The sequence below is a fragment of the Lycium barbarum genome, chromosome 4, assembly GCF_019175385.1.
Source record: "Lycium barbarum isolate Lr01 chromosome 4, ASM1917538v2, whole genome shotgun sequence".
Classification (NCBI taxonomy): Eukaryota; Viridiplantae; Streptophyta; class Magnoliopsida; order Solanales; family Solanaceae; genus Lycium; species Lycium barbarum.
The window spans coordinates 56,281,471-56,353,559 of NC_083340.1; the positions used below are offsets into that span (position 1 = coordinate 56,281,471).

The 72,089-nt window shown below is 39.2% G+C and overlaps 2 protein-coding genes across 2 annotated transcripts; both read left to right on the forward strand.

The window, feature by feature from the left end:
• The first annotated feature begins 33,766 nt into the window (after nucleotides 1-33,766).
• Nucleotides 33,767-39,012, forward strand: LOC132636036 (pentatricopeptide repeat-containing protein At1g80270, mitochondrial-like). Its single transcript, XM_060352691.1, has 3 exons — nucleotides 33,767-33,923; nucleotides 36,052-36,613; nucleotides 37,611-39,012. Exons 1-3 carry the CDS (start codon nucleotides 33,889-33,891, stop codon nucleotides 38,856-38,858), a joined length of 1,845 nt encoding a protein of 614 aa, XP_060208674.1. The 5' UTR covers nucleotides 33,767-33,888; the 3' UTR covers nucleotides 38,859-39,012.
• An 8,736-nt stretch (nucleotides 39,013-47,748) lies between these two features.
• Nucleotides 47,749-48,201, forward strand: LOC132637507 (secreted RxLR effector protein 78-like). The gene has a single exon (XM_060354586.1). It carries the CDS (start codon nucleotides 47,749-47,751, stop codon nucleotides 48,199-48,201), a length of 453 nt encoding a protein of 150 aa, XP_060210569.1.
• Nucleotides 48,202-72,089: the final 23,888 nt, after the last annotated feature.

Below are 72,089 nucleotides of genomic sequence, written 5' to 3' on the forward strand. Positions count from 1 at the left end.
GGTCCGTATAACATTGTACGGTCCATATAACTGTCTGTGCTTCATTGCCATGGAAAACATTCTTTGTGTTGGGTTATACGGACCCTTATATGATCCGTATAAAATTCCACGGTCCGTGTAAGTGGTCGTGTAACTCATAGTTTTTCCGAAGTTGTCCTCGTCGTTTCGTTTGATCTCCAATCCTTATACAACCTTCTTAACACTTGTTTAATACTTCATTAACAATCCAAGGAACATTATAACTCTTCTCCAACACATCATTGAGCCATCATTAATTCGATACTCGTAAATCTTTCCAAAACACAACATATGCTTTGCCTTCTTTAACAACTTCCATCTCCTACCTCACATGTCTTTGAAATCTCATTTAGAATCATCAAATGTTATTCCTTACTCATCAAAACATCGTATGCATCGTGCCCTTCGTCAGTCTATTCACTGTGCATGAACGGAAAATTTTCTGAGGTGTAACATAAATTCAAAATTCCGGCAAAATTTTCCCTTAAAATGGGGGGTTTGGTTTCAAAAATTCATATAAGTGTTCAACTCACTTCATTTCTGGACCAAGACACACTCGGGATTTCTCCCGAGTAGAATCGCTACTATTTTTGTCCTAATGAGATGAGTTTAGTTCTTATAGGTTTTATTACTTAGATAGGAAAATAAGTGGAGTATATCACCTTTTTATAGTATAAGAAAATTTACTAAGTCCATTTTATTCCATTGAAGCTCAATTGGGTCAAACCATATCCATACCAAAGCCATCTTATCTCAAAATAGTTCCAAGTGTAATTCCTCTTGTTTTTGGTCTTTTAATGTTAGGGCTTTTGGCCAAAAAAGCCTTTGTTTTCAAAAATCTTTTGAGTCCAAAATGAGTCATGAAAGGAAGTCATTTTTACTTATGAAAACCTGAAAATTTTCAAATTTCAATTTGTCGCAACATTGATCCGAGTCTAAAGACATTCGGTCCAATTTGTTTCAGAAGCCTATAATAGTCTTAAGTCCAGTTTATCTCAGTCCAATTGATTCCAAGGGCCAAAAGGCAAAACAGTTACAACATTTGCATTTTTAAGGTGGTTTTGAAGAGGGCTTAAGGCCCAAAGACTATCTTTATCACTTCCGGATTTCTCAAAGGGGCGGAAGGCCCAAAATTATAACTTAGTTCCATTTTTAAGAATTATTTAGACTTAACCGTGTTATTAAACCAGCTTCATACTTTAGGAGAAACCCAATTAAATACCGATTTCATGCAAGTGTTAGATTAGGCGAGTTTAAAAAGCATTTGAGCGACTTTCCAATAATACTAAGCGTTTTTCCTAACTTCTAACATTCACAAGGGTTTCAATATTTATACAAGTCTTTAAAAATACATAAAAATGAAAATAGAGAAGAGTTATGCTGGTGGGCCTACCTAAGCCCTGTAATTGCCTATTTTCACCCATAGGTGGGCCTTCAACGCAAATATTAGCTTCCCTTACTTATGTCTCGGACTCGATCAAAGAAAGGATTGGGCCTCAGGCCCAACAAGTTTTACGCAATAGAAGTCGGCCCAAATGATATTATCACACTCAGCACAAAGGGAAACAAAGAATGGGATGGTTAGAGAGTATCTAGAACCAAGTAACTGGCAGAATATAAGCAAACATATACTTATACGAAACTGTGTACATACGCACATATTAATAGACTCAACAGTAGAGCATATAAAAGAAGAGACAGAACCCGAATTATAAATGCCAAAGAGAAATAAGAAGGCTCAATTCAACTATCAAATTAACCAGACAAGAAGAACATGCAAACCCGTCATGCATACATGCAATATAAAAGAGAAAGAGGCCCCGTAAGAAAGTGGGCAAGACAAGCCCAAATTGTCATATAAAAGCCTAAATGAAAACTTCTAAGTCAAAGATGGATGATATACCAAATATACACTTGATATATAGATTCCCATATACACCAGAGGCAACATACAGAACTGCATACCTCTGTACTTGATATACACCCATGTATACAACAGTTTGATCATGCTCAAACTCAGAACTATACAGGTAGTTTAAGCATATCAACACACTCAGCAAAATATAAGCAATGCATACATCAAATCATGCTTAAGTATACGATTGAACTTGTGATCAAAACACACAAGTACTCATGATAATGTTGCAACCTAAAATAACACCTAGGTTTCATACTTGTTTAGTTCACATGTGGATTACATCAGGGTTAAAGCATGCCAAGTGACAGCCTCTTATAACTCAAATATGCATCATACAGATTCTTAACTTAGCTCACATAAAGTATAAATGCTCAGATAGACAACAAACAAGGTCATAGAGAAACACAAATGCAAGATTGAGTTTAGTTATGATAATGAACTTCAGACAAAGCTAAATCAAATATGAACAGGACAGAGATACAAATCAAGACAAATAGGCACACCAAGTGGTTCATTTTCAGTGACAGTCTTATATAAAGAGTAGAGTGAACATATTGCATGTAAAAGATCAATAAACCCACAATCATACTAGATGCATATTATATTTTTGAGAAGACAGCAACTTCGCAAATTCATGTGGTGCTTCAAAGATAACAAATGTGCAGAAATAGGGAAACAGGTTCAGATATAGCAGAGAGTGAGCATTTTGATATGCAGCTAACATTTTAACCTCAATCAGTTAATAATGAACCTTAAGACAGATATAAGACTCATTCAGATTGCTATGTGTATGACACACTCAATTCTAGTAAACAATACTATCAGTTAAGCAGATGATACCTGATTTAACCAAATAGAGAGTGCACAGTATAGTTAAGCAAGTTGTAGACCCTAAATATGCATGACTAAATCATTTTAAGCATACAAATCACATTCAAACAACCATAGGCATGTGTTTCATCAATACAGAACCTTCATAGGCTAGTTTAGGCTCAACTAACCATACAAGAAACTAAAGTTTATGAGCATATTTACCTAAACATACGACTAATCAAATACAAAGTAAAATAGAGGAAACCTAAAACAAACAGGCCTAGTCTAAGCTAAGGATGATTAAGATTAAGCATGTATACGACTAGGCAACCACCAATTAACTGAACTTAATAAGCAGACTATAAATTCACGCCAAACACACATGATTAACTGAGGCTGAACATAACTAACCAGCTACTGAATCTAGACTAATCACGTATCTGAACTAAACATGACGAACAGACCATGAATTCTAGACTAATCACATAGTCAATTGAAGCAAAACTAACCATTATACATTAATCAAATGATTAACTAAGGCAAGATAACTAATCATCTAATTGACTAAAGCAAGACCATACTTAACTAAGACAGGATAATTAACTAACAAATAACACTAATCAACTAACAATAAGATATAAAACTAACAGTATACCCTAATCGCATAATTAACTAAAGACAAACTAACCACATAACTAACAGATCCAAACAAATGCTAAAACAATGCTAAAATGAGAAAGGTGAAAAAAGGTTACCTCTTCTTGGTATAGCCTCGATCGAGAATGGACTTGGAATCTTGACTCTTCCACTCCAACACTCAGCCACACACTTAGAAAACAAAACAAACTTAAAAAAAAAAAAAAAACATAAACTAACTCAAAAAATTTAAAGGTCTCGAGCTAAATTTGCTAAGATAGGTATTTTCAAGTTTTGTGATGCAAGTGATATTCAGTGTATGCAAACTATGAATTGGGGGTTCTATTTATAGAACCCCAAAAATTCCCAAACCCTAGATAGAAATCGATGTGGGACAAGTGCTAATTTCTGAGAATTGGTTCCTTACATAGTATTCAAGGGCTGAGATTCAACTATGAAACTTGTAAATGGTCCGATTTGACCCAAAATCGAGTTAATCCCTTCGGTTCTTCATGAACCAATGGGAGACGAGTATTCAGATCACAATACAACAAAAATAATAAAGGATTTTCAGTCTAAGACCGTTGTAATGCAGAAAAAGTAGAAGAGAAAGGGTGGTTTTACTGTGTTTGGCTCGGCCCTTGGTGGAAATGGTTGAGAAATGGTAGAGCAATGCTCTTGCCATTCTCGACCATACAAAAAGCTAGAAAAATAGTGCGGGCCCTCAAACTTTCCATTTCTGGCATATGTGATGTAGGAGATGGGGGGGGGGGGGGGGGGGGGGAAGGTGGCGGCTAAGGTTTAGCTCTAGAAACCCTTGAGAGAAAGAGAGAAAGTGTGTTTGGTTTGAAGAAATGAAAAAATAAAAGGGGGTCTTACCCCTTTAATGTTTGTCTGGGCCAGGTCAGGTCCTTATTGGACCGAGCCCGGCTGAATTAAAAGAAAAAAGAGTAGCCTTATACTTGCATATACCTGATATACATGTATACGTATGTATATCCAGGTATATGTGTGTATATATAGAAGGACTTAAACACTCAACTTATCAAATGGCCATAACTAAGACAATTAGTGATTTTAACCCTTTAATTAATGACCAAATCAACTAATTAACCAAACTAATGAACATGCAAAAGGATTTAAATTGTAAATATGGCCTCAATTGGCTTTAAATAATGAGATAGGTTGTTTCAATTATGGCTATGTCTAGCTAAATCAATCAATTAAAAACTAAATTTGCAATAATGTCCTCAATTGACTTAAGCCATGAATTTGGCTATTTCAATTAAGGCCAGAATTAAACCTAATCAAACAATTAAAGGCTAACTTTGCAATAATGGCATCAATTAACTTAAACCATGGGAATTGGCTATTTCAATTAAGGCCAGAGTTAACCAACAATTGATTACTTCAATTATAGCCCCAATTAACCATATAGCGAACAATTTATGAAATTAAACATAATTAAACACTTGATTAATTATGATTAACCCTAAAAAAATTGCACAAATGCAAATTGGATATGCAAGATTAAGATTTGAGGGGTAAAATGACTAACTTATTTAATTAATCATATTTCTTGGATTAAACGAAGTAAAATTCTTGTTTATTGATTTTCTGATAATTTTAACATTAAATAAATAATTGTTTTGAATTACCTTCTTGATTAAATTTGGCAAATGCTCCATGTCAATTATATAAAAAATGTTTAAATTTATTTCTAGATGATTTATAATATTATTGAAGTTAGTTTTCCAGATGAAATGGCAAAATGTTATTAAAACAATTTTATAAAATCATTTTGGTTTACACATTTCACTCTGTTTGATATCCAAGGACTCTGGGTAATTAAAATAAATTATGGGAGGTCAAAAATTAGGTGTCAACTGGTGCCCGATGTCAGCGGAGCGCAGTCAATTCACTATGGAGTAGGTAGCCCGGCTTATTGACAGTGGAAAGGTCAAGGAGGTGAAGTACTTGAATTGGATAGCTAATGTCATGGTACTGCCTAAGAAGCCTGATAGCTCTCGAGTGTATTTAGATTTGAAAGATTTAAATAAAGCATGCTTGAGGAGCTCGTACCCTATGCCCCGCCTAGATCAGGTGGTCGATTCGATGCCCGGGCACGAGCTGCTCAGCTTCCTAGACGTGGTCTCAGGGTTCGACCAAATTCGGTTGGACCCAGCGGACCAGGAAAAGACTTCATCTATCACAGAGCACGGGATCTACTGCTATAACGTCATGCCTTTTGGCTTGAAAAATGCAGGGGTCACCTTTCATCAGTTGACCCATCAGATGTTTCAGGATCAGATCAGTGGGAGTATTGAAATTTATTTGGATGACATAATTGTTAAATCCCTGAGAACAGAGGATCACATAAGACATTTGCAGAAAGCATTCGATATTCTTCGTTCCCAAACCTTGAAGCTGAAACCTAGAAAAATGCATCTTCAGAGTGGGCTCCAGCAAATTCGTAGGGTACATCGTGTCTAATAAGGGGTATCGAGGTTAACCCGTATCACATTCGGGCCATCGAACAAATACCAGACAAACTTGATAATTCCAGAAAGGTGCAGCAACTAATTGGGAGAGTGGCTTCACTAGGAAGATTCATATCACTGTCATCTGAGCGCAGCCAAATGTTCTTCAGCGTGCTTAAAACGAAAAAGAATTTCGAATGGACCTCGGAATGTCAACAAGCTTTGAGAGATTTGAAAAATACTTATTAAATTTGCCCCTGCTAGCGAAACCGGCTGAAGAAGAACCCCTGCTAATCTGTAAGTGTTGTGCTCCTTCACGAGGAAAAAGGTACGCAATCCCATGTTTACTATATCAGCAATTCCTTATCCAAGGCCGAGCTACGTTACCCGCGCCTCAAAAAGATAGCTCTGGCTTTAGTGGTCGTGGCTCGAAACCTAAAGCCATACTTCCAATATCACCCGATCTATGTGGTAACTACTTTCCCTTTAAGGAACATTCTGCACAAAACCCGAGCATTCTGGCAGGTTAGCAAGTTGGTCGATTCAAGTGTGCACGTATGATATCACTTATCGACCCCCGACTGCTATCAAATCACAAGCCTTAGTGGACTTTGTCGCTGACTACAGTCTAGGCATGATGCCCTCTGCCCAAAAGGAAGCAATTCGGGAATCCGAAGCCGCTTCTGGGGAATGGGTCGTACATACGACTAGGGTTGTGAACACAAAAGGGACGGGGCTGGGAATTGTCTTAACTTCTCTGTCAGGGGCCACAATCACGTAATATATTAAGTGTTTACTTTGAACTAACAATGAGGTCGAGTATGAGGCATTGATTGCATAGCTGGAACTGGCTCGAGGCCTAGGAGCTGACAAGGTGGAATTAACAAGTGATTCTCAGCTAAATAAACCAAATCCTCAGCAAATATGAAGCCAAGAACGAATGAATGCAAGTGTATTTAAGCAAAATCGTGACGTTGTTGTCTCACTTCCGACAGTGGAAAGCTACCCAAATCCCTCGACGCAGGGGGCAGTGGGAGACGTCAGTTCTTGCTGGTAATGATGGATTATTTCTCTAAATGGGTAGAGGCGAAGGCATATAAAGAGTTTCGAGAAAAAGAAGTGATAGCTTTCATTTGGGACCATATCATATGCAGGTGCGGGGTGCCAAGAGAGATCACATGTGATAATGGTCCTTCTTTCGTGGGGGAAAACATCTCCAAGTTCCTAGAGGGTTTGAAGATCAAGCGTATAGCTTCCTCCCCATACCATCCGTGCGCGAATCGTTAGGCATAATCCACCAACAAGATTTCGGTCCAGAACATCAAGAAGAAACCAAAAGACGCCAAAGGGATATGGCCAGAGGAATTTCCTGGAGTGTTATGGCCATACAGGACCACGACTAAAACCAACACTGGGGAAACTCCATTCTCCCTGGTGTATGGGGCAGAAGCCCTGATACTCATAGAAATTGAAGAGCCCAGTGCCAGGTACACCCACACTATAGAGGATTCCAACAAGGAAGTAATGGCAATTAATCTGGGCCTGTTAGTAAAGCACAGGGAAATGGCGCTCATAAGAATGATGACACAAAATCAAAGGGTTGAGAGATATTTCAACAAAAAGATGAATTTGAGGCACTTGAAGGTTTGGGATTACATCCTATGGAAGGTCACGCTCGTAACCCAAGATGTCAATGCAGGCAAACTATTGCCTAACTGTGAAGGCTCGTACAAAATAGTAGGAATCTCGGCAAGGTATCCTATTGGATTAAGGACAAGCACGAAAAGGAATTGAAAAATAGCTGGAACGTCAGCTACCTCAAGAGATTTTATCTCTAGAGAGAGTTTCAGGTATGTTTTTTGAATATTTATTTTGGGTTAACTTGCTCATTCTCCTTGACAGGGATTGCCCCTAGGAGGAAATGTTACGATCAAACCCTGGATGCACGTTGCACTCTTTTCCTCAACCGAGGTTTTGTCCCAAATGGTTTTAACCTGCAAGATTTTTAACAAGGCAACTTCTCAGAAGCGCATCGCATTTAGCCGATGGTGGGATCCTTGGAAAGTCGGCCAAATATGAGAAACTTAAAACTCGGGTCCACCCCGCCTTCTTTCTTTATGTATATCTTGTGGAAAATCAGTAAAAGCCCTAAAAAGGCTCATGTATTGATATAGATGGCCAGCTCCTCCCAGGTTCGGGAATGGAATAGAATCCCCACTTATTTCTAAGTTATTGTCATAAAAAACAATATAAAATAAAGAACGTTCAGGGCAAAACCGAACGCGAAAGCCTCATAGCCCCCACAAAACCGCTTATAACACATGACATGACAACAGAGCCTCCGAGCGTGTAGGTTCTATGAATCTTTGTGCCATTAAATAGGGTCGAGATGTCCTCCCCATCAGCACCTAAAATTGAGGGCCCTCCTTCATTGCGAATTGGATGATTAGATCCCTAATATCATGGAAGCGCTTTTAGAAATAACATTCTTGGATTGGGTTAGGAATGATGACCTCAAACACAAAATTCAAAAACAACACAAGCGTAAACCGGTCACCATATCTTAAATTAAACAACAAATGTTCGAATATTAGCATAGTTTTGGTAGACGGGCATAGTGGTCACGCCCTAATGGTTGAGTCAACAGGTTATTATTTATCACAATTGTTGCAAAAACTAAGCGCATGTCAAAGCGTAGAAAAAAGAACTCAAGGTTGAAAGCAAACTAATATTATCATTGAATAAGGAGCAAAGAAAGCACGAAGGCTGGTACAAAAAATGCTTAAAGGCATATGCGCCCAGGAGATCCTAATAAATAGGGTACGAAGGCTCAAAACCAAAGTCGAAAGGGCACACAGGCCCTGAAATATCCATAAAACACAAACAGCGCGCAGGCCAGAACAAAAACAAAAGTATTCATAAGGGGCATGCGGGCCCGCAACAACATTCGTAAAAGCTAAGCTAGTTATCTTCCTAAGGCATGCCAAAGAAGGCCTCCAAACTAATAACCAAAGGCTCAAGTCTTATAAAGCTAAGTTGCGGGGGGAGCATCTTTATCACCCGAGGAGCCAGCAGAGGCATCGGAGGAAGGGGGCGTTTCGTCACGAATTGACATCTCCTTGGCCCTAATGGATGCAGAACCTCATACTCGGTGTGAAGGACGGCATAGTCCCGAAGTAAGGTGGCTCTCCGTCGTTCGGCCTCTCGACGAAGCATCAGGTGCTGGTTTCGGGCTCTGAGTCGAGCGCGAGAATTTTTAAGGACCCATATCCACCTCTGAGCGGTATCACGCTCAGTCTCCCCCCGTTCTAACATATCCACAAAAACTGATGAGCCATAGTCATGGTACGAATGGTGTACTCCGGAGCTGCCAGAGCTTGCTTGGCCTCTTCCACTAAAGCTTCAAGGTGGTCCTCAGGGCTTGAAGACCCCTATTCTCTGTCCGGAACTAGGAAATATCATCCCATAGATGCTGGTTCTCCTTCGTCATCTTCTCCATATCACGAGAGGAATAAGGTGGCATGCTCTTGCAAAGATCGAGTACAGAAGAAGCGGCAGCTTGACCCTAAAAAAAGACAAACGGACAAACTTAATATGTGCGTTCATTCTAAGACTAATTGATAAGGAGCAAGCGATTTGAATTACCTGAAGGAAAATACCCACAAGATGGGTCAGCGAAGCCTCCAAACTGGGGCACGAACTAGTAGCAGGAGGAGGTGGAACAGAAGGGCCAATGCCCGCATTTTCAAAGGAAGGAGCACTGCCACCGACACTTCTGGCTTGGCCTTCATTGACTCTCGGCCCCACAATGGCCTTGGTAGAAGGGACCCTCGCCCCCTCGGCCTTGGCGGCCCTGTCATCATCTTCCCCCGCATGGATCGTCCTTTGCATTTCCTTCCGCATGTATTCTCTAAGTCGGCGACGCGTTCTTACCTGTGGACCAATTACCCTAGAGGAAGACACCCTAGCATCATTTAGAAGCGCACGCTTCCTTCTACATCTTGCCTCAGTGGCTGCCTCGGTAATACGTGCTCGAGCCTCTTCCTGGAAAGACGCCTTCTAGGCAGAAGTCCCCCGATTGAGAAGAACTCAAAATAAAACCCCCAAGAGTCAAGAAGCAAGGGAATGAAGGTAAGGGAGAGCCACTAACCATGGTTTTTTCCCTTCCATTTGTCGGCGGATATACCTCTCCAAGTCGGTTCGGCATCTCCTGAGGCACGGAGCATACCCATTACCCTATTAAAAATATCAGGCAAGGGTTCAGGTTCGATCGGGGCCGCTAGAATAATGTAGAGGATTGAGTTAGAAGGGGCAGATAAGTAAAGATAAGGAGAAAATTCAAGAAGAAAAGGAAGTGGATACTCACGAGCGTTGCTCCACTGCTCCAAAAGAGGGCAGCGAGTGGGGTCGTGGAGATGGCCAATACGGAACATCACGAATTGATCACACCATCCTCAGTCGTGATCGACAGTCACAACCCAGCAAGTGGGCCATGACGGGTACCCGGAGCTGACTACCGAGCACCACTAATTATGCTAATCATCGTACCCAACCTAAACATACACAATCTCCAAGGCAACACATGTAGATACCTAAGCCCTCACGGCTGCAAAAATGATATACAAAAACATACATTGATGTATCCATGAGACAACTACTACCCACGCATACGTATCTACGAGCCTCTACTAGAGTACTGAGACATAAGGACGGGACAGGACCCCGTAGTGCCTGAATATATACACAAAAGAATATATATCAAAAACTACCCCTCCGGAGTAGGGAAGTGCTCCTGTGCAAGCTGATCTGGCTCCTATTGATCTGGACCGTCCCCCTGTCTACCTGTGGGCATGAACACAGCGTCCAAAAAAGAAAAAAGACATCAGTACGAACAATCTACTGAGCATGTAAGGCATACATGATAACATAATAAGGAAATGTAGAAAGCATAAGAGGAAAAAGATAACTGTAACTGCTTGCCTCTTGAGGCAAAATCATGCACGCTTACTCTTTACCTTTATAACATATCACACATACATACACGAGCTGTCTGAATCAATAACATCATTAGCCCGCGTCCGGGGTAATCATGTCACGCCGCCCACTAGTGGTGTCATGTCCGGCCACATAGGCACGGTGTTATCATAAGCTGCCCGCCGTAGCGGTGTCATGTCCGGCCATCTAGGTACGGTGTAATCATAAGCCGCCCGCCTTAGCGGTGTCATGTCCAGCCATCTAGGCACGGTGTAATCTCATCATTATACACTTATCATAAGACATGCATAAGAACTCAAGTAAAAGCTACAACTTTATTGGGGTGACGTAAGGTCGAGAACCCCCGATTCCATTATGGAGTAGTCATGATCATCATACCTCACCTTGAAGGAACTAGCATTATAAGGTGAGCCTAACAATAATGAATAACATCAAGGAATCATATAAGGATCATTAGCTTCATAAGACTATCATATCATAATCTTTGGAGTCTCTAGACTTAGATTCACCATCATCATTCCCATATTCATAACACATCTCTCATTTTTATCTCATGAGAAGCTCTTGATAATCATAGACTTATAGTTTACGGAATATAAGAGAGTTATGGAAAGATAAAGGAAGTCATATTATACGGATCACGCCTTAGAAAAAGAAAGGACTAGCCTTACATACCTTTTCGTCTCTTTAACTCTATTGACTAAATGGTTTCTTTCGAAGCTGGCGATTCTACAGTCAAGAGAATTCGTACTAAGATTAGAAAATCGATAATATACTTAAGCTTAAGCTAAAGCTAATGGAAATTGGGCAGCATCTCCTTTGTTTCTACAACGTTCTCCATCTAATACAACAGCTCCCATAACATCAGTAACAACATCCATAATATCATAATCAATAAGTTTTGTTAAGCTATTATTAAATTCTAACAATTTCCCTTCAAAAGTATCCATAACCACAATTACAACACAAGGCCATATTCATTCACATATGATGGTTCTTCAATATTCTTAATAACATTTTCCACAAGATTGTATTCACAACATGTCAAAAACTATGATTCATATCAAGTTATCATTCAAGAATACCATTATTTCCATACTTGTACTCCATTTTCTACCTTCCTCCATAATCCAAGTCTTTCAACCATTCAATACCCTTAATAACATGGAATGGACATAAAACTCACCTTTTATTATGTAGGAATGGGCTTTGGATGGAAATACTTCACTTGGAGAAAACCTTAACTTCAACTCCAACGAGATTCTTGCCTTCGTGTAACCCTAGTGAGCACCCATACCCTTGATTCCACCAATTTTTGGTGTTTGATCCTTGATTTACCTTGGGTTTATGGTAATGAAGTATGTGGAATATTCTAGAGCTCTTGAGAGAGGTGAAGAAGTTGGAAAAATGAGAAATTAGAAGTGGGAACTTATATTTATACTTGGAGAAAAAGCTATCCCGATTATGTTACACGGACAGTTATACGGTCCGTATAAGTGACCGTATTTCACCATCAGGGATTTTCACTTTCTATAAGGTTATACGGACCTTTATACGGACCGTATAAGTGGTCGTATAACTCCATTTTTCTGAAGTTAATCTCGTCGTTTCGTTTGATCCCCAATCCTTATGGAATCTTCTTAACACTTGTTTAACACTTCAGGAACAAGCTAAGGAGCATTATAACTCTTCCTCAAAACATTATTAAATCAACCTTGGCTCGATACTTTGCAACAACCCTTCCAAAACATGACTTATACTTTGTCTTCCTCAACGAACTCTCTTCTCTCGCCTCAAATGTCTTTAGAATCTTAATTTGGATGCTTAAGTACCTCTTTCTTACTTGTAGGGACATCTTATACACCTCACTCCACGTTAGTCTATCTACCACATGACGACATGAAATTTTTCCAAGGTATAACACTCTTCCCCCCCCCCCCCCCCTTTAAAAACATTCGTCCTCGAATGTTAAGTTTTCGGGAATTCTACAAAAATTTCGCCCGAGTTTCCCCTGTAATATTGTGCTGCCATCCTGTCCCAATAACGTAAAATAACATCGCCTCACAGGGCTACAACACAATAGCAAGAAAATATGGCCACACACGACTAAAATCATTAAAATAAAGCGTCACATACCTTATGACAACGGCGTCTCATCTTGAATCTCTTCCGAGGGTGGAAAAAATTGTGAGTACTTGGACTTCATGTTTTCTTCCGCTTCCCAAGTCATTTCCTCTCGATTATTGTTTCGCCACAAGACCTTAACTGAGGCAACCTCTTTATTTCTAAGTTTCCGTACTTGCCTATCTAGTAAGGCAATGGGTACCTCTTCATAAGCCAACCTTTTCGTAACTTGAACATCATCTACAGGCACGATTCTAGTAGGATCTCCGATACACTTACGGAGCATTGATACATAGAAAACTGGGTGGACTGATTTAATTTCTGGAGGTAAGTCCAATTCATAAGCTACTTGTCCTATCTTGCGGATTACCTTATAAGGTCCAATATACCGGGGACTTAATTTCCCCTTTTTACCAAATCTCATCACGCCCTTCATCGGTTATACCTTCAGAAATACCCAATCATTAACTTGAAATTCTAAGTCTCACCGATGGTTGTCCGCATAAGATTTCTAGCGACTTTGGGCTGTCAACAATCGATCTCGAGTGACCTTGACCTTTTCCACCGCTTGTTGAATCAACTCCAAACCTATTAGTTGTACCTCTCCTACTTCAAACCACCCAATTGGCGATCTACACTTCCTTCCATGTAGAGCTTCATATGGGGCCATCTGAATGCTATAATGATAATTGTTGTTATAGGCAAATTCAATAAGTGGAAAATGTTTATCCCAACTTCCTCTGAAGTCTAATATACATGACCGCAACATGTCTTCCAAGGTCTGAATGGTGCGTTCATCATGTCCATCCGTCTGAGGGTGAAATGTCATGCTAAGCCTTACTTGAGTACCCAAACCTTCTTGGAAAGACTTCCAGAATTTAGCTGTAAATTGTGCCCCTCTATCTGTGATAATAGATACTGGGACACTATGAAGTCGCACTATCTCCTTAGGATACAACCTTGCATAATCTTCTGTTAAATATGTGGTTCTGACTGGAAGAAAATGAGCTGATTTCGTGAGTCTGTCAACAATCACCCATATGGAGTCATATTTTCGCTGAGAACGAGGCAAGCCTACAATGAAATCCATGATAATTACTTCCCATTTCCAAGTTGGAATTTCCATCGCTTGCAATAATCCTCCTGGCTTTTGATGTTCAATTTTCACTTGTTGGCAATTTGGACATTGACCTACAAATTCTGCTATGTCTTTCTTCATTCCATCCCATCAATACATTAACTTGACATCCTGATACATTTTGGTCGCCCCTAGGTGGATGGAATACCGAAAGTAATGAGCTTCTTCCAGAATACGATGATGTATTCCTGCAACATATGGAACACATAGCCTGTCTCGGTACCTAAGAACTCCATCTGCAAAAACTTCAAATGGCGACTTCTCTTTCTCCGAAAATGTATCCGTACAGTGACTTAGCCGGGGATCTTCATATTGGCACTCTCGTACCTCCATATCTAAGGATAAAACAGCTGGGTTGTGAATACTAACTCCTGCGTTGGCTGAATCAATTAGACGAACTCCAAGGCTAGCTAGCTGGTGAAGCTCACAGATTAATTCTTTCTTCTCCGGAGGGACCTCACATAGACTACCCATTGATTTGCGGCTAAGTGCATCAGCTACTACATTCGCCTTCCCAAGATGATATAAAATACTCACATCATAATCTTTTAATAATTCTAACCACCGCCTCTGTCGTATATTTAACTCCTTCTGCTTGAAAATATATTGGAGACTCTTGTGATCTGTATAAATATCAACATGTACACCATACAAGTAATGTCTCCACATTTTTAGCGTATGAATAGCTGCAGTCAATTCAAGATCATGGGTCGGGTAATTCTTCTCATGTTTCCGTAACTACCTTGAAGTATAGGCAATAACTCTACCATGCTGCATCAATACACAGCCTAACCCAACACTGGAGGTGTCACAATAAACAACATAGCCTTCTGACCCTTCCGAAAGTGTCAGGACTGGGCCGAAGTTAATCTATCTTTCAATTCCTGGAAGTTGTGCTCACAAGCATCGGTCCATTGAAATTTTATTGATTTCTGAGTTAGCTTCGTCAATGGTGCGGAAATAGAAGAGAATCCTTCCACAAATCTTCTATAATAACCTGCTAATCCTAGAAAGCTTCGAACCTCTATAGGCGTTGTAGGCCTTGGCCAAGTCTTCACAGCCTCAATCTTTTAAGTATCAACTCGAATGCCATCAGCTGAAATGATATGACCCAGAAAGTTACCGAATTCAGCCAAAATTCGCATTTTGAAAATTTAGCATATAATTCACGAGCTCGAAGAATTCTGATGACAGTACGCAGATGATCTCCATCTTCTGCTTCATTCGAGAATATACTAGAATGTCATCAATGAACACTATCACAAATAGCTCTAAGAAAGGCCTGAACACATTATTCATCAAATTCATAAATACTGTCGGGGCATTAGTTAGCCCAAACGACATCACCCGAAATTCATAATGGCCATATCTAGTTCTGAAAGTCGTCTTCAGAATATCTTCTTCTCTAACTCTCACTTGTTGATACCCCGATCTTAGATCAATCTTGGAAAACCATTTAGCACCTTGTAATTGGTCAAAAAATCATCGATTCTCGGGAGAGGATATTTATTCTTGATTGTCACCTTGTTCAGCTGTCTATAATCAATGCACATTCGTAGGGAGCCATTTTTCTTTCTTACAAACAAGACAGGTGCTCCCCATGGTGATGAACTGGGCCTGATAAATCCCTTCTCAAGCAAATCCTTCAGTTTTGCCTTTAGCTCTTTCAATTCTACAGGAGCCATTCTGTAAGGAGGAATAGATATAGGTTCGGTGTCCGATAGCACATCAATGGTAAAATCAATTTCTCATTCCGGTGCCGGGCCTGGAAGTTCATCTGGAAATACATTCGGGAACTCATTTAATACCGGAACAGATTGGAGGGTCGGAACCAGGATCAAATGTAAATATGGCCTTTGGCGATTATCTTCCTTGCTTTGAGATAGGAAATAAACCTACCTCTTGGAGATGCTGTGTTACCCTTCCATTCAAGCACTGGTTCTCCTAGAAATTGGAACTGAACTATCTTCGTTCTACAATCCATATTAGCATAACAAGAGGCCAACCAGTCCATACCCATAATCACATCAAAATCCAACATTTCTAGTTCAATCAAATCAATTGTAGTCTGGCGATCACATACCACAACCACTCAATTTTTGTATACTTGTCTAGCTATTACTGGATCACCAACCGGAGTAGATACCTCGAAAGGTTTAATAGGCTCGGGTTTCACCCCAATACAACCAGAAATATAAGGAGTGATATAAGATAACATAGAACCCGGATAAATCAATGCATAAACATCATGAGAGAATATGGATAGTATACCTGTAACCACATCTGAAGAGGACTCAAGATCTTGTTGTCCGGCTAAACCATAAATATGGGGTTGGGTGCCACCTGAACTGGGTGCTCCCCCTCTGCCCCTACCGCTTCCTGCTGGAGTCTAGAGAGTCTGCCCTACGGGGCGCACAAATGAAGAAGAACCGGCTACTGATCCTGTGGGCTGGACCTCACCTCTACCGTGCCTCGAGGGACAATCACACATCACTTGCCCAGTCTGTCCAAAAACATAACAAACATCTAAACCTTGGCGACACGGGCCCGAATGTAACTTTCTGCACTGACTGCATCGTGGAACCGGTGGTCTCCTCTGGCTAGGATCACCTCCAAACTGGGAACCTGAGACCCTCGAGCCCTGACCCGGACCAGAATAAATAGGGCGATCAAATCTTCTGCCTGCGAATCGAGGAGGCGCACTAGTTGCCGACTGGCCTGAATACCCAAAGTATGACTACCTCGATCCCCCTCTATTCTTGCTACTAGCACTAACGGATCTAGCCTTCTTACTGTGCCTTCTATCAATATCACGCTCACCTCGGCGCGGTGCGGCTGTTGTTGCTCTTCTAGGTTCTGGGCGTGGGCTTGGATACGGGAAATGTCCATCCCCTCCTATAGTGAAGTCGTCAAACAATCCTTGAACAAATGTGGCCCTAAGCCACTCACAAATCTATGTACTCTATCTCCCATGCCAGCCACTATAGTTGGAGTATATCTAGCCAATGAATTAAAGTGAAGGCTATACTCCTGGGCACTCATATCCCCTTGCTTGAGATTCAAGAATTTATCAGCCCTGGCCCGACGGACCTCGGGTGGCAAATAATGACAAATAAAAGCTTTCACGAACTCTTGCCAAACAGGGGGAGATGCATCCTCTCCTCTTGAATAAATCCAATTATTGTACCAAAGGACTGCTATATCCCGGAGTCTATAAGATGCCAACTCCACAGATTCAGTATCGGAGGCATGGATGATTCTCAACGTCCTCAATATTTCATCTATAAAACCTTGCGGGTCTTCATCCGGCTTCGATCCGAAAAATTCTGGGGGATTTAAACTCATGAAATCACGGGCCCTTGCACTAGTGGCTCTATCACCGGGACCCATACCTTGCCGTTGGGCCTGAGCGGCAACCAACTGATTCAATAACTAAATAGCCTCGGTCATCTCCTGAAGCACCCGATGGAGGAACTGGAGGCATAGGAGCTGGATTAGAGACACCTCCTTGTTCTTCTAGAATAGGCGAAGTGTGGGAGGTATGGGATGGAGCCTCAATATGGGATTCACCTTATTCTATATTCATTGGTGGCTCCCTTTCCATTGGCCGTGCTATAGTAGCCTTGCCCTTCTGGGCGGCTGTGGCTTTCCTCTTTACCGGCATCACTGAAATCAGAATGCACAATTAGGGAGAAGGAAATTTTTATAACATAGCTCTATGGCACGATCTAATAAGAAGAATAACGGTTATTTTTCCTAAATGCCCCGCAGCCTCTTGTTTATAAGTGTGGCGCGCTTCACACCCATAAACGAGACTCTGCTGGATATGGCTTGTAGACACACCCTAGGACGAAAATGCTCTGATACCACTTTTTGTCACGACCCAGCCAGTGGGCCATGATGGGTACCCGGAGCTGACTACCGAGCACCACTCATTATGCTAATCATCATATCCAACCTAAACATACACAATCTCCAAGGCAATACACATATAGATACCTAAGCCCTCACGGCAGCAAAAATGATATACAAAAATATATACTGATGTATCCATGAGACAACTACTACCTACGCATACGTATCTACGAGCCTCTACTAGAGAACTGAGACATAAGGATGGGACAGGATCCCGTAGTGCCCGAATATATACACAAAATAATATATATCAAAAACTGCACCTCCGGAGTAGGGAAGTGCTCCTGTGCAAGCTGATCGGGCTCCTATAGATCTGGACCGTCCCCCTGTCTACATGTGGACATGAACACAGCGTCCAAAAAGAAAAGGATGTCAATACGAACAATGTACTGAGCATATAAGGCATATATGATAACATAATAAGAAAATGTAGAAAGCATAAGAGGAAAAAGATAACTATAACTGCTTGCCTCTTGAGGTAGAATCATGCATGCTTACTTTTTACCTTTATAACATATCACACATACATACATGAGCTGTATGAATCAATAACATCATTAGCCCACGTCCCGGGTAATCATGTCATGCCGCCGACTAGTGGTGTCATGTCCGGCCATATAGGCACGGTGTTATCATAAGCCGCCCGCCTTAGCAGTGTCATGTCCGGCCATCTAGGCACGGTGTAATCATAAGTCGCCCGCCTTAGCGGTGTCATGTCCGGCCATCTAGGCACGGTGTAATCTCATCATTATACACTTATCATAAGACATGCATAAGAAATCAAGTAAAAGCTACAACTTTATCTGTTACACCTCGGAAAATTTTCCGTTGGTACGCAAGAGAATAAACTAGTGATGAATATGAGTACATGATGTCCATGAGCAAGAAACGACGTTGATGACCTTAAGCGTGATTTCGAAAGTATCCGATGTGAGACGAGAAAGTTGGCTAAGTTAAGATGAGATACAACGTGAGCAATGCATGTGCATGGACGAGGGTGATTAAAATTAGAAGTCGAAGAAATATGGGAAGTTGCAGAATTGCAACTGCCCAGTGGTCGTATATTGCAAAATACGGACCATAAAGTGCAATACGGTCCGTAAACTGGCAGTCGTAAACTGCCATGCAAAATCTTCAGCTTTCTGCCCAGTGGTCGTAAAGTGCAAATATGGACCGTAAACTGGTATACGGTCCGTAAACTGCCAGGTCGTAAACTGGCATGCCAAACTTCAACTTTCTGCCAGCCGAGGAAATGGTTAAATACGACCAAGTGGACGGACCGTAAAGTGATTTACGGCCCGTAAACCAAGGTCGTAAACCACCATGAAGGCAGCCCAGCTTCTGGTTCAGGAATTGGATAATTACGCCCATGGAGGACGAGCCGTATAGTGGAATACGGACCGTAAACCTCCATGGACGACCACTGTTCACCCAGCACAGATTTTTCAATTCATTAAATGTGAGGATCAAGACTTGTCTTATTTCATTTCCACATTACACCACTTCTCTGTAAAACTTCTCTCTACATTTATTATATGAGTTTTCAAGGATTATAAGCCATCAATAACATTAAGACAAGTGAATCAAGGATAAGGGAATCATCAAGGATCATCCAAGTCAAGAAATCCAAATGGAGAAAAACTAGGGTTTTGCTCAAAGAGGAGTATTATCAACCAAAGCTTGTTCCTACAACATCTAAGGTAAGATTCATGATTTTTACAAGATGTTTAAGGTATTGGAGAATTAAAATACATGGATTGTATAAAATGTGGTCAACTAGGTCATGAATGATGAATAGTGACATTTTGAGAAATAGTTTGAATTGAGTTATGAATGTTGTTGTGTTGTGATATGAATGTGTTATAAATGGTATTAAGATCATGAACTAAACACTTTAGACGAATGGACGAAGTTGGGTGTTATGACCATGAATGTGGGTGAATTAGAGGCAAATTGAGGAATCTAAATAATGTGGATAATGTGAATGACTAATGGCCATTGTTATGATATTAATGAAGGTATAAACGCTAGCATTGGAAGGAACGTGCAAGTGTAGAATAGTTCGACGGAAAGGTATGTAAGGCTAACCCTTCTTTCATAAGGCATGGTTCTTGGCCAAGTTTCTAATTCCTCTATACGAGTATGTTGTCTTCACATGGTTGACATTCCGAGCTCATAAGCTCACGACCCTTGATATGTACTATGATTATACTATGTTCCTCGTATGACGAGTCAGTCTAAAATGTAGATGTAACGATAATGATGAGGATAGAAATGATGATGAGAGCAAAATGAGATTAGAGATGCTTACGAGCTATGACATATGTATATGTATGCCTATGAAGGGCTATGATAAGACCCCGAGCTTATGATGCCGGGTAAGACTATATGTATATGACTATGTATAGAGTATGTATATGATTACGAAATGCGCGCACACCTCTACAGATGGTACTGATAACCCTGATGCCTTGGTAGGGCCAGGTATGCATGATCTTGAGCCTTGGTTGGCCAAGTATATATATAAAACACCGATCCTATAAGGTCGGGTATGCTATGTAAATGCTATGTATATGAAATGACTAGGTATATAATATGAATATGAATGTGATAAAACTATGTATAAGAATACGAATAAGGACATGTATACGAATATGAGCACAAGTATGGTACGAGTACTATTATGGAATACGGATGACGACGTAGGTGTGCTAATACGTATGAAAAATGGAAAGTCCTACGAAAGGAAAGTATGTACTATGATGATGATATTATTGTCTCCTTTCCTATGCTATTTCATACGTTGTTCATTATGCTTATATATCGATGTTGATCATGCTTTACATACTCAGTACATTCTTCGTACTGACGTCCTTTTGTTTGTGGATGCTGCGTCATGCCCGCAGGTGCACAGGGAGACAGGCTTGATCCATAGCTGCTTATTCAGAGATTGCATAGCAGAGCTCCATTTCTTTCGGAGCCGTAGCTTTTGGGTACTCATTCTTTTGTGTATATAATTAGGGGCATAGCGGGGTCCTGTCCCGCTCATACGATATGTCATACTCTTAGAGGCTCGTAGTCATGTGTATGTGGGTAGAGATGTTCGGCCATGTTGGCCCATGTTTTGTATATCTTTTGTTGGCCTCGTCGGCCTTGTACTTATGATGTGGCATAGATGCCTATGATATGTTAAATGATGATGGTCGTCTAATGGGATCAATATGATTAACGATAAGAGAAGCACGAATTGACTTATGGTTCACCTAGATGTTATGTTATGTACGATAAGGGGGTGCCCGGGTGGGGTAGCACCGAGTGCTCGTCGCGGCCCCCTAGCTGGGTCGTGACAAAAGTAGTATCTGAGCAGTTCAGTCCTAGGATGTGTCTACGAGTCGTGTCTAGTAGAGTCTTGGTTATGGGTGTGTTGCGCGCCACACTTATAAACAAGAAGCTGCGGACATTTTAGGAATATATGACCTTCTTTCTTCATAAGAATCGTGCGATAGAGCTATGATGTAAGAAATTCTTGTTCCTAAATCGTGTGTTGTGTATTTCAGAGATGCCTAAAAAGAAAAAGGCTACAGCAGCCCAAAAGGGCAAGACGGTGGCAGAAAAACGGGCTGAAAGAGCACCGCCACCGGTAGTAGAGGAAGATGAGTCCCAGAGTGCGGCTCAATCTCAGTCCTCCCAGACAGTGCCTATTACCGAGGAGCACGTGGGAGCCTCAGCCCCAGCTCCAGCCCTTCCACCGAATGCTTCGGGCCAAGATGTGAGAGAGGCCATAAATTTGTTGACTCAGTTGGTCCCGGCCCAGACTCAGAGGCCAAGCGCAGGGCAAGGTGACAGGGTTGTTAGTGCAAGGGCCCGTGACTTCATTGCTTTGAAACCCCCGGAATTCTTTGGGTCGAAACCGGAGGAGGATCCCCAGGACTTTATTGATGGTATGCTACGGACGCTCCGGTTGATACATGCTTCAGACACTGAGTCGGTAGAGCTAGCGTCCTATAGATTTAGAGATATCTCGATCCAGTGGTATACAGTATGGATGGCTCGCTGGGAGCCAATGCACCTCCGCCGGTATGGCAAGAGTTTGTCGATGCTTTTCTCCGTCACTACATGCCTCCAGAAGTTCGACGAGCTAGGGCCGATAAATTCTTGAATTTGAGGCAGGGTAACATGAGTGCTACAGAGTATATTCTCCGCTTTAACTCCTTGGCCAGGTATGCTTCGGCCATGGTAGCAGATGTGGGCGACCGGGTACACCGATTTGTAAAGGGCCTAGGGCCCCATCTGATGGACAAATTCTTGACTGCGTCCCTTCAGGACGGTATGGATATTGCACGCATTCAGGCACATGCTCAAAATTTAGAGGAAATCCTACAGCATCGGAGAAGTGAACGTGGACAGGATAGGGGACATAGCAAGAGGGCCAGATCTTCGGGCCCAATAAGTGAGTCCAGAGGCGGACACAGGCAACAGTTCCCTAGACCTTCGGGCTATTCTATGACCAATGCACCTCCACGGTTTTCAGGCCAGAGCCTTGATAGATCTACTCATTCCGGGCCGAGTCAGAGTTATTCAGGGTCCCAGTTTAGAGGTGATTCAGGCCAGTCAAGGCCACCTAAACCACGATGTTCCCAGTGTGGGAAGTCGCATTGGGGTCAATGTCGATTGGGTTCAGATGTTTGCTATTCATGTGGTCGACCGGGCCATATTATGTGTGATTGCCCCTCAGTGCATGGTAGAGGTAGGACCCAGCCATCAGGGTCGATAGCCGGATCTTCGGCATCTGTACGCCCTACGGGGCCAGGTTCACATGCGCCAGTCGGCCATGGTAGAGGTAGGGGCAGAGCTCCCAGTACTAGCGGTTCTCAGCACCTTATTTATGCTTTGGCTGGACGCCAAGATCTTGAGTCTTCTCCTGACGTGGTCACAGGTATATTATCGGTATTCTCTCATGATGTATATGCTTTGATTGATCCGGGCTCCACATTATCATATGTTACTTCATATATTGCGGGTTGATTTATAATTGAGTCGGAGTCTATCAAGCCTTTTGAGGTGTCTACACCCATGGGTGAATCGGTAATAGCTAGCCGAGTATATAGGAATTGTGTGATTGTGATTTGTGATCGTCATACCATGATTGATTTGCATGAGCTAGAGATGGTAGATTTTGATATCATTATGGGCATGGATTGGTTGGCTTCTTGTTATGCCAACGTTGATTGTAGAATGAAAATGGTTCGTTTCCAATTTCCGGGAGAACCAGTCTTAGAATGGACAGGAAATTCAGCATCACCAAAAGGTAGGTTTATTTCCTATCTAAAGGCAAGAAAGATGATCACGAAAGGGTGTATTTATCACCTAGTGCGAGTTCAAGATGTAGAAGCTGAGTCGCCGACTCTTCAGTCAGTTCCAGTAGTGAACGAATTTCCGGATGTGTTCCCGGAAGAGCTTCCAGGCCTTCCTCCCGAGCGAGAGATCGATTTTGCGATTGATGTGTTGCCAGACACTAATCCCATATCTATTCCTCCCTATAGGATGGCACCCGCAGAGTTGAAAGAGGTGAAGGAGCAATTGAAAGACTTTCTTGAAAAAGGCTTCATTAGGCCTAGTTCATCCCCGTGGGGAGCACCCGTATTGTTCGTCCGGAAGAAGGATGGCTCCTTGAGAATGTGCATTGATTATCGGCAATTGAATAAAGTGACGATTAAGAACAAGTATCCCCTCCCGAGGATTGATGATTTATTTGATCAATTGCAATGTGCCAAATGGTTTTCAAAGATTGATTTGAGGTCCGGGTATCACCAAGTAAGAGTTAGGGAGAAAGACATCCCTAAGACAGCTTTCAGAACAAGATACGGTCATTTTGAGTTCCGAGTGATGTCGTTTGGGTTAACTAATGCACCGGCAGTGTTTCTAGACTTAATGAACAATGTATTCAGGCCTTTTCTGGATCTATTCGTGATTGTATTCATCGATGATATCCTAGTATATTCTAGATCCGAGGCAGAACATGCGGATCACTTGCGTATTGTCCTTGGAGTTCTTCGAACTCGAGAGTTATTCGCGAAGTTTTCCAAATGCGAGTTTTGGTTGAACTCAGTGGCATTTCTGGGCCACATTGTTGCAGCTGACGGTATTCGAGTGGATAGCCAAAAGATTGAGGCAGTGAAGACTTGGCCAAGGCCCACGACCCCTACGGAGGTTCGTAGCTTTTTGGGCTTAGCAGGTTATTACAGAAGATTTGTTGAGGGTTTCTCTTCTATTTCTGCACCGCTTACAAAGTTGACTCAGAAGTCAGCTAAGTTTCAATGGACGGATGCTTGCCAGCGTAGTTTCCAAGAGTTGAAAGACCGATTGACTTCAGCCCCAGTCTTGACACTTCCAGAGGGATTGGAAGGATATGTTATTTATTGTGATGCTTCAGGCGTCGGGCTAGGCTGTGTATTGATGCAAAATGGTAAGGTGATTGCGTATGCTTCTAGACAATTACGGAAACATGAGCAAAATTATCCTACCCATGACTTAGAATTGGCCGTGGTGGTCCATGCTTTAAAGATATGGAGACATTACTTATATGGTGTCCACGTGGATATTTATACCGATCATAAGAGTCTCCAGTACATCTTCAAGCAGAAAGAGTTGAATTTGCGGCAACGACGATGGCTAGAGTTGCTAAAAGACTATGATGTTGAAATCCTGTACCACCCCGGAAAGGCAAATGTTGTGGTTGATGCTCTTAGCCATAGGTCGATGGGAATTCTAAGTGATGTACGACCAGAAAAGAAAGAGATGGCCCGTGAGCTTCAACAGTTAGCAAGCCTAGGAGTCCGAGTAGTGGACTCAGGTAGCAGCGGAGCTACTATTCAGAATTCAGCAGTTTCATCGCTAGTAGCGGAAGTAAAAGAGCGACAATATGAGGATTCCATGCTAATGCAGTACAGAGATACACTCCCTCAGAAGGAGAAGTCATCATTTGATATTTCGGAAGATGGAGTTCTCCGATGTCGAGGCAGGTTATGTGTTCTCGATGTGGTAGGTCTACGTCACCAAATATTGAGGGAAGCTCATTGTTCCCGTTACTCCGTTCACCCCGGAGTGACGAAAATGTATCATGATCTTAAGTCTATATATTGGTGGAATGGGATGAAGAAAGACATAGCGGAATTCGTAGCTCAGTGTCCTAATTGCCAACAAGTGAAGATCGAGCACCAAAATCCGGGTGGCTTATTGCAAGCTATAGAAATCCCAACTTGGAAGTGGGAAGTGATTAATATGGATTTCATTACAGGGTTGCCCCGTTCTCGACGTAAATATGATTCCATATGGGTGATTGTGGATAGGCTCACAAAGTCAGCACATTTCTTACCGGTCAGAACGACCTATATGGCAGAAGATTAAGCCAAGCTTTATCTTAAAGAGATAGTGAGACTCCATGGCGTTCCGGTATCTATTATCTCCGATAGAGGGACTCAGTTCACAGCTAAGTTTTGGGAGTCTTTCCAAGAGGGTTTAGGGACCCAAGTGCGCCTTAGCACGGCATTTCACCCCCAGACCGATGGGCAAGCTGAACGTACTATTCAGACTCTTGAAGATATGTTACGGGCATGTATGATAGATTTTGGAGGAAATTGGGATGACCATTTTCCACTCATTGACTTTGCTTACAATAACAGTTATCATTCTAGCATTCAAATGGCACCGTATGAAGCTCTATATGGGCGAAAGTGTAGATCCCCAATTGGGTGGTTTGAAACCGGAGAAACTAAGTTGATAGGGCCAGACTTGGTCCAGCAAGCAATAGAGAAAGTTAAGTTCATACAAGATCGGTTGTTAGCGGCTCAAAGTCGCCAGAAGTCCTATGCGGATAATCGTCGAAGGGACTTAGAGTTCCAAGTTAAGGATTGGGTATTCTTGAAAGTGTCGCCAATGAAAGGCGTTATGAGATTTGGCAAAAAGGGGAAGCTCAGCCCCCGGTATATTGGACCATACGAAATTGTACGCAAGATAGGCAAAGTGGCCTATGAGCTATATCTACCTCCAGATTTGGAGTCAGTCCATCCAGTATTCCATGTCTCGATGCTTCGGAAGTGTGTTGGAGATCCTACAAGGATCGTCCCAATGAATGATATTCAAGTGACAGAAAAGTTAACTTATGATGAAATACCCATTGCCATATTAGATAGGCAAGTACGGAGGCTTAGAAACAAAGAAGTGGCCTCAATTAAAGTTTTGTGGAGAAATAACAATCGAGAGGAAATGACATGGGAAGCAGAAGAGAATATGCGATCCAAATACCCACATTTATTTCAGCCCTTGGAAGAAGTCCAAGATGAGACGCCAAAATCATAAGGTATGCATGTTTTCCCTTTTATACATTCAGGTCGTGTGTGGCCAAATTTCTAGTGCTATTGTATTATTGCCCTGAGAGGCATTGTTATTGTGGGTTGTTGTGACAGGGTGGTAGTGCCACATTACAGAGGAAACTCTGGCGAAATTTTTATAGAATTTCCCAAGCCTTTAACATTCGAGGACGAATGTTCCTAAGGGGGGTAGAATGTTACACCTCGGAAAATTTTCCGTTGGTACGCAAGAGAATAAACTAGTGATGAATATGAGTACATGATGTCCATGAGCAAGAAACGACGTTGATGACCTTAAGCGAGATTTCGAAAGTATCCGATGTGAGACGAGGAAGTTGGCTAAGTTAAGATGAGATACAAGGTGAGCAATGCATGTGCATGGACAGGGGTGATAAAAATGAGAAGTCGAAGAAATATGGGAAGTTGCAGAATTGCAACTGCCCAGTGGTCGTATATTGCAAAATACGGACCGTAAAGTGCAATACGGTCCCGTAAACTGGCAGTCGTAAACTGCTATGCAAAAGCTTCAGCTTTCTGCTCAGTGGTCGTAAAGTGCAAATACGGACCGTAAACTGGTATACGGTCCGTAAACTGCCAGGTCGTAAACTGGCATGCCAAACATCAACTTTCTGCCAGCCGAGGAAATGGTTAAATACGACCAGGTGGACGGACCGTAAAGTGATTTACGGCCCGTAAACCATGGTCGTAATCCACCATGAAGGCAGCCCAGCTTCTGGTTCTAGAATTGGTTAATTACGCCCATGGAGGACGAGCCGTATAGTGGAATACGGACCGTAAACCTCCATGGACGACCACTGTTCACCCAGCACAGATTTTTCAATTCATTAAATGTGAGGATCAAGACTTGTCTTATTTCATTTTCACATTACACCACTTCTCTCTAAAACTTCTCTCTACATTTATTATATGAGTTTTCAAGGATTATAAGTCATCAATAACATTAAGACAAGTGAATCAAAGATAAGGGAATCATCAAGGATCATCCAAGTCAAGAAATCCAAATGGAGAAAAACTAGGGTTTTGCTCAAAGAGGAGTATTATCAACCAAAGCTTGTTCCTACAACTTCTAAGGTAAGATTCATGATTTTTACAAGATGTTTAAGGTATTGGAGAATTAAAATACATGGATTGTATAAAATGTGGTCAACTAGGTCATGAATGATGAATAGTGACATTTTGAGAAATAGTTTGAATTGAGTTATAAATGTTGTTGTGTTGTGATATGAATGTGTTATAAATGGTATTAAGATCATGAACTAAACACTTTAGACGAATGGACGAAGTTGGGTGTTATGACCATGAATGTGGGTGAATTAGAGGCAAATTGAGGAATCTAAATAATGTGGATAATGTGAATGACTAATGGCCATTGTTATGATATTAATGAAGGTATAAATGCTAGCATTGGAAGGGAACGTGCAAGTGTAGAATAGTTCGACGGAAAGGTATGTAAGGCTAACCCTTCTTTCATAAGGCATGGTTCTTGGCCAAGTTTTTAATTCCTCTATACGAGTATGTTGTCTTCACATGGTTGACATTCCGAGCTCATAAGCTCACGACCCTTGATATGTACTATGATTATACTATGTTCCTCGTATGACGAGTAAGTCTATAATGTAGATGTAACGATAATGATGAGGATAGAAATGATGATGAGAGCAAAATGAGATTAGAGATACTTACGAGCTATGACATATGTATATGTATGCCTATGAAGGGCTATGATAAGACCCCGAGCTTATGATGCCGGGTAAGACTATATGTATATGACTATGTATAGAGTATGTATACGATTACGAAATGCGTGCACACCTCTGCAGATGGTACGGATAACCCTGATGCCTTGGTAGGGCCAGGTATGCATGATCTTGAGCCTTGGTTGGCCAAGTATATATATAAAACACCGATCCTATAAGGTCGGGTATGCTATGTAAATGCTATGTATATGAAATGACTAGGTATATAATATGAATATGAATGTGATAACACAATGTATAAGAATACGAATAAGGACATGTATATGAATATGAGCACAAGTATGGTACGAGTACTATTATGGAATACGGATGACGACGTAGGTGTGCTAATACGTATGAAAAAATGGAAAGTCCTACGAAAGGCAGGTAAGTACTATGACGATGATATTATTGTCTCCCCTCCTATGCTATTTCATACGTTGTTCATTATGCTTATATATCGATGTTGATCATGCTTTACATACTCAGTACATTCTTCGTACTGACGTCCTTTTGTTTGTGGACGCTGCGTCATGCCCGCAGGTGCACAGGGAGACACGCTTGATCCATAGCTGCTTATTCAGAGATTGCATAGCAGAGCTCCATTTCTTTCGGAGCCGTAGCTTTTGGGTACTCATTCTTTTGTGTATATAATTATGGGCATAGCGGGGTCCTGTCCCGCTCATACAATATGTCATACTCTTAGAGGCTCGTAGTCATGTGTAAGTGGGTAGAGATGTTCGTCTATGTCGGCCCATGTTTTGTATATCTTTTGTTGGCCTCGTCGGCCTTGTACTTATGATGTGGCATAGATGCCTATGATATGTTAAATGATGATGGTCGTCTAATGGGATCAATATGATTAACGATAAGAGAAGCACGAATTGACTTATGGTTCACCTAGATGTTATGTTATGTACGATAAGGGGGTGTTAGGGTGGGGTAGCACCGGGTGCTCGTCGCGGCCCCCTAGCCGGGTCGTGACATTATCGGGGTGACGTAAGGTCGAGAACCCCCGATTCCATTATGGAGTAGTCATGATCATCATGCCTCACCTTGAAGCAACTAGCATTATAAGGTGAGCCTAACAATAATGAATAACATTAAGGAATCATGTAAGGATCATTAGCTTCATAAGACTATCATATCATAAGCTTTGGAGTCTCTAGACTTAGATTCACCATCATCATTGCCATATTCATAACACATCTCTCATCTTTATCTCATGAGAAGCTCTTGATAATCATAGACTTATAGTTTATGGAATATAAGAGAGTTATGGAAAGATAAAGGAAGTCATATTATAAGGATCACGCCTTAGAAAAAGAAAGGACTAGCCTTACATACCTTTTCGCCTCCTTAACTCTATCGACTAAATGGTTTCCTTCGAAGCTGGTGATTCCACATTCAAGAGAATTCGTACTAAGATTAGATAATCGATAATAGACTTAAGCTTAAGCTAAAGCTAATGAAAATTGAGCCGCATCTCCTTTGTTTCTACAACGGTCTCCATATAATACAACAGCTTCCCAAACATCAATAACAACATCCATAATATCATAATCAATAAGTTTTGTTAAGCTAGACATTATTCAATTCTCACAATTTCCCTTCAAAAATATCTATAACCATAATTACAACACAAGGCCATATTCATTCACATATGATGCCTCTTCAATATTCTTAATATCATTTTCCACAAGATTATATTCACAACATGTCAAGAACTATGATTCATATCAAGTTACCATTCAAGAATACCATTATTTCCATACTTGTACTCCATTTTCTACCGTCCTCCATAATCCAAGTCTTTCAACCATTCAATACCCTTAATAACATGGAATGGACATAAAACTCACCTTTGATTATGTAGGAATGGGCTTTGGATGGAAATACTTCACTTGGAGAAAACCTTAACTTCAACTCCAACGAGATTCTTGACTTCTAGTAACCCTAATGAGCACCCATACCCTTGATTCCACCAATTTTTGGTGTTTGATCCTTGATTTACTTTGGGTTTATGGTAATGAAGTATGTGGAATATTCTAGAGCTCTTGAGAAAGGTGGAGAAGTTGGAAAAATGAGAAATTAGAAGTGGGAACTTATATTTATGCTTGGAGAAAAAGTTGTCCCAATCATGTTACACGGACACTTATACGGTCCATATAAGTGATTGTATTCCACCATCAGGGATTTTCCCTTTCTGTAAGGTTATACGGACCCTTATACGGACTGTATAAAGTTATACGGACCGTATAAGTGGTCGTATAACTCCATTTTCCGAAGTTAATCTCGTCGTTTTGTTTGATCTCCAATTCTTATGGAACCTTCTTAACACTTGTTTAACACTTCATGAACAATCTAAGGAGCATTATAACTCTTCCTCAACATTATTAAATCAACCTTGGCTCGATACTTCGCAACAACCCTTCCAAAACACAACTTATACTTTGTCTTCCTCAACGAACTCTCTTCTCTCACCTCAAATGTCTTTGGAATCTTAATTAGGATTGTTAAGTACCCCTTTCTTACTTGTAGGGACATCTTATACACCTCACCCCACGTTAGTCTATATACCACGTGACGATATGAAATTTTTTCGAGGTGTAACATCGTCCTTGGCACTGGTAATGAGACCTCGGGAGCCTCGAAAGGCCAGGTTTATCATTCCCCCACGAAGTACTTGAGAGGAGTAGAGGTGATCCACAGTAAACGGGAGGTTAGAAAGGGCCACCAGGTGTTGCAAGCAGCGAACTACTCTCCAAGTCTAGAGGGCCATTTTCCCCAAACAAATGTCGTACCGGCCACAAAAATCCTTAATAACTTCATAGATCATGAGGCCAAACCCGATGGTAAAGGGGTAAGTGTAGATCATGGACCTGCTCGGGACGTGTTGGGTGATACTAGCATTAACAAGAGGGGGAACACATCAATCTCAGTCCCCTATTGACAATCGGTACGGACTTGAGGGATGGTAGACTTATCGATCAGGGAAGTAATGCCTTCCACAGATTCGTACTACAGGACGGTATGGAAATCCCTCTCGAAATTTAAATTGGAGGGGACGATGTCAGAGCAGACGAACCCAGGTTTATCGTTCGGGTGAGTGGAGAAGACGAAAGTCGGCGGCGGGCGGAGACCGCCAACGTAGCACCTAACTGCTCTTGCATGCTTACACGAGTAAGATCATAAGATGAGGATGTGGATGTTGACATGGACAATGGAGACATTGTCAAGAAGGTCAGAAATTAGGTTTGCATAAAATAGAGAAGAGTGAGAGTAAAGATGGTAAAATGCAAGCGAGGTCATTCGTTTAAATAGCCAACAGATGAAATCATTAGCCTTGGAAAGCGAAGCGGCACGCCCTATCAATGAATGTCAATCGGTGTCTCAAACAGGAAGCCGTCGAATGAGTGATGGGGCGCATTAAAAATCGACCTGACGAAGCGTCTGATCGCAAGAAAAGAGATGCCATTTCGATTCTCACAAAGAGTTTTGAGTGCGTACAAGCTCTTCCACTTCTCGGGTTCATACTATGAAGAGCTCGGAAGTGGGGGACTATCTGTATAGAGGTAAAAGCGCATTTGGGCTTGATCACGAGACCAGATATCTATCACGACCACAGGGCCTATACAGCTGGCCTCCACTCCCACCAACTCAGGTCATGTCCGTAGACCTCGGTCAGTGTGTCACAACAAAGAAGCACGTTGTGCCTCAGTCATGTCACATCACACGAACGTTAGGGTTGAAAAGTCTTGGTTTGGCTTATATAAGATAGCTTAAGGTAGAAGGAAAGGGGCATCTATTCATCTTCTGGATCTCACCATTTGTAACTCTCTTATTTTTTCTAAGAAATACTTACGGAACTATCACTTTCTTATCATTTTAGCTACTTGAATCTTATCATATTATCTTTGTTATTTGTAAAGCTATACAAAGATCTAAACTACTCCGGACCGAGCTCACGCATATAGTTCTAGGGATTGGGGCTCACTTGTCTTCAAACCCTAGAAATACAAATCTCTAACTGATTTTTTTGGTTAAACCCGATTTCACCGAAAAACAGTGATGGTATCTAGTTCCCTTTCAGGTCTCGATGCTTTAGAAAGCCTAGTTCTTAACAATTATAGCTGACCAATTACGAGCTACATTGAAAGAAATTGATGTGCTAGTTTTAGAAATAGTTTAACTTTACACAGATGAGGAATGGTTAAATTTTCCATGAGTTACATAATAAAAACCATCTTAGATAAAAGGATGAAATTGTGACTGTTAAAGTCAAAAGCCTGCTTTCTTTGTGATTCATTATTCAGAAAACTATAGCTTTCTTTGGACCACGCTTGATCAAATTGAAATGGGGTCATTTTTATAAAAACAAAGATTTTAAGGAAAATTTTGAATAAAGAAAAATTAAAAATTGAGATGGCAAAAAGGTGAAATAGGTTTTGAAGTGTTCTCCAAATTCCAAGTATTTGAAATTTTCATGACCAAACGCTGATTTTCAAATAAAGTGAATTTTTATTTCGAAAATCTCATAACCAAGCGGCTGAAATAGCAGAACACTCTAGAAAGAATAAAAGTTATGCACTATCTAATGAAAGAAAAAAAATCAACTACCTAATATACATATATCTAATTATCCTATATATAATTAGACTAAGGTGTGTTTGGTATGACAGAAAATAAATGGTTTCCATACTCATTTTCTTATGTTTAGTACGCAAGTTGGAAAATGTTATTTTAAAAGCATTTGCATATACTCAAAACAAAACCACTATGAAATTTTTGAATTCAAGGTGCAACTTTTAGTGGTTGAGAGGTGGGGTAGGCTCCAGGGGGGAGGGGGGTCGGAGTCCTGCCAAAAAAAAAACTTTAAAAATTGTTTAAAAAAATTAATTTTTTTTTGGAGGGGTTGGGGAATGTGTTGGTGCGTTTTATTAGTCTAGAAAATTTTGTCCCTTAAATTTTTATGGAAAACATTTTCTCCTATTTTGAGAAAAATATTTTCCAAGATCTTAAGTGCTTCCAAATAAGAGCAAAAAGGAAAACATTTTCCGTCATACCAAATACACCCTAAGTTCCTTAAAATTCTTCCTTTTTAAAGAAGAAACCTCATAATGAAAAATACATTTGACCTGAGCTGTAATTCAAATGAAAATATTAGATTTGTAGTTTCATTAATATCTAGATAACCCGTTGTATACGTATATACAAGGAATTTTATATTTTCTAACACGACTGAATTTCTAGAAAAATTATTTTTAATTCATTAAGGGGTTGTTTGGTACATGAGATGAGGATAATAATTGCGGGATAGAATTTAAGATTAACTTTATTTCATGTTTGGCTTGGGGTATTAGTTAAGTGAAGGACTAGGATAACTTTTAGAATAAAATTATAGAATTAGCTATTTCATATAGAAGGTGGATAACTAATCCCGTGAGGTATCTCAGAATATCCCACTATTGCACCAAACGACCCCTAATAGCTTACATAAGCGTGTGAAGTTGGGGTAAGTTTATTGCTACTCCCTCTATCTCAATTATCCATCGTGGTTATTAAAAAGTTAATTTTGTCAAATTATTTATCATTTTAGAAATATTGCGCAAGGAAGGGTCACTTTTCCCTATTTGCTAGTTTCCGTCATTTTATGGGCCCCTAAAAGAATATCAAAAGAGAGGGGTTTTTAGGGTTTAAGGTTTTTGAGACTGACTTTGCAATCATGTGGGCAATTCGTAGAGCCTCTTCTTCCTTCAAGTAATCCCATCCCATCTCTACTCTCTCCTCATATATTTATTTTTATTGTACTGTATGCTAATTGTTTGGACTTGCTCCAAACAATGAATTCTTGGACTTGGATATAAATTCAGCCCATACTTAATGTTTCTTGTATCCACTGGCTTCTAATGTAGTTTTTACCATGGACCAATTTTGTTTTCATAGGCGTCCTTCTATTACACTTCTTTTTCTCTATAAATTTCAAAACTCACAATTTTATTTCATGTTTCACTGGCTTTTTTGTTTTCCCTGATTATCAAAGACAGCCTTAGCCCTGTCGTTTTTATTTTCTTTCCCATTTTAAGCTTCTTTTTCTTTAATCAAACAAGTATCAGTTTCTAATGTGAGGAGATATATTTCATTTGTCAATAAAGTAGAGACCATAATACTTAAAATTAAAGAGGACCAAACGAAACAAATCTGGAAATACCACTTCCGGCACCTATTTAATGGTCATTAAGTGGGTGCAGTTGAGTTTAGAGTGAGTTGGATCCTAAATAAATCCGAATAGTGATTTTAATTTTTTTTTCCTAAAACTTACCGCTGTCCGCGTCATTAAATATGTATCGGAAGTTGTATTTTCGGCTAAAATAATCATGGAGGCTAACTAGGCAAAGTTAGAAAGGATAAGTAATTTTGGTGGCCAATTACTATAAGTTGAGTGACTATTCAAGCAATTAACTCCTTATGTGCCAAAGTCCCTTTTGTGTATATCCCAACTCCCTATGTCCCATGATGCATTTCCCTTTTAGTCTGTCCAAAAATATTGTCGGACGGAATTCTTCCATCACCTTCTGCGGCGAGTCTACAACGATGACCTAACAGAGAACATGTATCCTTGAAGTCCCTATGTCCCATGATGCAGCTTGTTTTGAATAGATTAGTTTTTCTGTATTAGACATGTTTTCTAATGCAGCCACGGCTAGGGGTGTCAAATGGGCGGGTTGGGCTGAATTTTGGCAGGTCAAAATGGGCTAAGTTAATAAATGGGCGGGTTATTTCCTCGCCCAAAAGTTTCGTGGGCTGAAATTGGCTAAAAGCGGGTCATAACCCAACCCACCACCCAATTCTTACTAAGTTTTAATTTCTTTGTTTGTTCTTTTATAATTTTTATTACCTAATAATTTATTATTATTATTATTATTATGGCTTTACATAAAATATATAATTAGTAAAAATGTTTTTTTGAAAATATTTTGACACGATTACTCATGGATTGATTTGGGGTGCATATCAACCCAATTTTTTATGGGCTGAAATGGGCTGAGCTCATAATTGGGTGGTGATCAGGCCAAACTTGGACGGGTTGGGCGGGTCATACTTATATGGGCTGATTTGCTACCCCTACAGCCACCTGTAGGGGTAGATTGGGAATTTACCATGTAAATAATTTCCTTTGTGTTTTATTGTTTACGTTTTCAGTTAGAGTTTGTTAGGCTTGGGCAGCACCTCGTCAGGCTGCTATTCTCTATATAATAGGATACTTTGTAAAGCAAGAGATACACAATTCAATACAGAAAATTTCCACAAAACTTCTTCTTCTTCATTCCTACAAAAATAGATGAGACCTGTCCATATTTAGAATAACTCTAAACTTCCAATTTTATCCTTAATTTGATGATTTATAGTCACATGAATATCTATGGTTTGTTTTATACTGCAAGTTTCAAAAGTCTTTCTTTCTTTTCAACTTCCGTGCACTGTTCAAAGTGTATCGCATAACTAAAAATGGTTTCCTAATGTTAAAGATTTTCTACTGAAAATATTTTCCCAAGGATGTCGTGAGGAAATGATCTCTTATGACCGCTTACAAATTGAATAGAAGAAAATGACCTTTTGAGATCTCTTATATGTAAAAATGAAGATCTCTTGTAAAGATGACATAAAATTGATAACAAATTTGTAAAGGGCCACAAAATCAAATCTCCCGGATGTCGTCATGTTGGTTAAAGCTAGTGATATAGATTAGGGAGTGTTGGTACTTTCAATACTTAATCATCTTCTTTGTTCTTTTAATGTTGCTATGTCTTTCGATTCCTTTTTAGTGAGAGTCTTTTCTAGCTTAGATTATGGGCACTTAATTGATGAAATTGGTTATCTGCTCCAGGAAACAAGTGTTTGTGACCGGGCGCTCTCGAATTTGTTATGCCACTTCAGAAATTTCCAGTGATGGGCGTAAAGGGGCTTCCAATGTAATATCAGATAGACCTCTTACATTTAGAGGATTCCAAACATCTCATGGTTTTCAAAGATTATTCATGGAAAGCCGAAGTTTCTCTTCGCAAGCTGGCACAAAGAGCAGCGGAGAGGAAAATAGTGATTCAGAAGATGGATTTTCAGAGCTTGAATCTTCTACTGCAACTGAAGCAATTCAAGAAGCCAACAAAGTGGACGAGTCAGTCTCTGAGCAAGAGCTCTCTGAAGAGGATCTTGATGGTGAAGCACCTCAGGAATTAGAGCTGTCTGATACGGAGAGTGAAGTTAGCAAACGGAAATCTTCAAGGAAAAGAGTTTCTTCTGCATTATACAATGCTATTGTGGCTGCACCAGCTTTATCTGTTAGTAAAATTTTGGATAAATGGGTTGAAGGAAATGACGTGACACGGGCAGAAGTAGCAGAAGCGATGCTTAATCTTCGTAGAAGGCGCATGTACGGGAGGGCACTGCAGGTAATCTTTCTCTTTTATATTAGATCAGACATATGATTAAAATTTTGATGCATTTATAGGTTTTACCATCAGGTTCTTAAAATGCTAATTGTGTTCTTGACATAAAAAATGATCATATCATATTTCACTGTGAGAATTTTTCTCCTTGGAGTTACTTGATACTTGGGTAGTACATGGAAGGTTGAAAGTTTGGGTTTTTTAACTTTTTTCTTTGTGGATGGAGGAGTTTTAACTATTTTTAGACTGTTTTCTGTTACATCCGGAAGAATTTCCCTAATTTTCATGCTTTTTTGTTTTGTGAAATTCTTGAAAAAACTTACAAAAATAGCGGAGTCAAGAAATTTGGAAATAATATCTCCAACTACTATTTTCAACTTCAACTTCAACTGCTTTATCTTTTCCTCTTCAACCAAATATTCTCCAAACCCCTGCTTAATATTCACACTTCATTTTGTTTACTGCATCCAAAATTCTTTGTAATCTCCTTGCGTCTGCTGCATTGTTCTTGGTCTACTGGTACTTTTGCGTTGGTTTAGTTTTTCCTTTTACCCTCTTTGGCTATTTTAGGTTCTATATTAACATAGAGTAAAAAATACTTAGCTGCTTCCTAGTTGTCATGCCAACTTGTGTTTGCAGTAGAACATGACTTTTAGGATAATAGTGATAATATAAACACTAGTTCTATAAGTTTCACATTGAGAAAAAAAAAAAAGCTTCTAATCTGATTAGCTTGTTGATTTCTATTGTCATCATCTTGCATTATACTCCTCTGTTTCAATTTATGTGAACCTATTTCCTTTTTAGTCCGTGCCAAAATGAATGACCTCTTTCCTAATTTGGAAACAAATTCACTTTATGAAATGATTTACAACCACACAAATATTCAAGACTTATTTTGAGCCACAAGTTTCAAAAGTCTTCACTCTTTCTTAATTGTCGCGCATGGGTTCACATAAATTGAAACGGAGGGAGTAGTAATTATTCTGACTTTTGGCAGCTCTCTGAGTGGTTGGAGTCAAAAAAGCAGCTCCTTTTTACTGACAGAGACTATGCTTCTCGTGTTGATTTAATTGCCAAAGTCCGGGGTCTAAAGAAGGCAGAAGATTATATTGGGATGATACCAAAGTCTTTCAGAGGTGAAGTTATTTATCGCACTTTATTGGCCAATTGCGTCGCCGAAGGTGATCTGAAGAAATCTGAGCAGATTTTTAACAAAATGAAGGACCTTGAACTCCCATTAACTTGCTTTACTTGCAATCAGTTGCTCCTTCTATATAAGAGGACTGATAAAAAGAAGATTGCCGACGTTCTCTTGCTAATGGAGAAGGAAAATGTGAAGCTATCCCTTTTTACTTACAAAACATTGATAGATGCTAAGGGGCAAGTCAACGACATATCTGGAATGGAGCAAATTGTTGAGACCATGAAGGCTGAAGGGATAGAACCTGATATCAACGTAAAGAGCATCTTGGCAAAGCATTATCTCTCGGGTGGTCTCAATGAGAAGGCCGAGAATGTACTAAAAGAGATGGAAGGAGGTGATATAAATGAAAATCGCTGGGCATGTCGTAGTTTGCTTCCTCTTTATGCAGCTCTTGGAAGGGCCGACGAAGTTAGTAGAATCTGGCAAGTTTGTGAGTCTAATCCTCGGCTTGATGAATGTGTGGCTGCTGTTGAAGCTTGGGGGAAACTGCATAACATTGAGGAGGCAGAAGCAGTCTTTGATAAGATGGCAGCAAAATGGCCAACAATCTCATCGAAGCATTATTCTGTTTTATTGAGAATTTATGCAAATCATAAGATGTTGTCCAAAGGAAAGGACCTTGTGAAGCATATGGCTGAGAGTGGTTGCCGAATTGGGCCATTGACTTGGGATGCCCTAGTCAGACTTTATGTTGAAGCTGGAGAAGTGGAAAAAGCGGATTCAATATTGCATAAAGCTGCAGAGCAGAATCGCTTGAGGCCAATGATTAATTCTTATTTGGTCATTATGGAACAATATGCAAGGAGAGGTGATGTTCATAATACCGAGAAAATGTTGCACAGAATGAAACAAGCTGGATATGTTTCCCGAATTTCCCAGTACCAGTGCCTTATTCGGGCCTATGTAAATGCCAAAGCTCCTTGTTATGGTATTGCTGAGAGAATGAAGGCAGATAATGTATTCCCAAATAAAGGATTGGCAAACATGATGGCTCAGGTTGATGCATTCAAGAAGTCTGCTGTGTCTGACTTGTTGGATTGATTGATTGATGTACCCGCCCTACCTTTCTTGTGATAATGGATCTTGCATACTTAATAGATTGATTATTATACATTGTCAGTTGTAGGATGAACACTTTTGAGATATCAGCTTCCTTTTCTTTAACTAATTATCATGTTATTCCCGCTTTACTATCTTTTGTTTTGACCCAAGCAAACAATAGAATGTTCTGTCCCAAAAGCGGTGGTATATGTATTACCTACTGTTGGAGGAATTTATAGTAAAACTTTTGACACTGTTTTAAGGTCTCAGCTTTACAGGTGCACCTAAATAGCAATATATATATATATATATATATATATATATATATATATATATATATATATATATATTTAGATGTTCTTGCAAATTAGTCGGTTCTACCTTTATACGAGCACTTGTACACATTGAAGCCATATTATTGACGTTTTGTTTCAAATGATTGAAGTAAAATGCATATTGAAGGGGAAGAAATCGCTATTGAAGGATAAAAAATTCCATAATAAATGAAACTTTAGAAGCCAAACATGGAACTGGATGAAGAAATATAGCACTGCAAATTGAACTCTTTGTTAATGCACTTTTCAGGTTTCTCGAATTTCCTTCAGCTGCAATGTGAAATATATATGGCCAAACACCCTGCACACTATGCATTAAGATCTAGGCTTTTTTATTTTTTATTTTTTTATTTTGAACTAGTCACTCGACAACGCACGTGTATATCGAAATACGCACGTGTATATCGAAAATGCATATCTACCTAAGATAATATCAATATTATTACAAAGAAGTTGAATAAATAGTTGTACATGAAAGAATAATGTACAAGTTCGTGTAAATGATCAACGTGGATCAACGTACGGTGACTTGTTTGCAGTCAAGATGATTGGATATCGTCTGAACCTACCACGATGAAAAACTAAAGTTTAATTAATTAGGTGTGTGCATTTTTTATAATATGGGGTACAAACATATATTTGACCTATTTCACCGAATATTTCTATATAAATTACATTCTTTGTATGTTTATTTCATTACTTTCGGTTAGTCAGTAGCAAAATACCTTTTTAAATTGAGATTCGGACATCACAAAAGCCAATGGTTGGTTTCATCTTTCCATTTTTCAAATGTTTCACCTTCATTTTCAGTAAAATCCCCCTCATAAAGTAATAATTGTATGATCATACATATATTTTAAAACTACAAGTTGCATAAATTATGTTAACTTATTATTTTGTAAGTCAAATAATCGTAATTCATGAAAATTATGTAATTTTAATTTACCTTTCCTTTTTAAGTGTTGTCTCTTTTCTCCTATTTCATCTTTCTCCAATGAGTTGTTTCACCATAACTAACATGCCAACTATACCTACAAAGTAAGACTAAAATCAATGATAAGTATCAATTAAATATGAACGAAAATAATTTATAAAATTCATAGAGAGTTGTCAATTGTGTCCTCCGTTAATTTGTCCAGATCTTCCAAGGATACAAAATTGTTTGACATTTTTTTGGTGGGAATGTCTTTGTGAAATTACTTCACAATGGTATTGTTAGCAAAAATATTTTATCATCATTTTTGTAAATTGAAGTGTCAATTGAGGAGGCTGCAAGCGGAACGTAGGTGCTTTAGGTGTGTGTTGATCATGCACTCTACCTTCGTGTGATGTCGTATGTATGATAGAAGTAGTGTGTTGATTGACCTCAATGCTAATGGTGATCCCCAACGTTCAATGTATGAATGAAGCTATGATCGTACATAAAGATGATGGTTGCCACTGATGTCTCCAAACTGGTCATAATATAATAGATAGGCGAAGCGTGGATCTCTACACCACTTTCTTTCTATAATATAACAGAGGGTCCACGTTAAACAGATCGGGCTCACAGAGTACTTCAGAGCTGGAGTGAAGATTCACAAAAGCACCAGTCAGTAATTGTTAAGAAAAGGACAGAGAACGGGCTTGGGATTAACACGATCTAAGCTGCCATTAATAATATAATAGTTCATATTTATTTCGAAGAAGTACTCTCACTTAACGACATCATTACTGAAATAGCTTGAATCTTTGTCCCTAAATAAAAATTAAGTTAACACTTAATGTCATAAATAAAAGCAATTCAAATAAGTAAAGAATATAATACAAATTTAAAATGATATTACCTCTTGATCAACTTATATTATAGTTTTGAAAAGACCTTCATTTCTTGAAATTTTATATGGTCTTAGCGACCTTCTATGACATATTAATACTTTTATCACCCAATTAAATAAATATTTTTGTAGCTTGGTTAAAAGTATACATTATTTTGTTAATCTACTTCAGCTGGCAATTTTATTGAACCTAAGATGTTAGATGGACAATAATATAAAATAATTTTCAATTATGTTAACATTATCGTCTGAAATAGACAATAATATCAAATATTTTCAAAACTTAAACATCTTTACTGACATTTGACTTATTTTTGGTTAATATGTTAAAAATTGTTCTAATTCTAATTAGCAAAAAATGATAGTGTTACCAATTGTATGACTAAGTAAACCGAAGTAATATGTTAAAATAGTAGAAATATAGTCACTTAAATTGCAATACTAAATCATCAAATAAATAATAACAGTATACAATTTTTCCTTGCTGTTTGTGCAAATTCTGTCAAGAGAGAATTACAGAAATTTGAGAGCAAAACAAATTCAAAGCAGCAAAAGCGAGAATCGACAAGTGTAAGAACGGGGATTATTACCTTATAGGAAGAAGCAGAACAGGTTTTATCAATAGAAAATCAAAACGAGGAGAATTCTTATAGTGGGACCTTTAAAGGAAACATCACTTTTAGGAGTTTTAGTTACCTATTCGATGAAAAATTATAATAAAACGGTGTGATTTCTAGTTCTTATTTCATTCGAATTCAATTTTAAATTATTAGGCATTAAAACGGTGCAAATCCTCAGCCCCTCTTCAAAAGTTGCCTCAGATTGTAGTTTTTTTAAAAATAAAAAAATTAAATAGGATATTTAGATAAATTAAAACGGTATTTTGGTAATTTAGTTTTTATGTTTTGGAGTTTCTTTTAATAAAACCATTAATAAAAAAAATCAGTAAAATAAAAATAATTAATATTTTCCTAAGAAGAATGCAAGAACTTGAAATATATATACACATTTCTTTGCTAGCTTCTAATAGAAGACATTTTTTCCTCTTAGGTAACGACACAAGTAAAAGTTGAAAAACTTGAAATAATGGAAGAATCAAGGATCAGAGATAACTTATATGACCTGTGTCATTCTAACTCTAAACAAGTATCGGATAATGTGGGTATAGAGTTGCCTTTGTTTGAAAATGCTTTATCCTACGGGAGTTTTTAGTGCGTATTCGAATTTGATCGGCTTCCAATATGAATACTGAATGCTAAGTGAATACCAAAAGAAAAAAACTGTAAACCAGTGCAAAGGATATGAGATTAACTTCTGAAATATATAGCACTCATTGTGTATAAAGAAATGGTCAAGAGGAAAGAAACCTTACTTGTATGAAATCTCAATGTTTTTAAACTACGGACGTTTTGCTCCAACATCAGGGAAAAGTAGCCATAAAAAGCAAATAATGAAATCAAACCCGTAGGTGCAAAGATACGATTTTCATAAATAAATAATCATAGTAATCAGTATGAATAGGCAGGAAAACATTGTAGAAGAATGGGTACCACCATTTTGGATTCAATATCTTCTCGCCTGCTGCTTTTTCTAGATACATTTAAATAGGTAAGTCAAGGCAACGGTTCAAACCAACATTCTTCATTACTAATCTTAAACATTTTAATATACACAACTATTCGGAACAATTTCCTCCTTTTTATTTATTATTATTATTTTAAAAAATAAGATAATTAGTTTCTTAGCAAGGGTATTTAGCTAATTTAACTTTTAAGTTAAAGAGTTCATGCTTTTAGTATAGTACTAGTCTCTATAAACGTGCTTTGTATGATATTCCCCGTCAACCTCGATCCTCACAAAAAATATTTTGTAGTATTATTTGTTAGCATCTTAGAGGAGAGGAATTTCATTTTCTTTCACAAAAAATAAGTGAGGTAGGGAAATTCACTTATTTTCCAAGAATACATTTTTTAGGAAAATATTTTTCATGGAAAACATTTTCCTCCATACCGAACACACCCTAGAAATCTTAATCTGTGCTCCGCATAGGACAACAAATTGGATTTTATTGTAGTTCGTCTTTCTTCTGCTTATTAATGTGCAAGGCCGACTCTATCATAAGACCACTAAAGCAATAGCTTGGGGCCCCAACTTTTCGAGGGCCCCAATTTAAAAAAAAAATATCATACATATTAAAAAAAAATTGTATATATCTTTAAATTCTAATTTTCACTTTTACTATTCTTATTATCTTGTTACTAAACATTCTAATTCCAAAAAGAGGAAAAAAAAGAGAAAATTTTGAAGAATTAATTAAATCCCAAAAAGGAGCACTTGATAGCTAAATAAAAAGGATTTGTTAGAACAAATCGATTATAAAATAGTAATTAAATGACTTCACATCTAAAAAAAAAAAAGCTAGAACAATAGACTTTAAATAAAAATATATATGACAATCTTTCCTCTTTTTTTTTATTTTTTTATTTTTTTTTATTTTTTTAAATAGGGCCTCTTTGTGAAGGTCGGCTTTAAGGCCCCAATCTTTTTGAGCCGGCTCTGTTAATGTGTAAGTTGTTACATTTTGTTGTTTGTCTTAGACTAATAGAATTATAAGTTTTATCTCGTCTGATAGACTGATATCCAGCGAAATTTTTATATTGCAAACACAAATTAGGAACTTAAACTTCATTGTTTATTATGTATCTCTTTAGTCTTAGAACAACAAAAAAATTGTCATAGTAGTAGATATATATTTCTATATATGTTGAACTAAATACATTAAAACTGATTAGAGACTAGGTATCCAATAGGACGAACCCTAGAGCTTCTCTCTCTAGGCGATCGGTGACCTAGTGAGAGAGGACAACTTTCAGGTCATTCATGGCCTCTCCGGCCACCATGCAGCCTCCACAAGAGGCTGCGCAACCTACATTGCCTCCAGCTCACCCCATGCAAACCCTAGATTATGCCAAATTATTGAAACCTTCAACTTTGAATGCTAGTGACTCAAAACAGTCGACTGCCATGACTGTTTTACCTATTCCTATGAAACCTATCGTGTATCACCATGGTGAACCAACAATACAATATACCATGGAAGAAATAGACAGGATGATAATTCATGAGAAACTACAATAAGCAGTAGTGGGGAAATTTAGCTATGTACTGCCAGATCTGCATGCTTTACGTATGTTGATTCCACAACAATGTGAACTAAAGAGTACTGCCACCATAGGACTCCTATGCAATAGACATGTTCTGATCAGGTGTAAATTGTTCGAAGACTATGTAACATTATTGTCGAAACCAGCCTTTTGGATCAAGGAAAGTGGAGGATATTATCCTATGAGGACACTCAAATGGGATCCTTGGTTCAATCCTGAGGAGGAGACTTCCATTGCCATTGCTTGAATCTCGTTTCCTACATTAGGACCAAACTATTTTGGTCAGTCGCAGCTGTTTTCAATGGCCTCGGCAGTAGGCAAGCCATTGACTTTGGATGTGGCAACCAAAAATAAAACAAGGCCAAGCTGTGCTCGTGTGAAAGTTGAAGTGGATATGTTGGTTGAACATCCTAAAAGAGTGCAACTACAGGTTGTGGATAGCAAAACTGGAGAAATTAAATCAAGGTGGGTGAAAATTCACTATGATTTCATGTCTAAATATTGTAAGGAATGTTGTTTGCAAGGCCATGATGAAAAAGGATGTTGGAAGTTGCATCCTGATTTGTTACTAGAAAAGGAGAGGGAGGAGGAAGTTACTGATGTTAATGGAAATAAAGGGAAGCATGTTGCAGGCCCTAACAATTTTAAGGAACCAAACAAGATGGCAATAAGGTAAAACAGGTTAACAACAAGCAAGCACACAATGTAGTCAATAAAAATCCCAGACAAGTACTTAAGGTGTTGGAGAGTGGCAAGGTAGTTGGTACTGTGCATAATTTGTATAAATGGAAGACTCAGAATGGAAGGAAGCAGGTTGAGATTGGAAGCAATGCTCAAAACCAGGATGCTTTGACAATAATAAAGGAGAATGGTGGTGCAAACAGACCAAGTGAAATACATAAATCTAATGTTGTACAAACCATCAACAAGTTTGCAGCATTAGAAGATGATTATGGTACACAAGAAGGTGTTGTTATGGCCTTGGATGAGGTACAAGTACAACAAGAGCATGTAAATGCAGTAGATGTTCAGAAACAGTTGGTTATTACACCGGTGGTTAATGAGGTGGCAGCTGATTGTGCAAAGAGGGTCTTGAATACCAATGCAGCTGTTTTTACTCCTGGTGAGTCACATTCTTTACCTATCAAGACTAAAGAATGGGTTGAAATAGTTTTTCAATCAGGAGTAGATAAGGTCACTATTAATCAGGCCTGTCATGATATTCCTTCAACTACATGTGCTAAGACTGGAGGCACTGGTAGTGCAAGGAAGTTATGGAGTGAGCAGGTAGAGGAAGATGGGGAGGAAGAAGAAATAGTAGGAGGCACAAAGGCTGATGTTACACAGTCTATTGACTCTATTTCATCTTCCCAAGAAATCCACAATATGTTTGATAGGATGGATGATGTTGTGGAGGAAAGAAATGACACTCAGAAGCAGCTGGATCAAAATCATGATGGGGCAAAGGGACAAACTCATATTGAGCAATCTTCAGCAATGCAGCTGAACTATGTAGCAGATATTCAGGTCACTGAAACTCCATAAAAAAGCCCAATCAAAAACCAACAAGTCATGAAAACAGATGTAGTGCATGAAGCTAAGAATAGTGCAAACAGACAGGCTTATGCCTCAAATCAGTCCATGCATGGTGGACAAGACAATGCACAAGGTCTTAGTCACCAACAAAGCCATGATAATATAGGTGGAAAGCAGAATCAGTTGGCAATACAAGTTTCAGAAGGGCCTATTATTCCCAAGGTTGTTAACTTGCAAGTAGCAATAGTTGGAGGAGAAGAGCCAAAAATAGACTTAGATGAGGAGTCAATTGCTCAGAACTTTATGAATGCTGCAAGGGAGGGGGATTTATCTCCCAAGCAGGTAGAGAAGGTTATTGGTAAAGGAAGGAGAAAACCTGGCAAAGAGAATCATGCATCTCATACCATTGGGCTGCACACAAGAAGAACTGCATCTAAATCCCAACTTTAGTGATGAATGCACTAATTTGGAACATAAGATCAGTAAACACTAAAAAAGCTTTCAAGAGGCTTTTAACAATGCATACAAAATATAAGTTCTTTCTTATAGGTTTGATGGAACCATTTCAACAGGCTTATAAGTTAGAATCTTATAGGAGAAGGCTGGGAATTAAGACTGTTATAAACAATGTTTCTGGAAAAATATGGGCTTTCATTGATGAGGAGTATGATGTCACAGTGTTAATGGACACTGATCAGCAGCTTACTTTAAAATTATTCAATTGCAGTACTGATCTTGATATGATAGTCACTTTAGTTTATGCTAAGTGTGACAGAATGGAGAGAATTGAACTGTGGGATTCCATGTATAATCTTGCATCAGACATGACTCTCCCTTGGATTGTTGGTGGAGATTTCAATGTCATTGTAGAGGAGGAGGAGAAATATGGTGGCTTACCTGTAACTTTGAATGAAGTAGAGGACTTCAGACACTGTATTCAGACCTGTAATCTTAGTGACTTGGGTTATAAAGGAAGCATTTTCACCTGGTGGAATGGAAGGGCTGCAGATGAATGTGTGTTCAAGAGGCTAGATAGATGCCTTGGAAATTTTGAACTTCAACAGCAATTTCCAGGCATGAAAGTTAGTCACTTAATCAAGTTGGGGTCTGATCACTCTCCACTTCTAGTAGAATGTAAACAGGAGGTGCGACAATTTAAGAAATCCTTTAAATTCTTAAATTTCTGGACAAGGCATGCAAATTTTCTACAGGTTGTGAAGGATAATTGGCAGACAGATGTGGTGGCCAATTCTTTCATGACCTTTAATGTCAAACTTAAGAAGCTGAAGAAGGTGTTGTCTCAATGGAGTAAATTAACATATGGTGATTTCTTCCAGAATATCACTAATCTTGAAGAGGTCATTAAAGCTCATGAGGCCTTGTTTGAGGCAGATCCTTCAAATGCCAATAGGGAGGAACTTCAAAAAGTACAAGCTGAGATGACAAGAGCATTGCATATAGAGGAGGAATATTGGAAACAGAAATCTGGCATGACATGGTTCCAAGAAGGAGATAAAAATTCTAAATTCTTTCATGCACATGTTAAAGGAAGGAGGAAAAGGCTGCAGTTGAAAAGAATACAGGATTCTCAGGGTCAATGGCTTGAAAATGAACATCAAATTGCTGAGGAGGCTGTCAGGTTCTATCAAGCTCAATTCCATGAAATAGTAGTTCCTACTCAGTTTGATATTTTGAAGCATGTTCCTTGCATGGTCACAGATGAGCAGAATGAAGAATTGACTGCTGATCCTACTATGGAAGAAGTCAAGCATGCAGTGTTTGGCTTGAATAATGCAAGTGCTGGAGGGCCTGATGGTTTTACAGGCATGTTCTTTCAAGCATGTTGGGAAATTGTTGGAGGGGATATATTCAGCATGGTGTGGGATTGTTTCAGAGGACATGAACTTCCAAGGTACATAACCCACACAAATTTGGTGTTGTTTCCTAAGAAGCAGGATGTGCAGACCTTTGGTGACATGAGACCAAAAGTTTGAGCAACTTTGTTAATAAGATTTTCTCTAGAGTTATACATGAAAGGATGGTTCACCTACTGCCTCATTTAATTTCTCAGAATCAAGCAAGTTTTGTGAGGGGAAGGAGTATAATAGAGAATATCTTGTTGACACAGGAGATTATTACTAATATTAGACTCAGAACCAAGAAAAGGAATCAGGTTGTGCTTAATGTAGTGATGAAACTTGACATGACAAAAGCCTATGATAGGCTGTCATGGATATTTCTCACAAAAGTGATGAGGAAAATGGGATTTTGTGAGATGTTCATAAGTTTCATATATGAACTAGTTGGGAATAACTGGTATTCTGTGCTTATCAATGGCCAACCACATGGTTTCTTTCATTCAACTAGGGGTGTTAAGCAGGGTGACCCTTTGTCTCCTACACTATTCAACATAGCAGCTGAAGTTCTGTCAAGGGCCTTAAATTCATTGCATAATAACTTATGGTTTACTGGTTTTGGCTTACCTAAGTAGAGTCCAAAAATCAATCATCTTGCCTATGCAGATGATACCATCATTTTCACATCATCATGTGAGATTTCATTAGGCTTGATCATGAGGGTATTGGCTAAGTATGAAGCAGCCTCAGGACAGTTGATCAACAAAGCAAAGAGTTCTGTGTACTTACATGATAGTGTAGAAGAGGAGATATTTCAAAAGGTGGAAAGGGTAACTGGTATTTCTAGGAAGGAGTTTCCTCTTATGTACCTTGGCTGCCCTATATATTACAGCAGGAGTAAGATGGCATTCTACTCAGAAATGCTTGCAAAGGTAAGAAACAGGCTGCGGAGTTGGAAAGGAAAACTTTTGTCCTTTGGAGGAAGGGCAGTACTCCTACAACATGTACTGCAGGCAATGCCTATGCACCTATTGGCAGCTGTGGATCCTCCATCTTTTGTAATAGACAAGTTACACAAGATCTTTGCTCAGTTCTACTGGAGTAATAATATAGGAGAGAGTGGCAGGCATTGGGCAAAATGGAAAAAGGTCTGTTTGCCTGTGCAGGAGGGAGGTTTGGGATTTAGATCACTTGCAGACATATCAATGGCCTTGTTTGCTAAGTTATGGTGGAACTTCAGGACTAAACCATCCTTATGGAGTGCTTTCATGAGCAACAAATATTTAAAGAAGAATAATTCAATTCTTGTCCCTTGGAAACAAGGGTCTCATGTATGGAGGAAAATGTTGCAGGCTAGGGACCTGATGGATCATCAAATTTGGTGGCAGCTGAGAATGGGCTCTTCATTATTCTGGTTTGATAACTGGTCTGGTCTAAGCCCATTATATTTCATTGTCCCTCCTGAATTTCAATGTAATGAAGCCATAGAGAATGTGTCTGATGTAGTTACTGATGGTAGGTGGCATGTACCTGTCATCAGAAATAATTTGCCTGAGGATTTGGCTGAATACATCTTGCATGAAGTAAAACCACCTGCTAAACCTGGAGAGATTGACAAGCCTTGGTGGATGTTGGAGAAAAATGGAGAATTTAGTGTTAAATCTGCATGGGAATATTTAAGGAGTAGAGGTGAAAAGAAGGAGGTGTACAAGAAAATTTGGGTCAAGGGACTGCCATTCAAAATAGCTTTTCTGATGTGGAGAGTATGGCATTTCAAAATTCCTCTTGATGAGGTAGTAAAGAGTTGGGGATATCATATGCCTTCCAGGTGATTTTCTTGTGTAGAACCAAAGGAAGAGACTGTTCCCTATATATTCTTGAGAAGTACCACTGCACAAGCAACATGGAAATATTTTTGTGCAGCAGCTGGAATAAATGTTGATGGTATGCACTTGCATCAGGTGATTATGCAATGGTGGACAGCTGATGTTCCTTCTAGACTTCAGAACATTTTCTATGCTATCCCATCTATCATAGTTTGGCAGCTTTGGAAGAAAAGAAATGGAGATAAGCATAGGGACAAGGTGTCAACTAGCAGAGTTATTTATCAGGCTTCTACTGATATTCAGCAATTGGTGAAAAGTAGGAAATCTGGAATCAAAACAATTCCACATAGGTGGCATGACATTCTGAAGATGTTGGAACAGTTTGTGCCAAAATTACAAGTCACCAAGGTCATGTGGAAATTTCCACCTGGGGGTGTTTAGAAGTGTAACACAGATGGGGCCAGTAGAGGTAATCCAGGAAGAAGTTCCTTTGTCTTTTGTGTGAGAAATTCATCAGGGGATCTGATATATACAGAGGCTAGGAGAATGGGAGAGTGTACAAATACTGAATCAGAGGCTAAAGCACTTCTGCAGGCTGCAAGATATTGCTTGTCCAAACATGTCTATTCTTTCTATCTGGAAACTGATTCTTTACTATTAAAGAATATTTTGGATAGAGAGTGGAAGCCTCCATGGAACATTACATTTGAGGTTGAGGAGCTGCTAGATATCATGGACCATGCAGAGGTACATGTTTTGCATATTATGAGAGAGGATAACCAATTGGCTGATCATCTTGCCAACTATGCCCTTGATCATGGAGAGGTAGAGGTCAACTCATTTGCAGAACTGGATTCAAAGGGAAGAAAAATTCTTAATAGTGACAAGCTGCAGTGTCCCGATTTAAGAATCAGAACAAAAAGGAAATATTGAGGATGGAGTCAGATGTGGAGTCCATCAGGTCTCATCTTACTCAAGTCCATTTGGAGGAGAGTAAGATGAGAAGTTTTATTTCTAACCAGGTTTTCTTTTTTGCAGGTTACAAACTTTGCAGTGGGAACAAGGTACAACACATCAGGAAGATTCATACTTTGAATCATATCTGTCATGATATTGAACAGAAGTGGTTCAATGGAGAGGAGATCAATGCTACTTTGATTCTTACACAGAACATGATAAGTATGCATTTTTATCAGTGTACCAAGGGCCAAGATGGCAGGTTTTTCATGGATTCACATGTGGAAATCCTAGAGAACCTGATACATTTGATAATTGCAGGATGGAAATTGCAGAAGCATTGCACACACATGAACTCTTTGGTATCAAGGCTGCAGTGTGTGGTATTATCACTTGGTGCTCATTCCACTGCAAATTTGGTATCGAGGAGGGAGTGTGGTGAGATTCATGAAGGTTTTGAAGGCAGGAGGATAGATATTGATAATTCAAGTACAGAGAACTGGTTTGAATCTGAATTTGAGGGTCCTGTGCAACAGTGTCAAAAAGGGGATTTTCACAGAAGTTACATAAGGATGGCATGTGTACATGATTCAGATCTGGTGTCATGGGATTTAAGGCAATTTTCTACAAGGCCAATCAGTCTTTATATGCTGGCAAACCTTCATGCAGTGGTATCAGCACTTTGTGCTCAATCTGCAGAAGAATTGTCATCTAATGGAGACTGCCTTGGCTGCATCAAAGGGATTTATACATTAAGAATTCACCTATACTGCTGCATACATAATTGCAAGAAGGTAACAGGAAACAACAGAGGAACAACAAGCAAGGGACAAACTTGGGACACAACTACATCAGTAGCAGCTGTATGGCCATGCAGAATTGGGTTTTCTGCATTTCCAGGTCACAGGTTGTGCGTACATATCTTACAAGGTGTAAATTCATACAAGGAACCTTGGAGCCTGTTCATCAACATTCAGATCAATAGGACCACTCTAGTATTCTGCAGTATATCATGTGTATATTGCGGTATAGCAGCTGTTTTTTTTAGTGTCAAACAGGAGTTATTGTTAGTTAAAGGTTACATAATTGCAGACATGCGGTTGGACAAGATTGTAAGGGCTGTTATACACGTGTATCATGCTGGTATACACAAATATACTGCTGATATACGTGGACTGATGACCAAGTTGTGCATCAAGGTTTCAAACTTGGGACACAAATTGGTTGACATACAGGAGAAAATCATTCACATTGGTTTACAGGATGGGATTAGCAGATTTCATCTTCAAGTGTTAGTTATTTACTACTTTGTTATGTTAGTCATTTGTAGTACCAACTTAAGCCATCATATAAGACTTAAGTTGGTCATTAGATTAATCATGATTTCTATTGGTCTATATGACCCCCTTAAAGACATTACCTTGCCTTGTTTTTGAGAAAATATATAAAATCAGCCCTAGGCCACAAGCCTAGTGGAATTTATTAAAATATATATATATATATATATATATATATCATCCCCTTGATAGAATATCAAAATAATATGAAAAAAAGATAAAAAAAGTAAGGAAGTAAAAACAAAAATCTCTAAAGGAGAGTCCACCTTAATATTTGTTGTTACAATTTTTCTCGAAAAAGTAGAATTTTTTTTAATTCGTCACGTCACTGTCCAAGCAAATTAATCTTTTATTATTACCTACATAAGCACAAATATAGTTAATTTATGTAGATATTTATATTAAATAGACATTAATCTTTAAAATCCTAATAAACCTCCTAGTGTCTCAACATATGTTGTTTGATATGTCATTAAGGAAACAAAAGAGATATATTAGAAATTAAATAAACAAACATACAATGAAAAGTTATTGTTACCCTCTCATATGCTACTCTTTAAGGGCTTCTTTTCATTTTTGACCTCAGTCGAAATTAATTTCAGACATTAGCAAATACAATGATTATGTATGTGAAAGCATCCTCGATGTTGCTAGGCAAAGCCTTGGACCAGTCACAAGGAACAAGGCAAGCTAATTGGGACTACAAGCACCCCAAGTGCAATATGCATCTACTCCTGTTTTTATATTCTTCATCCTCAAAAGGTGCAAGATCTTCTACCAACACACAAGATGAAGAAAGCAATATTGCTGAAATTATCGAAATACTCTGGCTCGACTAGATCCAAGAATCCGTCATGCAAGAAAATGATGATTTTTCGAGCATAGAATCCTCTCTAATCACACCACACGACATAGAGAATCCATGTTATTTTCATGTTATTTTCATCCAGACTTATGAGAATCCTCTCAAATGTCAAGATATAAGAGAATCCATGTTATTTTCCACAATCTACAACAGCCATACATCCAATGATTGTCACGATTCATTTTTCAATTCGATTAAAACGTCCCATAAGTTGGCTATTTGTGCAGAAACAGAGTCGACACCTAATTATTTTGAAAAATAGAAAACCAATTTTGAGAAGGTATTTAAAACCTTTTGAAAACTAGAGAAAAGAAAGAAAACTAGAGAAAAGGGTAAGGGTTCAAGTGATCTTCTGAAGGTGTTAGGAGCCTCGAAAATTTTCTAAATGCGGGTCACCGACGGATTTAAAAAATTTTGTGACTAAAGTAAAGTTCGTTTGGAAAGAGAGTTTTAAAAAGGGTGGTTTACTTGAAATCAGCTTTTCAGTGCTTAATTATTCCATTAATTCAATAGGTGAACTAACTTTATAATTTCTGTATACGGTAAAAATCGGGCTCTGTGATCCTGACCCAACGACCAATTGCCCAAACGGAAAGCGAGGGGCAATGGATAATAGAGCTTGACTGTCACGACCCAAACCAGAGGGCCGCGACTCACACCCAAGAGGCCAAAACCCTACTCGGCTGAGTGCCGTACTACTATTCCAACCAGGAGTCACAACTTTTTGTGAACCTTTAATCTACACAATGATGCTTCCATCAGGTAAAAAAAAAACTTTTCAATAAAACTCTTTCGTCAAATCAGGGACTTCTCCCTTATCGTTAATTCAAAGAAAACCTTTAGTCACAATAAAATCTTTAAAAATAAAGCAGAAAAACACATCGACCTCTATGGTCGCTTTACACAACTGTCGACATCTCGACTCACTATCCACAAGATACTGTCTGCAAAAGTCTCTAACATACACGAGATACCATAACATAAGTACTCTGACTCGGCAACATTCTGAACTGAGATGGAGCTCACCAATCCAGCTGATAGCCTCGGAACATCCTATAGCCAATGTCTTCTACTCATTTGTATACACCTGCGTGGCATGAAACGCAGCCCCCGAAGAAAGGAGGTCAGTACGAATAGTGTACTGAGTATGTAAGGCATGAAATCAACATGTACATAAAATCCTGGAAGATATGTCAATGAATGGGCAAGATAAATGAATCAGTACGGCTATATCAAATAAACACATATATCTATAGAAATGCCACAACATAATCCACATCGTCACCTCTAAAACATCACCACATAGGCTACAGCGTCATCCCCTGTCAACTGCGCCTCTTATAGATAAACATCACATCATAGGCCACAGCGTCACCCCCTGTTAATTGTGCCTTATATATATATACATCACAACAAAGGCCACAGCGTTACTCCCTGTAAACCGTGCCTTATATATACACATCACAACAAAGGCCACAGTGTCACCCCCTGTCAACTATGTCTTATATATATATACATCACAACAAAGGCCATAGTGTCACCCCCTGTCAATTGTGCCCTATATATATACATCACAACAAAGGTCACAGTGTCACCCCTTGTCAACTGTGCCTTATATATATATATATATATATATATACACATCACAACAAAGGCCCCAGCGTCACCCCCTGTCAACTGTGCCCTATATATACATATCACAACAAAGGCCAAAGCGTCACCCCCTGTCAATTGTGCCTTATATATGTACATGAAGAATGAGAATGAGTGCAGTGCATAAGAAAAATGAAATAATAGAACTCGGTAATGTCACAAAATAGCTACATACATATATTATACTCATAGCATGCATGGGAGCTCAAATAAAAGCTACTACTTTAGCGGAGTGACATAAGATCAGTAACCTCTGATTATATTATGGAATAATCACCATCGCTCTATCTCGCCTTGAAGGAACAATTATTATAAGGTGAGACCAACAACAATGAATAAAATCGAGAAAATCATGAAATAAGCTCAATAATATCATAAAAGCGTTGATCTCATAACTTGAGACTTTTAACCATAAAATCATCATCATCATAATCATCATATAAAATATTCTCATCTTTGACATCATCATTATCATCGTAAAAATATGTTCATCGCTGTTATCATAAGAGCTCACAGAATCATAAATCTCTGGTTTGGAAAATACGGGCATTTTGGAAAACATTTATAGATTATCGGGAAAGGAATCATGCCTTGGAGTCATAAACTTCTATCTTTTGAAAACAAAGAAGTTATGGAAGCATTTATGAAATCGTACCATAGGGATCATGCCTTTGAAAGAAAGGGACGAGCCTTAACATACCTGATTGATCTCCTACGAATTAACGCTTATTCTCCCGAACTTATAAATCTACACTCAAGAGAAATTATACTACCATTAGACTTATCGTCATATGCCTATCTCAAGTCCTTAAACCAAACTCCTTTAGAATCTGCCAAAATTCGGGCAACATCTCCCCTGTTTATATGCCTAGCCCGAAATCACAATCCAGCAACCAACAACAACAACAACAATACCAAAATCAACAACAATATTATCAATACCAATGTATTCCATAAAACATCCCACACGATGTTTTTCAACATACAACAACAATATACACTTCCTTTCTTCCCAATCAAGGAGCATAATCTCATCAACACACCAACAACATTAGATACTATCTCTATACATGTAAATCAGCCCATACACACGTCCACAACATGCTCAAAACAGTCCATAAACACAACAACTACAACACTACACTTTATGACCTTTCCTCCATAACTATTTTCACTTTTAAGACTTGCAAAACCTTCAAATCAACTCAACATAAGAGATAGGTTGATGAACATACCTTATACTTGAATAAATTCAGCAACACCAACTTTCTTCAAGACCAAACTTACCACAACATCAAGTAGAAGCAAGAACAATCACCTTTCATGGACTAGTTTGGTGTAATCTTGTTAAATTCTTGATTTAATGGGCTATAAATGTTTGGGGGTTGTGTTGGGACGTTTGTAGGACTATTGAGAATTTAAAAATGCTAAAAAATGGAGTTAATGGGGGTATTTATACCCATCATAAGTCGGCCACCGACCTTCTCAAGTGGGACCCGCGGAAGCCATTTGGCAGCTTAGAGTCTTTATCATAAAATGGCCATAATTCTTGATCCCGATATTGTATGAGGGCCCAAGACCTATGGTTGAAAATCTATTTCAATTATCTACAACTTTAATTTTTGGTGTGTTTCAAAATTCCAAACTTATAATAGCGTTTTGGCCCCTCCAAGTCAGATCATCCGAAAATGTATACTTAAATCATCCTTTTGGAGGGCTTATACCCATATTTGGCTTAAGGGTCCTTCTTAAGATTTGCTCAACTTCCCATGTACTACTCATATCACTTTTCATATGTCATTTATAAAACCCCAACATGTGGTCCCCACCTTAACTTACGGTTACGAGGGCTATTCATCAAGTAACGTGTTAACTGATTTACTCCATACGGTCTCCAAATGTCATATATATATATATATATATATATATATATTCTTATACTCAGATCATATAATCTTCATCCCTGATCCTTGTATAACTCTGCTCTCCCTTGAGCTCATACTAAGCCGTCTACAGTCTTGGTAACACGAAATTTTCCGAGGTGTAACATCGACTAAACGGATGGGAACATTTCAGAATCATACACTCGGACCCAGCAATTCCTGAAGAGTGCGTTTCTAGTTAGTGATAGTGCGAGAAATCCAGTCTGTTGCGGATTTCACTCCTCACGGCGCGTCGAGCAGCTGTCAAGCCCGAGATTTCGGGGATCTCTATCCTGAATTGATTTAGTTACCTTGTTGAATGTAAATTCTTGTACAATAAATAGGGGGAATAAATCCTCATAAGGGCATCTGTTTTTACCATTTTCTACATGGTCATACTAAAATAACTTGTTCTCAAAGTTCTTTAAAGCTTCAAAGTGAAAAATTCTCACAGATTGGTTCGAGTAATTTAGGCCTCAGTCCGGGCCATTTGTTGCAATTGACACTCAGGCTATTTCTTACCTCTCTATTCGCAGTCTTTTTCGTTATTGTTATCTATTTGTTCTATAAACGAATCAAGCCGCATGTCCTTTAAACCACATACAAATTCAATTGTTACCTTTTTAGGGGGTAAACAGTTTGGCGCCCACCATGGGGCTAAGGATAATAGCGGTGATTTGTTTGCAACTCGGCTTTCACTTGTTCTTTTGCCTTTTTAGATTTCAGGTTAACTTCGACATGTCGGACGCAAACAACGCGAATAATGACAGCCACAATGAGAACCCCGACTATGGAACACCATTGAACATCATGCCACCAGATGATCCGGTCGAAGATCCTCCCGCTGATGCAAGTGTTGCCCATTCAAATGTAGCCGTCAACGATAGCGGAGATACGCCCGCCGATAGGGGAACTGCTCGTAGGGCTAGCAAAGAGGTGAGAGAGGAGATTAACTTACGTGTGATTTATGAATTATTGCAAGAACAACAGGTAACTATGATGCAGCACCAGGCAGCTATATCCCAACTCCAAAGGAACAAAATGAGGTCAGGGTAGCGGAACCAAACCGAAGACCCGTACCAACCCGTAGAGAAATTGAGGTAAGTAGCGATCGAGAATGGTCGGTGCCCAATGTCACACCCCGACCTTACTAGGGTGTGATGGGCACCCGACCACATATCCGGAGCCGAGCGAACCCGCTGACTCTTATTACATAAATAAACTCTTGTATCAATCAAGAATAGAATACATAGTAAGCTCTAAACTTTTTTTTTTTCATAAGCAAAGTCTATCATCATGCGAGACCCGTGACATGAAACATAATAACATATTGACTGGCGAAGCCGTTTATAAAACTAACACTCTATACCCATGACTCTGTGTGCAAAGTCTCTAACATTGAACAAAACATCATGGCTCATATACTCTGACTCGGCAGCACTCCAGAACAAGTGGAGCCTACCAACCCCGCTGGAACATCTTCTATGATCGCTTCTGCTCATCTGTGTGTACCTGCGTGGCATGAAACGCAGCCCCCGAAGAAGAGTGGTCAGTACGAACAATGTACTGAGTATGTAAGGCAAGAGTAATAACATAAGATCATGGTAGAAGACATAGAGAAATGTATATAGTAAGAACATAACTTGTACCTCTGTTTGCCTCTTAAGGCAGATATCATGTAAGCTAACTTTCCCTTTTGAAACGACATATAAATATTTACATGTAAACTGCCCAACCATATAGGTACAGTGTGCTTCTGTCTGAGCATATCATGGGACAAAGAGTAACCTGAACATATGAGTGCCTCTGAGGGAGGATGCCATGCATGCTTTATTCTGGTCACGTCATATCATGTCGTATCATATCATATCATATCATATCATATCATATCATATCATATCATATCATGTCATATCATGTCATGTCATATCATATCATGTCATATCATAGCACCGAACAAGTCGGCTCGCCCACATTGCGCCGAAATACATCGGCTCGCCCATATATCCCGCGTCCGGGATGATAACGCCAGCTGACCAGGTGGCAATGAAGCATGTTTCCCTTCCCATTTACCCATGTATCCCTTCCCCCACCCCATGTACATATTCATATCTCATATACTTAAGTCATATAAGCATGCAGGAGAGCCCAAAGAAAATCATGTATCCATCGGAGTGACGTAAGGTCGGTGACCTCCGATTACATTATGGAACAATCGTGATCGCTTTGTCTCACCTTGAAGGAACGAGTATTATAAGGCGAGACTATCAACGGAGAATGGTGTTGAAAGAAATATAGAATGAAATATTGGATGTCATAGAAATTAATTCATCTGTTTTGGAATCTTTAGAGGATGGTGTCATAACCAAGGAATAGAATTACAAATTAAGAACTAGTTTGATACTTTCATACTCATATGGAATCCTTAGCTTAAAACTCTTAGTCATGGAATCATCCTTGTCATACTTATCATAGGCATATTCTCTTTCTTAACATCATCGTTATCATTGTCATCGTAGAAGTATCCTCGTTAGCATAGTCACAGTACTTGCCATTTGATGAACGGAATAAGGATCAAAAGTTTCCTTTGGATTCTGCTTCAAAATAAGTCAAACGGAGCAATAAGAAAAATCCGGGAACAATGGGCCCACCTCGAGTCAAATGAGGCGGCGTACTAAATTCACGTACACTACATTTCATGACGTCACTTGTGAGGGTTTTAAGGTAATCGGGTCATAATTATGCAAGTTCTAGATGTTTAGGAGGTTTCTCCAACATTTCACACACTTTCTAATTCAATTCTACTGAATGAAAAAGGGGAAACTTTAGGTGCGGATTCCGGAGAATAGAGTTGTCCCCGAGGCTCGTATCCAACCTAGTATACCTAAGACATGCCAAAGAAGGAAGGGTAAAGCCTTACATACCTTTTTCCGCTTCTTACGCTCCTCCAAATTCAAGTTCCAATTTCTCCAAAATCTACATTTGGTCACATTTACCAAACATTAATTAGGGCATTTAGAAGTTGATTCTTAAAGTAGCATTTGTCTACCGAAATTTCGGCAGCACCTCCCCTATAAATACACCATCCCAAAACTTCAACTTAGCCAATTTAATCATCAACAATCCGGGAATTCAACCCGGCCAAACAATCAACAATACCAACAATTATACTAGCGGCACTTCAACAATCAATTTTTATTCAATTCAATTCACATAGTCTTTCAACAACCTTCATTCTTCACCGCATAATCCATCACGACGACAACTAGAACGTCAAATAACATCAATTTACATTAACTTACCAAAACACCTATTATTCGACCATAACTACTTCTTACATATTTTCATGCATTCTCATCCATCCCTTTTCATTACAACAACAACATAACAATCAAAATACTAAATAGAATTGTTTCATTTTCTCCTACACCATTCAAGGACCACACGGCCACCACACTTTATACATACTTCCATGAATTTTTCACTCATTTCTTAGCATTTCAAGAACAACCAACATGCTACATACACTACATGCATATTTTCATAAATTCTCATTTTCTCATACATTTCAACAACAATAGCAATCAAATTACTAAATAATATTAATTCATCATTTCAATCCAACACCACACATATATTCGGCCAACATGCAACACACATATCTTCATTTAGTTCATTCATTTCTTCAACCTACAACATATACGAACCATCCACAACACACAAAGGAGATGAAACCTTACCTTTTTCTTCAACTTCCCACTTGATTTAGGGTTGGTAAATGACACCAAAAAGGCTTCTACTTGCTTCAACACTTACTCCATGTTGTAGAGAACCTCCAAATGAACTAGAATATTAGGAGGAAATAATTTTTCCTTATCAATTTTCCATGGCTAGATTTTGCTAGCCATGGCCGAATTTTCCACCCCTCTCTTTTCTTTTTCTTTCTTTCTTGCTTTCTAGTTTCTTCACTTAAAAGTTGACTCCTTATATTTATATATAAGCCTTCCACCACTTTTTCATATTTGCATCTTAGTCCCTCAAGTATGGCCTCATGTCCCTTTTCTTCTTCTTCTAGAGTTTTCCTCTGTTTTCTTGATTTTTCTTTTCTTTCCTTAAATTTCCTCACTTGGTCAAAGAAGACCAAGTGTCTTCTTTTGTACACCTTATTCCATCTATATTTACACTTTGCCCCCTTCACTTATGAAATGGCCACATGCTCCTTTCTTTATTTTCCTAGAGAATTCTTCCATTTTCTTGAATTTTCTTAAAAATGAATAAAGAAGACTAAGTGTCTTCCTTTGTAAGCTTTGGTCCATATGTCCTTATAATTTATAATTAGGCCCCCACTAATTAATAGAAATGTGGACATATGCAACACATGCCACACGGCCAACTTGGGATTTTTTTCAAGAATTTTCTTGAACATTTGCAAAATTACCATTTTACCCTTAGACTTCCATGATATCACCATGGGCCATTTTGTGAATTTTCCTCTTCGCCCTTAGTCTTTCTCAATATTCCTTATCAACGATATTCCTAGTTAGCTTTCACAACCCACTTGCGCATTAAAATAGTTTTGGAAACGATCTTGCCCTCAACATTCCACGACTTCTTCAAATCATGTGTACGTATGAAGTACGGGCTATAACATCCTCCCCCCCTTTAGAACATTTGTCCTCGAATGTTCAACTGACTTTGTGGGGTCTTGTAGCACTTCGGGAGGGCGTTCCTTTATAGTTGCCCTTTTCTCCATATCTATTCCATATCTGTTATCTTACTTTCCTTACTATCGAACTCCTGGATCCTTACATGAGTCCTCATTGCTCCATGTCATAGGTTTTTCTAACTCATTGTGTCACCTCATTATCCTTGTTCTTTCCGGGTCCTTCCTTTTCTATTATTGTCTCGTCACCATACTTTAACGAAAGTCATGTCTTAGTACGCAATCCTTACTTAACGATTCAATGTAGCCATAGGCTATTTCTTTATCCTCAAGTCTATCTCTTAATATACTCATTGTTATTTCGCTTCTACTCTTTTCCCAAGTATCCTTGCGACACGCCGACATATTTTAAACTCTGATCCCAAGCTAATAGATTTCCTTTTTTGACACTTAATAGTGTTGCAATTCCTTTTTAGGTCTAATATAATATGGTCTCCCCCCCCCCCCTTTAGGGGGCTCCTTATATACTAACCGTCTTCGAGTACCTTCATTTTCTTGCTATTTCTTCATATGAGTTCTAAAGCTCGTGAACTATTCCTTTGTTTAATTAATGCCTTCCTTGTCATAGTGCCGGTTACTGGAACTCTGAGATTCACCTATACAATCATTTTGGAATATCCTACATCTTCATATATATATGTATATAATTACTATCAGCTATCCCACAAAGTACGTCCAAATGTTGTTCAAGCCTATCCTAATTCTAGGGCTGTGATGTACTTTCTGTCCCTTCACCGAGCTAGTCTGCATCGTCCTACGCGCCTTCCTATGGTCTCTAACCATTCCGTATATCCTAGTTTTCCTTAGACTACCCTAGCTTTTCATTTGTCTCTTATGTCTCAATTTATAGAATTTCTTGCCAACTTCCCAGGGGGTCACCCATCATGGAATTGCTCCCACCTGAGCACGCTTAACCCAAAAACTTCACTGGAATTCGGTGCCTTAATGCCGATATTTTTGCGTCCGCTTCCTCACATGACCTTTATTACATGTTTTGAAGCAAGTCGAAGTCTTATAGATTCTGGGACATTTGCGTAACACGTCCTTTCTTTTATAATTACTATTTTGCCCTTCTCGATTTCCAATGTTCACCTTCCGTCTGTGTGTATGGCTACCTCCTCTCCTGGACTTTCAGATTCCCGATAGTAGTGATCGCACCTTCACCGCCACGCCAGACCCATAGGTCCTCTAGGACAACACATCCCATTTATTGTCTGTTTACGGCATTCCCTTTCTGCGTCTCCTTCTATTAAGCGTATTCATTCTAGTAGAACCTCCTCTACCACTCCTACTATTCAAAATCTGTACGAAACAAATATCGACAATACTTCGCAAGACTTATGGCTATATGTCATATTTTAGCCATCCAAAACTTCCAGTTCCAAGTAACAGAACAAATGTCCCGACTTACCTTTGTGACTTGCCGTATCATCACTCACTTTCTTCCGTCGATACTAGGCGCCTGCGGAATTCACGATTAGTAAAAGAAGTCTTATTTCCAATGACTTGGCTCTATCGCACGATATAAGATAGAAAGAAGGCCAACATTTCCTAGATGCCCCGCAACCTCCTGTTTATAAATGTGGCCGGCTTCACACCCATAAACAGGACTCTACCGGACACGACTTTGCAGACAACCCTTAGACCGACCTGCTCTGATACCACTTTGTCACACCCCGACCTTACTAGGGTGTGATGGGCACCCGACCCCATATCCGGAGCCGAGCGAACCCGCTGACTCTTATTACATAGATAAACTCTTGTATCAATCAAGAATAGAATACATAGTAAGCTCTAAACTTTTTTTTTTTCATAAGTAAAGTCTATCATCATGCGGGACCCGTGACATGAAACATAATAACATATTGACTGGCGAAGCCGTTTATAAAACTAACACTCTATACCCACGACTCTGTCTGCAAAGTCTCTAACATTGAACAAAACATCATGGCTCATATACTCTGACTCGGCAGCACTCCAGAACAAGTGGAGCCTACCAACCCCGCTGGAACATCTTCTATGATCGCTTCTGCTCATCTGTGTGTACCTGCGTGGCATGAAACGCAGCCCCCGAAGAAGAGTGGTCAGTACGAACAATGTACTGAGTATGTAAGGCAAGAGTAATAACATAAGATCATGGTAGAAGACATAGAGAAATGTATATAGTAAGAACATAACTTGTACCTCTGTTTGCCTCTTAAGGCAGATATCATGTAAGCTAACTTTCCCTTTTGAAACGACATATAAATATTTACATGTAAACTGCCCAACCATATAGGTACAGTGTCCTTCTGTCTGAGCATATCATGGGACAAAGAGTAACCTGAACATATGAGTGCCTCTGAGGGTGGATGCCATGCATGCTTTATTCTGGTCACGTCATATCATGTCGTATCATATCATATCATGTCATATCATATCATATCATATCATGTCATATCATGTCATGTCATATCATATCATGTCATATCATAGCACCGAACAAGTCGGCTCGCCCACATTGCGCCGAAATACATCGGCTCGCCCATATATCCCGCGTCCGGGATGATAACGCCAGCTGACCAGGTGGCAATGAAGCATGTTTCCCTTCCCATTTACCCATGTATCCCTTCCCCCACCCTATGTACATATTCATATCTCATATACTTAAGTCATATAAGCATGCAGGAGAGCCCAAAGAAAATCATGTATCCATCGGAGTGACGTAAGGTCGGTGACCTCCGATTACATTATGGAACAATCGTGATCGCTTTGTCTCACCTTGAAGGAACGAGTATTATAAGGCGAGACTATCAACGGAGAATGGTGTTGAAAGAAATATAGAATGAAATCTTGGATGTCATAGAAATTAATTCATCTGTTTTGGAATCTTTAGAGGATGGTGTCATAACCAAGGAATAGAATTAAAAATCAAGAACTAGTTTGATACTTTCATACTCATATGGAATCCTTAGCTTAAAACTCTTAGTCATGGAATCATCCTTGTCATACTTATCATAGGCATATTCTCTTTCTTAACATCATCGTTATCATTGTCATCGTAGAAGTATCCTCGTTAGCATAGTCACAGTACTTGCCATTTGATGAACGGAATAAGGATCAAAAGTTTCCTTTGGATTCTGCTTCAAAATAAGTCAAACGGAGCAATAAGAAAAATCCGGGAACAATGGGCCCACCTCGAGTCAAATGAGGCGGCGTACTAAATTCACGTACACTACATTTCATAACGTCACTTGTGAGGGTTTTAAGGTAATCGGGTCATAATTATGCAAGTTCTAGATGTTTAGGAGGTTTCTCCAACATTTCACACACTTTCTAATTCAATTCTACTGAATGAAAAAGGGGAAACTTTAGGTGCGGATTCCGGAGAATAGAGTTGTCCCCGAGGCTCGTATCCAACCTAGTATACCTAAGACATGCCAAAGAAGGAAGGGTAAAGCCTTACATACCTTTTTCCGCTTCTTACGCTCCTCCAAATTCAAGTTCCAATTTCTCCAAAATCTACATTTGGTCACATTTACCAAACATTAATTAGGGCATTTAGAAGTTGATTCTTAAAGTAGCATTTGTCTACCGAAATTTCGGCAGCACCTCCCCTATAAATACACCATCCCAAAACTTCAACTTAGCCAATTTAATCATCAACAATCCGGGAATTCAACCCGGCCAAACAATCAACAATACCAACAATTATACTAGCGGCACTTCAACAATCAATTTTTATTCAATTCAATTCACATAGTCTTTCAACAACCTTCATTCTTCACCGCATAATCCATCACGACGACAACTAGAACGTCAAATAACATCAATTTACATTAACTTACCAAAACACCTATTATTCGACCATAACTACTTCTTACATATTTTCATGCATTCTCATCCATCCCTTTTCATTACAACAACAACATAACAATCAAAATACTAAATAGAATTGTTTCATTTTCTCCTACACCATTCAAGGACCACACGACCACCACACTTTATACATACTTCCATGAATTTTTCACTCATTTCTTAGCATTTCAAGAACAACCAACATGCTACATACACTACATGCATATTTTCATAAATTCTCATTTTCTCATACATTTCAACAACAATAGCAATCAAATTACTAAATAATATTAATTCATCATTTCAATCCAACACCACACATATATTCGGCCAACATGCAACACACATATCTTCATTTAGTTCATTCATTTCTTCAACCTACAACATATACGAACCATCCACAACACACAAAGGAGATGAAACCTTACCTTTTTCTTCAACTTCCCACTTGATTTAGGGTTGGTAAATGACACCAAAAAGGCTTCTACTTGCTTCAACACTTACTCCATGTTGTAGAGAACCTCCAAATGAACTAGAATATTAGGAGGAAATAATTTTTCCTTATCAATTTTCCATGGCTAGATTTTGCTAGCCATGGCCGAATTTTCCACCCCTCTCTTTTCTTTTTCTTTCTTTCTTGCTTTCTAGTTTCTTCACTTAAAAGTTGACTCCTTATATTTATATATAAGCCTTCCACCACTTTTTCATATTTGCATCTTAGTCCCTCAAGTATGGCCTCATGTCCCTTTTCTTCTTCTTCTAGAGTTTTCCTCTGTTTTCTTGATTTTTCTTTTCTTTCCTTAAATTTCCTCACTTGGTCAAAGAAGACCAAGTGTCTTCTTTTGTACACCTTATTCCATCTATATTTACACTTTGCCCCCTTCACTTATGAAATGGCCACATGCTCCTTTCTTTATTTTCCTAGAGAATTCTTCCATTTTCTTGAATTTTCTTAAAAATGAATAAAGAAGACTAAGTGTCTTCCTTTGTAAGCTTTGGTCCATATGTCCTTATAATTTATAATTAGGCCCCCACTAATTAATAGAAATGTGGACATATGCAACACATGCCACACGGCCAACTTGGGATTTTTTTCAAGAATTTTCTTGAACATTTGCGAAATTACCATTTTACCCTTAAACTTCCATGATATCACCATGGGACATTTTGTGAATTTTCCTCTTCGCCCTTAGTCTTTCTCAATATTCCATATCAACGATATTCCTAGTTAGCTTTCATAACCCACTTGCGCATTAAAATAGTTTTGGAAACGATCTTGCCCGCAACATTCCACGGCTTCTTCAAATCATGTGTACGTATGAAGTACGGGCTATAACATCCTCCCCCCCTTTAGAACATTCGTCCTCGAATGTTCAACTGACTTTGTGGGGTCTTGTAGCACTTCGGGAGGGGGTTCCTTTATAGTTGCCCTTTTCTCCATATCTATTCCATATCTGTTATCTTACTTTCCTTACTATCGAACTCCTGGATCCTTACATGAGTCCTCATTGCTCCATGTCATAGGTTTTTCTAACTCATTGTGTCACCTCATTATCCTTGTTCTTTCCGGGTCCTTCCTTTTCTATTATTGTCTCGTCACTATACTTTAACGAAAGCCATGTCTTAGTACGCAATCCTTACTTAACGATTCAATGTAGCCATAGGCTATTTCTTTATCCTCAAGTCTATCTCTTAATATACTCATTGTTATTTCGCTTCTACTCTTTTCCCAAGTATCCTTGCGACACGCCGACATATTTTAAACTCTGATCCCAAGCTAATAGATTTCCTTTTTTGACACTTAATAGTGTTGCAATTCCTTTTTAGGTCTAATATACTATGGTCTCCCCCCCCCCCCCCTTTAGGGGGCTCCTTATATACTAACCGTCTTCGAGTACCTTCCTTTTCTTGCTGTTTCTTCATATGAGTTCTAAAGCTCGTGAACTATTCCTTTGTTTAATTAATGCCTTCCTTGTCATAGTGCCGGTTACTGGAACTCTGAGATTCACCTATACAATCATTTTGGAATATCCTACATCTTCATATATATATGTATATAATTACTATCAGCTATCCCACAAAGTACGTCCAAATGTTGTTCAAGCCTATCCTAATTCTAGGGCTGTGATGTACTTTCTGTCCCTTCACCGAGCTAGTCTGCATCGTCCTACGCGCCTTCCTATGGTCTCTAACCATTCCGTATATCCTAGTTTTCCTTAGACTACCCTAGCTTTTCATTTGTCTCTTATGTCTCAATTTATAGAATTTCTTGCCAACTTCCCAGGGGGTCACCCATCATGGAATTGCTCCCACCTGAGCACGCTTAACCCAAAAACTTCACTGGAATTCGGTGCCTTAATGTCGATATTTTTGCGTCCGCTTCCTCACATGACCTTTATTACATGTTTTGAAGCAAGTCGAAGTCTTACAGATTCTGGGACATTTCCGTAACACGTCCTTTCTTTTATAATTACTATTTTGCCCTTCTCGATTTCCAATGTTCACCTTCGAGCACTCAATCCCATCCTTCGAGCTGCTTGCAGATGCCTTCGTGAAAGCTCACACCGAAGCCCAGAAGGTGCAGGCAAAAAAGGCCGATATATTCAAGATCTTCCACGATGAACGGCTTAGAGAATTCGTTACAAGATTCTAGAAGGAAAGGATGTTGCTGCCCCCGGTTCCCAACCAGTGGGCAGCTCAGGCTTTCACTAAAGGACTTAACCCCCGAAGTTCTAGTGCTTCCCTCAAGCTGAAAGAAAATCTATTGGATTTCAAAGCTATTACTTGGGCATATGTCCATAACAGGTATGAGTCCAAGATACGAGTGGAGGATGATCAGCTCGGGCTTCCACCGGGTCCGATTAATCGGGTAAAGAATTCTGACAGACTAAAGCAGGGAATACAAGCAAAAATTCAACTGATAAAAGATAGGTATCATCCATACCTTCAGCCCGAGAGGTCGACTTTTAGGGCAGATAAGGGAAAAAGTGGTCCTGGCCGCAATGAGTGATAGGCGAAGCGATCGCAGCTTAGGGAATAGGGGTTTGCAGTTCAGAAGCAGCACCAGAGGGGTTTCTGACACTGACGATAGCCCAAGGTTGTTCGAATATAACTTCAACGTTGACTCAGGAGCCATCGTAGCGACAATTGGTCACATCAAAGACGTAAGATGGCCAAGGCCGCTAAGAACCGACCCTTCGCAACGGGATCCAAATCTGATATACGAGTACCATGGTACACTTGGACATCATACCGATGATTGTAAAGGGTTAAGAGATGAAGTTGCATTGCTATTGAAAAACGGTCATCTCCGGGAGTTTCTGAGTTAACGAGCAAAGAGTCATTCCAAGAACAGGGAAGTGAGCAAGAAAACTGAACCAGAGGAGCCCCAACACGTTATCAACATGATAATTGGTGGGATAGAAATACCCTGAGGCCCGATAATGAAGAAAACAAAATTCTTGATCACCCGAGAAAAAAGGACCAAGGATCGCGTACTGGATGCTTTTATCTCCTTCAGTGATGAAGACGCGGAGGGCATCATTCAACCACACAAATTTCTGTCCTTATAAATAAAAATCATGTGAAACGTATTTTTATTGATCCAAGTAGCTCGGCCAACATTATCCAATGGAAGGTAGTGGAGCAGTTAGGACTGTTGGATCAGATTGTACCGCAACCCGGGTCCTAAATGGGTTTAACATGGCTTGTGAAACTACAAAGGGCGAGATCACGTTGCCAGTAAATGCAACCGATGTAATCCAGCACACAAATTTCTATGTCATTGATGGAGAAATGAGGTACAACGCCTTGCTCGGAAGACCATGGTTGCACATCATGAGGGCAGTACTTTCGACCTTGCACCAAATGCTGAAATTCCCGATCTCGAAGGGAGTAAAAGTCATTCATGGAGAGCAACCTGTGAAATGTTCGCAGTTGAAGAAGCTATCCAAATACCGAAGAAGGCCATGCACGAGGCTGCGGAGGACGCGAATGAAGTGAAAGACACCAAATAGCAATTACAGGAGGCGGATCCGGCCAGATCCGAAAGAGAAAGGAAGGCGGACATGGAAGACGATGACTTCGATGTTCCCAGGTCATTCATATTACCCAATGACTCGGACGCAACAAAATCAATGGTGCAAGATCTTAAACAAGTCATTATATTCGTCCATCTACTGGACAGAAAGGTATATTTGGGCACGGGGTTAACCTCGGAGCTCAGGAGTAAATTTGTTATATCCCGTGTTTTCACACGTTTGGAAAGACTTGTTATATATTGGATTTTTGAGATATAAGGTCAATTTTGATATTTTGTTGAACATAGGAGTTATGCATGAAAGGATAGAGTCATGGAAGTGTGGGACAAGGCTAAGGGAAATTTTGAAATTTTGGAAATTAGTTTCGGGAATTACAAAACGTGGACTATAAGTCATTGGGCCAAAAAAATAATGGAATGGAATTTAAGGCCCAATGCATTGGAGTGGCCGGCCATGGTGTGGCCCAAGCCCACAATTTGTATTAAATTTCCATGTGATTAATTAACATAAGGTATTATATTATATATTGGTCCTTATCCCTTAAGAAGGTTCAAGAAAAATAGACAAGGATAGAAATCAAGAACAAGAGCAAGAGAAAGGGGTGCTCTCGGGTTTGGGAGGAAAAATTAGCTACCAAAAATATTGTTCTAAAAATTTATTTCTTGTTGATTTCCTACTAAGTCAAGGTTCCTTTGTAACTTGGTATAGTTGTTTTGGAGTGGGAAGCATTAGAATCACCAAAGTGATCTTATCTCCAAGTGAAGAAGACTTGAGGAAAAGGTAAGAATTTCTACCTTTTTATTGTGTTATGAAGTTTTGATTGTGTGGTAGTATATAGAAATGTGTTGATTGTATGGAAAAATGGAAGTTTGCAAAGTGGGTTTGGAATATGGCTTGTAGCCGTGGGTGTGTGTGGTGTTGTGGGGTGATAATGTGTTGAATTTATGTTACATTCTAGTTGTGATTGTGATGAAATGCATATGGGAATTGAAAGTTGGATGAATTTAGTTGATATGGAAAAATAAGCATATGGTCGTAGGGTGTGCTTGATTTGGGATAGAAATGAATTAAGTTGTTTAGTGTGTTAGAGTGTTGTTGTGATGTTTGTAATGTAAATGAAGTTAGAATGATATAAGTTTGTATTGAATTGGAATGTAGAAACTTATGTCGTTTTAGTATGATTTTCCGACATTAAGGAAATAAAGTTGTTTGGTTGTTAATTGTGATGATCATTGATGAATTTGGAAGTTGGAAACATGTTATGAAGTTGTATGCCAAAGATTTGGTGTTTTGCATAAGTTATGACTTTGACGGAAAGTTGTATATCATGTATATCGAGTGTATAACTTGAGGAAAACGATATGAAATGTTTCTAGGACTATATGGTGATGATCATGATTTTTGTTGAATGTGAAATTATTGATATTAGTGAAAGTTTGGGTTAGAATGAAGGTTATGTCAACTTGTGAGAAAAATGACTAGTTGAAGGATATTTGTGTTTTTAATGATTCATTGTTGATATTGATGTTGTCGTTTGGGTTGTTGTTAATGATTTATAGCCGAGTTGAATTCTCGGGGTGCTATATGTATAGGGGAAGTGCTGCCGAAATTTCGGTAGACAATTATGCCTTAAGTTGAAACTTTGGTATTCATAGCTTACAATTGGTAAACTTGACCAATTGCAGTTTTTCGACGAAACGGGAAGTGAGTTTGGAAAGGCGTGAGGAGCGTGAAAGGTATGTAAAGAAACCCCAATTCTTCCCTTGGCATGCCCTTAATGTGTTAGGGTCGGATCCGGGCCCCGAAGGACCTCTTGGCCCTCGGAATCCGCAAGAGAAAATTTCAGTTTTTCCTTCAGTAGAATTGAACTACTTTGGTACACTTTTCTTGAAATAATGCAACTTTGCTCCAAATTACTTGGAAAGTCATAGAATGCTTGTAGAACCTTCTTAGGTGATACTATAAGCTTAGAGGGCATAATTTGAGCCCTTCGCCTTATTTGTCCCGAGGCGGGCCCACTATTCCCGGTTTTGCCCTTAATGTGCTAAAGCTTCCTTTTTAAGTGATTTTTGAAAGAAATGTTTTGATTACCCTACTAATCGCATAACGAATATTGTTTTAAATATTCTATTAAATCTTATAAATTATTTTGACACTCGGAATGACTTCAGGGAGGTTATATCTCTGTAATTTATTATGATACCCGAAATGCATCTATTATGATTCCGTCCGACTTCATTGGATTTGTTTATCTTTGATATGCCTCTTCGAGTCTTTGAAAACAATTATGGTATTTTTAAATTGCATTAGTCTCTCACTACTCTATTCGTGGATGCCCCAATGTTTCCCACACTGAGCCCGGGCCAGGATATGTTGTCAAGCGTGATTCTCTGCATTGTTCGCCGCGTCCCGATGTGAGGGGGCATGTATACGCGTACATGGGTCTGTGGAGTATGATGTGCCATGTCCGCCTATTCTGATCTGATCTGTTATGGCCATTTTGATATGACATTTTATGATACGGGGCCACGCCCCTTTTTCTGATTCCTCTGTATTGTGGCACCAGTGTCGGGAGGGTGGCCACGTTCTGTCTGCCGAGTCCCGTGGCAGGGGCCGGATATGATATGACATATGTTTCTGTACACATTCTGTTTGTTTTGGAAATATGCATCTGACACTCTGGATTTTGTACTCACTTTCTGTAACCGTTATGATTTGACTTCTGTGATTCCGCTTTACATATTCAGTACATATTTCGTACTGACCCCCTTTCTTCGGGGGCTGCGTTTTCATGCCGCGCAGGTACAGACGACAGGTTCGCTGATCCACACGTTTAGGATCCCATTTCTGCTATTTTGGGGCGCTCTCTTCTTCAGAGCCCATCTTTTGGTACAGTCTGTCACTGCTATCTGGATATGTACATTGTTCTGGGTATGACGGGGCCCTGTCCCGTCTTATGATTATGTTATGTTCTGTAGAGGTCTGTGGATATATCTGTGTGGGTTATGTACATATGTTTGGGATACTTTGTTCTATGATGGCCTTATCGGCCTATGTGTGCCAAGTCTGCTTTTTATGCTAAATTCTGTAGCGTCCACTAATATTATTATTATATTATTTTGTTAATATGCTAATTTGGGTATCGGGTACGTATAGGTGCCCAGCTAGGGCACTGGTCGCGGCCCACGGGGTTGGGTCCTGACAAAATTAATCAAAATTTTTCAAGCTAACGCCGATTGTTTTGCATGGTCCCACTTAGATATGACAGGTATTCCGCCCGAGGTCAGCACTCATCGACTGAGCCTTGATAGAAAGTTCACCCCGGTAAAACAAAAGCGGAGACCAATGGCTGAAGTCAAGCAC

Bases quoted from the DNA above. Each gene is read 5' to 3' on its own strand.
- LOC132636036 (XM_060352691.1), top strand. From the start codon at position 33,889: ATGTGGGCAATTCGTAGAGCCTCTTCTTCCTTCAA. The intron at 33,924-36,051 runs GTAATCCCATCC...TATCTGCTCCAG, and splicing joins AGAGCCTCTTCTTCCTTCAA to GAAACAAGTGTTTGTGACCG. The intron at 36,614-37,610 runs GTAATCTTTCTC...GACTTTTGGCAG, and splicing joins TGTACGGGAGGGCACTGCAG to CTCTCTGAGTGGTTGGAGTC.
- LOC132637507 (XM_060354586.1), top strand. From the start codon at position 47,749: ATGGTTCACCTACTGCCTCATTTAATTTCTCAGAATCAAGCAAGTTTT.